The 72,089-nt window shown below is 34.9% G+C and overlaps 1 protein-coding gene across 1 annotated transcript; it reads right to left on the bottom strand.

Annotated features, from left to right (window-relative positions):
- Positions 1–25,356: 25,356 nt before the first annotated feature.
- Positions 25,357–26,374, bottom strand: LOC149199799 (uncharacterized). The gene has a single exon (XM_089399453.1). It carries the CDS (start codon positions 26,329–26,331, stop codon positions 25,639–25,641), a length of 693 nt encoding a protein of 230 aa, XP_089255579.1. The 5' UTR covers positions 26,332–26,374; the 3' UTR covers positions 25,357–25,638.
- Between the last annotated feature and the right edge of the window lie 45,715 nt (positions 26,375–72,089).

The following is a 72,089-nucleotide window of genomic DNA, read 5'->3' as shown; positions in this document are numbered from 1 at the left end:
TGACTTCATTCATTTCCTGCTCTCTATCTATGAACCTAATTTCAATTTTTGACTTTATAGGCCTCTATTTTATCCTTCTTTCTATCTCTCCCTTTCTAGTTCTCCTATGGTATTATTGTTCCCTTATTGTCTGCATAGTATGAGTATCCAACATTGACATCCCGTGAACAACCATCGAGGTGGGTAGGGTGTGCACGGTAGTGAGGGTGGTCGTGCTACTCAGATTAAAACCCATGCATAAGCATACACTCATAAGGTTGCACATATTTACCACATTCTTGTTCCACCTGAGATTCAAGAAAAATCTTGGTGTCTAGAGACTCTGCTTGCTATTGAACATCTTTTTTTTTTTAACTCAAATATTATTGAAGATGCTTCCCACTAGGTTCCCAAACCTAGTCACAGTAGGGGAAGACGATAAAAATATCTTAACTCAATAACTCTCTGATGGAAACTCAAAACTCTTCTTGGAATAATATTAAAGGAGAATCAAGAGGAAAAATACAACATCTTCACTTTCTTGAAAGACATAAGGCATGCTCATAGATTTCAACGTTCATATCTAGAAATTATGGATGCTCATATAACTCACTATTATGCTCTTGACCTACGAGAAGATACCAGAATAAAAAATATGAAAAGAAATATACCCAGAACACAGAACAACAAGAAATAACAGCATGTATTTTATTATTCAGAAAGGAAAGCAATGTTCACTTGCCTCTTCGAGGGGCAACCTCCAATAGAGCTGGGCTCAATTACAAAAATAAGACATGATGCTCCTCAAGGGGAGTCTCTATCCTTTATATAGGATTCATACATGCAATACCATGGGTCAATACCATGGTTCTTATTAATACCATCTATCTAATACCATGGCCCATTTGCAACTAACGGTGGTCCCTTCTTTAAATGCGGGTCAACCACTTACAATTATTAATATGGGCTTTATTGACTCTTTACTTAACTATAACTATGACTCGACCCTATTACATATATAAGGGGGTTAGGGTTGGACCCTAACACTCACCTTGACAGCCACCTCTCGTTTGAGCTTAAACCTTTAGATCTTCCAAATTCTAGTTCTATGGACCCTGAACTTTTTATCCACTTGGACTCTTGAGTTCTTATGTTCTCTAAAGATATTTTCCTTTTTAGTTTGTAGTTCATAGACTAGCTTATTTTCAGTTAATTTTGTACTAGTGTGATTTTTTCACAAAAGGTGGTCAAAATATCTAGTTTCCCTAGTGGTAGATTGAGACTGCATTTAATGAAATAAGAAAATTGTGGACATATGACATATGGAAGTTGATGTTTTGAATTTTTGAGGAGATACAAACTAAAACTTACAAAAATTTAAATTAAATATTTTTTTTTTCTAAATACAAAATTAATATAGATTTATTATAGACTATATAAAAACTACTTGTCTTAGGTATTATTGTCGGTTCTATCAAGAATTATTTTAGGTATATTTGTTGGTTTGATGATTTTATTCATAGTTTTTAGAAGGTTGTTGGAACTAGTTAGATGTGAGATATTCTCCCAATAAGTTAGTTCCTATATTAATGTGAGGTTGAGAGATTTTCTTAATTAGTTCATTTTACAATCAACATAGTTTCTCTACCTTGAGAACTCATTCATTTATGTATATTGTAACAATATTTCATGTGAAGACAATTAAGTGTGTTTTTTTAATTTTTTATTTGGTACGAAAGTTGGTCTAGACCTCACTTCTTCATAGGAGGACTTAGGACAATGATAAGAGGTATATGAATGTTAATCTATTGTAGGAGAATGAGTAGATTGGTATTTTGTATCTATGATATTTTTCCACTGCTATGATTTAAATATAGTTTTTTTATGCAAGGGAGATGTTGCATTGTAAAAGAGTCTATGTAGAAGCTATTGTTGCAGAAGCATGCCCATATAATTCTAATTTGGTTTTCATCTCTTTCCAATTAGCACGTGGCTCCCTAAAATTTCTAATTCCTTTCTAGACACTAAACCAATCAATCATATATACTACAAAAACATTTTTTTTTCCTTTGTAAATCAATTTGAATGGTTGCATTTTAAGCTCATAAAGACAAGAATCTCCCCTATTGAGTCCATGCAAATGTATAGACATTTAATGTACAAGGACAATATAAATAACATGGATGACAAGAGGCTCCCTAAAATTGCTTTGAACTCCAATCATAACCATCAAGAGTTAAAACAAGGATGTCATCAAGATGCAAATTCTTGGCCATGTCATTGGAGAATATAGAAATACGTCATATTCAAGAGACAAAAATAATAATATTATTATTACATATAAATATAAAGAAAACTTATAATGTGATAAGGATTTATAAAATAAAAGAGAAACTAAGATAATATGAGGAGGTGGTTAACCCTAATTTAAAAAATCATTTTTTTCATTCTAAATAACACATAAAAAAGAACATTACTAAACTATACAATCCCTAGAAGAAATAATTAATTGACTAATTAAAATGAAAACATAAATAATAAACATAAATTAGTGTTAATAAGAATTTAAATAATTTTTCATACTTCCTCCAAAATAAAGGGGTAGTTTGATATTAGTATTAATTTTAGCATGGGAAATGGATGAGAAAGTTTCTATTGGTATCCATCTAACTTAGGTTGGAATTTGGGTTTCCTTTCCTTGACCTTTACTTTTTTTTTTTTTTGTATTTCTCTATTTAAGGTGACAAATGTGAATATACAAGTTTAACTTTGGTTTTGGGAATTTCTTTATGGGATTTGGGATTCATTTTGGAGCTTAGTTATATGTGGAATGTTGACACTTCAATAGTGGTTTATAAAAAAGTCTATAATGAAATTATGGTAGAGAATTAAGATGATGTTTTTTACTTTATTTGGGTTGATAAAAGATGAGTGGGGGTGTTTACATGCCATCACCTCACTCAATAAAGGAGGCAGGAGTGGGAACCATTTGCCCAATGTATCATAATCCAAACGTGAGATCCCTAATTATTTTTAAGCATGTACACATTAATGACCTAGGGTTTCACATAAGGAAACTTTTAGATGGTGTGCAATTTTTTTATAGAGTTGGTTGGTCGATTTAGTGGTTGTTGATTGGAAATTAGCATTTTGGTCTTCATTCTGCTTAGTATCTTTCTAATTAGCCTTGTAAGGCTCCCTACTATTTCGTTTTATGCACTGGGGGTAGTTCCATGTCCTCTTGGGATGACCTCCCCCTTGGTGGTGTTAATTTGGTTCAACATTGTGATGAATTAAAGTGTGAATATGGCTACCTGGCATGGCATCTCTAACTTGTGTGATGTTGGATACAAGTACATGTTCGATAGTTTCTATTCGACATTCCTTAGGGATTTCTCATCCATGTTATTGGTCATATGATGCTTTTACCTAGCTCTGTCTATTTCTAGTCGAGTTTTTGCTTCTGATTACCATCACAAGTAAATATATTATCAAGAACTTACATAGGCCCAGGGGTTTTGTTTTTGGCCTTTTTCCTTAATATGTGGTCTTATGCTAGTTCCTTGTTTGGGAGGAGCTATTTTTATGGCCTCATGGTTCTTCACCTACCCATTTTTCTAACTTATCCACTATTCAAAGCTCTCACCCTTTTGGTTCACTATATACACCCATTTCCTTAGTCCTATGCCTCTTCTCTTGTATCCACTCCTCAATCCAACTTCCTCCATGCATAAACATCCATGACATGATATTGGGCTCACTGTAGTAGAGGCTATAGTAACTATGATAGTTTGGGTAGTTCTTGATCCCACTTGTGGGATTAATATTTCCCCCAAATTTATCATTCTTCGACTCCATCATAAATTCAAGAGAAAATTGTGAATGCAGAATCCAATGTGATAAGGGATTACTCTCAACACATGAACATTGAATTTTTAACATTCTTGGTAGATTGGGTGTTAGACACAGTGTGCACTCGAAGTGATAAAACCAATACTTATATGCCATTAACCTAGACTGACACATAATATGTGTTCTTGTTAATGTTCTCCTTGAGAAAAAATAATCTAAGCAAGAGATTTGTTACAGTTGAATGAGATACAAATAGAACATAGAGATATGCATGAATCACTAACCCACATAAAAGTAACTCTACATCATGATAAGGAACCTCTAGACAACTTTGTAGACCCAAATCATATAGAGGCTTCTACCTCATCTTAACATGGTTTCACAAGCTTGCAATATTTCTATGAATCCTTAGAATTCCTCTACTTTTATGTTTATTCATATAGCTATGCATGTTTTTTTATTAGTTGTTTTGTTATCAAACAAATTAAGATAGTTTCTAGTCTTTTATTTTCCAATCAGATTGGCTTTTTAAGATGGGTAGCCAACATGACTGGCATGGAATTTGTCTTTGTATCTTGCTATTATACTCCTTTTTGACTCAGATATCTCCTACTTTTCCACTGGTCTGGTTTCTTCAATGGAAAGTCGCAGTAGTAGGTTTCCTACTGAAACTATATTTATTAGTATGTAATTAGTGAAAGGATTGCTAAATTTACCAAGAAAAAAAGATGATTCTTTGCATGTAAATGTTTAGATGTAAAATGAATTTTAAGAAGTAAAAAAGGAGGTGCTTAGCAAATAACCATTTGAAATTTTCTAGATAGAATTTGTAAATTAGACGAATCTTATAATAATGAATATGCATAATTACTAGCTTAGGTATATATATTAAATGATTGATGAATGTAAATAGACTTAAGACATAATGCAATAAAGAAAAATGATTATGGTAATGGGGTTGGAAAGAATTCAAATTTTAGAATTGGAAGGCATATTTTTGTCTAAAATATCTGTTAGACACATACATGGCAGACACATAGGATGAATGATAAGCATGAGATTACATCTATTATTGACAATGATATACATTTATATTACATGGTGTGACCCTTGGATTCATATTCCAAGTGGTCTCTTGGAATCCCTTTGGCTGTTTAGCTTCCACACCAACCCTTAGAGGATTAGGTGTCCAACATTCCCCCCCTTAATCTGAATGCGTATGTATGAGTCCAGGAAGAGATTTGTAATACAAAACGTGCAAAAATGCATGGCAACACTAGGCTGAATGTTCTCTCTGAAATGTTGGTATAAGGGAGGTGGTTTAAGGATGACCACCAACAATGAAATGCTTAGTGCAGTTCCTAGAACTCTCCCTGGTTTGGCAAGAAGCTGAGGTCTTCTGCTAGAGGACGTGCCCCTAATGTTTTGAAGAGGGAAACCTTCAACCATGAAAGGGAGGTATCACCTAGCATGAAAGGGAGAACCTCAACCTGAAAAGGGAGGTCTCAACCTGTGATGGTTTAAGGATGACCAACAACTTTGGAATGCTTAATGCAATTCCTAGAACTCTTACAAAACTAGCAAGAAGTTGAAGTCTTCTGCTAGAGGAAGTGTCACCAATTTTTTGAAGAGGCATCACCAACTAAAGGCATACTCAGGGGCATCTTTGTCTCTGGCTACAACTCTAAATCTTGTATGGTAGGTTGTGGCTCAGGCTCGCTTGATGTGACTTTGAAGCTTGTAGATGACCATCACTTCCCCCCTTGTCAAATACAAGGTGAGATGATGAAGAAAAATCAACTACAAGATTTTTAAATACTCTACAACAAGTTTGGATATATGAGTGAAATATATTCTTCATTGTTGATGCCCATTTCCAAGAAGTGATCCATCCAAGATGAATATTTGTTCTTACAAGAGCCTTTTTTTGAAGCATATGTTTGAAGAATGACTGGTTTTATGACAGTGCTTACATGGATGAAGATCAAAACAATGATCTTTCAATGGCCAACTCGGTCACAATGTTGTCATTTCACAATTTGTTGTTGTTGTTGTAGAAGAGGAGCAGAATCTAGAACAGCTGAAGGTGAACTTTCATGAAGGAATACAACACTCTGAAATTGGATGGGCTTTGAGTAATCTCGAATATGAAAGGACACATCCTTCTCATATTCAAGACATGTTCTGTGGTTGTTATGGACACACTCTTCCCAAGGTTTGATGATTGGCTTGGGAAGTGCAGACTGAACTTCTGCATCTGTATGTACAACTTCTCCTGAAAGGGGCTCAATGATCTGATTAATTTGCTGCTTATGGGAGTCCGGTTCAATGTTCTGAACAAAAACAGGTTCAGAATGATGACTCCATTGCTGTAGTTCTTCCTACTGCAGTTGAGATCCAAGCTGCAAATCAATCTGTTCTTTTGCATTTTGTAGAGAGGTTTGAATATCTATGAGAGTGTCTTTCCTGACTTTAAGTGTGCTTTCAACAGTACAAATGATTAGAGTTCTCAATAACTCTATTAAAGTGGTAATTTTAGTCATTTTATCGAAAACTCAAACTAAAAAAAAAGGAGATTCAAAAAACTTGGATGTTTGAGCTTGCTATACTCCCTCACAATAATGACCAAGGGAAACTCCAAAAAAAATCAAGCTCTATGTGCCCAAAACATGAGTGAGACTTTGATGGAGACTGCAATTTTTGAAAATGATAACCAATTTTTTTAATTTTTTTTTTTATATAGACTTCCAACTATAGAATTCCCAAAGGACAAGCCTAACTACTCAAATTATGGAAGATCCAACTCAGAAAACATAACTAACTTGGAGAATGACAGTGATTTAGCTAGACAAAGTGGTCAGGAGGTTCACGAAAGTTCGATTAATCACTTTGCCCGCTTCAACCTTATGGAACTCCTTATGCATACGTTCTTGCACAACCAAAATTTTCACGAGGTACTAACCCGTAAATCACAATGTCTTTTCAAATGTGTGATCAAGGTGGGAGTGGATACATAGACGTGTGATCAAGATGGGAGCGAATTCATAGCTCGTTCAAGCTATCCATGACGCGCAAAAGCCTCGAACGTTGTAGGAGATTCCTGCAACATCTAATGTACAACATAAGGAAATTGGAAAGTATATTAAAATATTTGGTGATGCTATAAAGTTAAGTTAGCCCATTAACAACAATTCGATCTCTGTTCACATGCCACGATTTTTTAGTCTGCTTCAACTGAACAAAGCGACTTAGGATCTGGCAACCCACATTGGAGTAGTAATTGACAAATGATTTTGTACGTGAAGAAATCCCAATAGCATCTCTGCAATTGTTGTTGATCTGTCTTGTCAACTAGAAGAAAAACGAAAAACACAAGTTGAAATTTTTAAAGTGACTGGGCTCACTGAGGTAACTTTGCATAAAGTCTACAAAGAGTTACTTTAAAAATGGAATGATCTACTGCCAAGCAATTACACACCAAGAGTTCCTCTAGAAAAGGAATTTCCAATGACAGTAGTGGCATTGGGTCGTGCTTCTGCTACAAGAGATGATGCTAATGGTGGATGTTTTAATGTTACTTCTACCTTGGACTCTTCTGTGACTGTGACTTCAGGTTTTTGCAGTGCCATATTTCTCCACGATCTTACCCATAGTGTTGGATTAGGCTCGAGTAATTCAACTTTGTAGTCCTTTGGTCAAGTTTCAGGCTCTCTCACATCAGAAAATGTAATTTCATCCAATAACTTCAAGACATCGACCCCATCCATAGATCGCAAGGGCACTTGTCACCTATTTGTAGAACTGAGTGTTCCCTCAGTGGATAATGTGGTATTGAAATATCCCAGCGAGTTGAAGGCAAATCTCTCTGAGGCTATGGCAGCAATATGAAACTTAACAGAAGAGAGGAATGTTGTTCTTCGACAAAAGTAACAACTTCAATGAGAAATGGTAGTGGTAGCACTGGGAGATGAGTTGAATGGTATGGTCCAAGGAGGTATGGATGACGAGGTGTTGAAAGGGAAGGGATTGGATTATCACAAGATTAGTTTTGATAGCCAACTCCTCACCATTCTCTTTTGTTGCATGGTATACATTTTCCTGTTCAATAGTAGCTTGATCTTCTTTCTCGTTGTTTCAAATGCATACCACAGAATGCTTGCGAACATTTTCATGAATTGATGTTGTGACAGAGTTTAACATACCAATATCTGACATGCCTTCCCATTCCTCTAGGGGTCCAGCATGGATGTGATTGAAGAATTTATAATGCTGATTGATACGTGGTTGCAAGGAGTGGGGAGAGTTACGTTTCAAATGGGGTTATGAAATGCCTGAGTATTGTGACAATGCCTTCCAGGAAAGGGACAGAGAAAGCAACCATCCCCATAAAACTCGTTATAAGCAAGCTCTCAGTGTGCAGACAACACACAGTCACTCGGTAAAATAATTAACAGAGTCAGTCATGGTAATGAAGTAACACAACCTCCAACGACTTCCAGTATAATAGTCTCAATGCACAATTTTCAAGATTCCAACCAACACTCAATGCATACACATTCACAACGACTAATGAAACAGTCTACTAGAGCGCCCAGGTGCAGCAGAGCAACATTAGAATATTTATATAAATAGAGAAATGGCAGAAAAATTCTGGAAATGATGCAGAGCTAACAGAATCTGAAAATGCCAAGGCATGGCCTGCACTCTGATACCATGTTAGACACATATATGGCAGACATATAGGATGAATGATAAGCGTGAGAGTACAACTATTATTGACAATGATATACAATTATAGTACATGGTGTGACCCTTGGATTCATATTCCAAGTGGTCTCTTGGACTCCCTTTGGTTGTTCAGCTTCCACATCAACCCTTAGAGGATTAGATGTCTAGCAATATCTTTTACTAATGCAAATAATCACAAATTTATTTTATAAAATAAAATAACTTAATAAATTTAATCACAATATTTCCACAAAACCATATTCACAAAATAATTTTTTTTTATTAACTTGTAATAATAAAAATACTTCAAAATATGACCTCTTCTTTCCCATTAAAACACATTTATTAAAATAACACAATTGAAAAGCAATAATTAGCGTATATGATAAAAAAATCCATCAATTTAAAATTGATTTTCAATTAAATTTATTAAAAGTAATAATAAAATAAGATGAAACAATATAACAAGCACTAACAACATTAAAATGAAACTTGTAAATGGGGAGCCAAGTGAGTAACTAAAGATATGCACAAAGAAACCCATAGGAGCGTTAGTCTTCTTTCCTTATTCCAAGTTCAAATATGTTATGTAAAATAATAATTTCATTATTAAATATTTACTTTAAAATATGTACTTTTAATACTCTTTATTATAATTATATGTGTGGGGTTATTGCAAAACTTATTGCAAAACTTTAAACTTGTAAATATTAATAACAATATATGACATATTATGAAATTTATAATTGAAAAATGAAGTGTGGTTTTTTTAATATAAATTTTTAAATTAAGGAAAATTATTTAGATTAATACGTTAATTAATATAGTATATAAATTAGATAGTGGGTAAATATGGATTAGTTATCTATTTATAATATATATCACAATAACTAATTTACAATACATTTTATATTAGAAAAATTAAAAACAAATTAAAATTAACTATTTAAAATTATTATTAATAACTTAAAGTTATTATTATTATTAATTAAAAAAAAAGATAATGATGATAATGATTAACGTCCACTAAGATTAATATGTTTTATGAGATCTTAAGAAGGTAAGAGATAATTTAATATTTTATTTTAATGATTGAAAAGAAGAGCAAGAAGTGTTTGCAGGTCACCATAGCTTGTTCACTTAACAAGTCAGGAAGGTTTGTAGTGTGACAAGTAACTTGAAAATTAAAATGGATGTAAGTAAGAGTTGGAAAAACCAGAAGAACATGTTTTTCATCTTCAACCCTCTTAGTATCGCGAATGTGTCAGAGACATTCATCCCAATGTGATTTGAGAACTGACCAACACCTAGTTTCACTTTGAAGCTCACAAGAATTAGTTCTTATCTTAGCAATGCTCATTTTCTTCTTAGCACTTGTCAAGTCACAAAGATAATTCTAGTTATCAACAATTGGGTTGATCACCTCCTTATAATACCTTAGCTTCCTTTTCCACTATAACTTCTTATCGTCCCTCAACTTATCCTTAAATTTAGAAATAACAATATTTTTAATAGTATCCTTATTCTCTAAGATGATCTCCTCCTATACCCCCCATTGGTTTAACGAAGGCAGAGAATCCTTATGACAATCTTGCTTGAGCTAGAGGTGGGGGCCTTGGCTAGAGTTAGAAGCAAGTTTTGGGAACCTCTTGGATTTGATGTTGCATAGCTTCTTCTTATACATAAGATACCTAATCATAGCCATGTTTTGAATGAGGAAAAGGCTAGATCCAATCAAGAGGATAGGGTAGGGAGTATTTACTTTAATCTTGAGGTTGAAGGTTATAATGGATCAACTCAACTTTTCTCCATGATTTTCTAGATATATTGTAACACCAAACCTCACATCCATATAAACTAACAAGGGTGATGAGAGTCTCAGAGAGGAGCCTTTTTTACTCTGTACTTAAAGATATATCGACTTACAACTGTTTTCAAGCACATAATAAACTTTCGAACTGCTAATTATAGTTTTCTCAATGCTATAATTCCATTTCAACTCACAATGAATGTCGATTCCTAGATACATGTATGAATAACATTTCTCCCAGTAGTTATTATCATAAATGAAATGATCATAATTGATCCTTTTGGATTTAGTTATCATGACTTTACTATTGTTAGTATTAGCAATCATACCCATCTTGAAGCAGTAATCTTAGAATATTCTATGATGCTTGAAGAGATCGTCATGGCTCCTAGGTAGAAGAATGATATCATCAACATAAAGGAGAAGAGTAATGACAATTTTGGTGAGCCCAGGGTCATCATATCGTGCAACTTACAAAAATTTTTGTAGCTTAGCAATGTAAATGTCAAAAAGGATAGGGATAGGAGACATCCTAGCTTAACTTGGATATTGCATTTAATTTCTTCTCACCAATCCTCAATGGTCTTAAGTTTGAAAATAAAATTTTTATATAGCATTTTCACAACAAACCTTAACTCAAGAGCAACCATTATCTCTTCTAGCCTCTTCCATAACTTATCTTGAGGAAGTGTTGAATTTTTTTTCTAAATTAAAAAAATAAATAAGAATAGATCAGTTTTATTATTGCAACATTCATCTCTAATGATCCTAAGAGTAACATGATGGTCTATAGTTGAGTGATGTCTCCTGAATCTAGCTTTCACTTTAGCTCTTTTACCATGTCTTTCAAACCAAAGGATTTTGTTTCCCAAAATGAGTTGATACAATTTGGATAAAATATGGCTAATCATAATGGTCTTGTAGTTAGAGGAAACTTTTTTATTCCTGCTTTAAAAGATAGGCACAATAATGCGTGTGTCCAAGGCTTAGGGAAGCCTTGTCTCATTGTTGAATTGAGGAGCTTTTGTATATGAGGGATGAGGATAGACCTTCCCATTTTGAAAAATTCATAGTGGTAGCCTTCAATCTCCCTACTTTTCCCATTAGTGAGTCACTTAATCTAGAACTCTATTTCTTCCAAAGAAAATATATCCTCTTCTACAAGTGTGTTCAAAATGGTGCCCAGTGTGTTAGGGGAATCATAAATATTTTAAAGATATATATCACCGTTCTTTAAGGGGATTGAATTACTTTTGTTCATTCTATGAACGCAAATTTCACTCCAAAACTTCCTAGGCTCAACTTTAGAAATGTGAATAAGATGCTCTTGCCTCATATTTATATAGGATCTTTTGTTCCTTTTCATAAGTCCTTTGTACATTTTTTATTTTTTCAATCATTACGTTTTCATTAGGAGCATCTCTAATCATTTTCCTCAAAATTTTACGATCATTATCATACCAAGTGTTGGATGTTCTATTAATGTTTTTATAAGACACCTCATTAGAGAACTTGCTAGTGCTAAGTGAGAGGATTGTAGTAAAACTATGGTAGATGTGATCAATGTTATCATTTTATGTTAAGAAATCTAAATCCCTTTCTAAATCATTTAAGAAGACATCTATTTTACTCATGTCAAGTTAAATGTGCCTTTGAGTCTCGCAATTTTCTTGCATGTGGTTTTTTTGCATGTGAAGGTTTGAAGTTAAAGTTAGAGGTTTGTGGTCAAAATCATGCTCATGGTCATTTAGGAGGTCAAAATTTACAATACCATCAGGAACATGGGTAACAAATATCGCATAATCCACAATATTAGTAGCAAGCCCATGAATACAAGTCATGTAGCTAGAGGTTGACCACTTATTAATTCCATTACAAGTTATGAGGTCTTGGGAGCTATAAAGTTTGATTAGCTCAGTACCAAATAATTCTCGGTTATGTCTTCAAAATTTCTTTTGAATCTACTAGCTAAGTCAAAGTCTTCTAGAGAGGATTAGGGTGAAAGTTATTACTTAGGAGACTAGCTTGGTTAGTACCCATTCTAGCATTGAAGTCCCCTACCAAGAGGATATTACCTTAATTCCTTGGACTATGAATATCTTGTTCTAAGGTATTTTTTCTTATAGGAGGTAGGTTTGATAGGATAAAAATAATAAATTGTGAGATAAAACCAATTGGTGTTGAGTCATAAATTTTGATCCAAATGTACTGATTGAGGGGCTTGATGTTATGAAGCCGAATGTGAGAAGAAATATTATTTTCTATATAACAACTGATGAGCACCAATTTTGCAACAAGAGTGCTGCAACTCCTAGGGTTACCAACTTTACTTTATCAACCCGGGGTTCGTACAGACTTGGAGGTGACAGTGTTGTATACACAAGTAAATGTGTTGGGTCTGCTCTTTGTCACTGCTAAGTTGGTGATAGACCACTGAGGCTTTTCAAACCAGACTTCTATGGATTCAAAATAAACTTGATTACCAATGAGGAAAATATAAATCTACACTAAGAGAATGCATGTCTATCGCAGTAAGGAAAAAGGCTAAAATCAAATGCTTAAGCACACCATTTTCTAACTAATTGCTGAGAGGCTATGCTTCAAAACAATGCTAAGTTAAAATGTATACAATCCTACTTTCCTAAGCATGCAAATTAAAAACATCAAAAATTCTACTGCTATGAATGTAAATGAATAAAATAGATCTGTTTTTCTTTTTGTCCTTTTTTATGTGAAAGTGTGAAAGCTAATCTCTTTTGGTGTTGTGGTAGGTGGCTTAAGGATGATTTTGAATGGTCAGAAGGCTTGGGATACCAGTAGGGGTCCTTTTCTAGCTTCCTAGAGGCATTTTCCTCAATTCAGCCTCAAAACATGCCACTGCAGGGAAACCCACAGGATGTCCTAATGCATTCTACAAGATGTCCTAAAAACCTACAGGATCCCCTGTATTTCTACAAGATACAACTGAGAGAAAAATGAAGCATGTTGAAGGTGATGGAAGGCTTAGAGGAGGTGGTTTGTGGATGGAATGAGGCAAGGGAGTTCCTAGGACCACTTCAGAATTCAAAACCAGAGTGTGGCTGGATTTGTTCAACAAGCTTGGAGAAGTATTCTTGTGAAATGATGGAATTGGTGAGGGTTTTCGTGAAGGAAATAAATGATCATGGATGGATGAAGTTGGAATGAGGTTTCTGATCATTGAATCTCTATGTACTTCTAAAACACCTCCACTGCATCAAACATTGATATTTACCCAAAAATCATGTAAACAAGAAGGATTTCAATTAACTAGGGAAAACAAAATTTCATGAGCTAGGTTCCTACTTCATGCATGAGGAAAACTTGCAGAATAATATGGAACATTGATGAGATCTAATGTAATAGTGAATATCGAATAAATGATAACTAAATCCTACTCTTGCAAACTGATAAAATGCTGGCCTAAGTACAGAAAACCCTAAATTCCATGAGAAAGTAGAATTTTGTCTTCTTGGGGCTGCATAGGAGTTCTTTCCTCAAACCATGATCCCTGAAGGAAGGAGTGAGAACAAAACCACCTATTGACAAATTTTTGATGTTCCTTTATCTCTTCTAAGCTACCTCTTAAGTAAAGAAAACTAATAAGCAAACTAATAAGAAAGCTAATCAAATCTACACTACTTGCAATGAAATAATTCTAAAGACAATTCAACCATTAATATATGAAATCATTATAAGCATACAAATACAAGAAGAGGAGCATTTTATGCTAGGGTTGGGCCCTAACCAAAGATCTTCAGCCCTCTAAGTTAACTCAGTGCTGGATCAAGGAAATTCTCTTTCTCATTATCAAAACAGAAAATTACATAGCAATTTCTTCCACAAGTCTTGAACTCGAAAATGACTAGTGTTTTTACAACAAAAATTCGAATCCTATTGAGGCTCTAGGCCTTATTATTTATACAACTGAAGTCTCCAATGACCTCCTTAAATCTAGGGAGGCTCGGCTCCCAAAATCGAGATAAACTAGTCTCTTTGAATTTCACTTGCTCGGCTGCCTTTTGATCTCCATGACTTGGTTGCTTGTACTCCGAGCTAGTGTGATTGATGGAGGAATATTTGAATGCGTGAGGAGTAAATGAGGAGGATATACCTCCTACAATATTTACTCCTTGTCTCATTCGAGTTTCAGCCCTTAATTAGCCAAAATTTCCATGATTTTCTCTCAAAAACCTGCAATCAATGCATATTAGTCCACCAGGCATAATATCTCACTTTCACTCATCTCATTAAGCAAAATACAATCAAAATATGTAATAAATTATGAGAAGAGTTGATTTGAATAAGCTATGAGGTGGATTAAGGTCCATATAGTTACCTAATGATGAGGCTCGTCATCACGCCCCTACTAAAAGTGTTGCTCATCCTCTAAGAAACTCAATCAATATCCATGTCCTTCATTGCTCTGGTGGCCTCCCTAACATCTCATGCTTCTGTTGTAGTTTCTTCTTCCTGTGCATAGAATCCTGCATTCCTTTTTATCTCCTCGCACTGCTTTCTTTCTTCCTCTTCCTTCCTTCCTTCCAACATTCCTAAGAGGAGTGGTGGACTGAGTCTCAAGCCAATCCAATTGACTTTGAGTCTTTGGAGATATTGCTTGTACATGCGTTTCTTATTCAGTGCTTCTCTCATTCTCTAAGGAGAATGGTACTCTCTGATTTTCAAGCTGTGGGGTAGAGTGCTCCATTTCCTTTGGCAAGCTTGCATGTTGTCATCCCCTAACAACCTAAACATATCCTCAAAGTGTGTGATTGGTTGCTCTTGGGAAGCAAGGTACCTCGGTGCAAGTTGAGGGCCATTGCAATCAAGTTATGTGTGCTGATGACAACCATTGGATTTGACTGCTCAACTCTTATCATGAGAGGTTATGTTTCTTCCCTTGCCATTATTTTTTTCATTTTTGTAGCCCTTTCATCCTTATGGTTCATCCATGATGCCAAAGCCATCAACTGTAAGTCCCCTAGTTTTGAATTAGGGTACCATACATTCAGAGCTGTCAAGGCTAAGTAATGTAGGTAGAAATCAGACAGTTTAGCCCTATCCTCCAATGTGCTTTAATCACAAAGATCAATGAGCTGTCTATAATCCTAAAATGGCATAGCGTCTCTTTGTGCTAAAATTTTGATTTGGAACTGCAGCCATTGTTCCTTAAGGTATAACGCATAGGACTTAGCTGGCATCCTGAACTGGATTGCCTCTAAGGATATACTGGCCATGGATGCCAATTGATTCTCTCTCTCTTGTAGTTGTCCTCTTATCCATTCATTTTCTACATCCAATTGATCTTTCATAATTGCCTCTCTATCCCTGAGGCTGTTGAGTTCTCTGCCCATCTCTTTAATGTTTTCATCCATGTGACCTATGTCCTCCAGTCCCTTGGATTTGGAAATTTGCATCCGTCTATGTGTTGCTGCCCTTCCTTTCTCAATTTCAAAGAATAATGGGGATGGAAAATTTTTGTGGAATGACCCTACCCCCTTCAATAAATATGTAGTAGGAGTCAAGGTTAGGTTGAAGACTATGTTCCCTTAGCTCTGGATCCTCTTTATTTCTTTCTTGCTGCATACTACCTTCTTTGTCCAAATTCTGAGTTTCCTATAGGTTTAGCATATTTTCCTGAAGGATTGCCTCTGCTTCCTGTAGGTTCTTTTGTGTATCCTGTAGGAGGCCTTTTCCTTGGGATGAGTAAGATCTAGTGATAGGCCTCCTAACATAAGTGATAGGAGACTTGGGAGAGGCTTGTCTTGATGATCCTTCTCCTTGAGTTTTCATAAGAGGAGCCATATTCTCCTACTGTTTGGGTGAGTCTTCAATGACAATAGGAACCTTGGTGGGAGTTTGAGGTTTTCCCTGCCTTATTCTTGTAATTTTTCTTGTCTTAAAGTACAATGGAGTTTGCCTCTGTCTTTTCCCTTTTTGTTAGATAAGGGTACTAAGAGCAGTGAGGGAAGCTACTGCCTCTTTCTCAGTGGGTTCTAGAGATACCCTGGGTGATTGCTCCATGTCTTCTACCTCCCCTTTTTCATTTTCCTTTTCACTCTTGTCTTTCTCCTCTTTTGCTCCCTCTAGTTCCTCACTCTATTCATCAGTTTCCTCCTTTGCACCCTCTTTTGTCTCTTCACCACTTTCCTTCTCTTTTTCTTCCTATTCTTCCTCATATATTTCCTCTTCATCCCTCTATGTTTGTTCTTCCTCCTTTTCAGTTTCTTCTTCATCCATCTCCATTTCTTGTTCATCCCTTTCACTGGCAATGGGGCTCTTGTCATATTAAATGGATTTTATATCTTCCTCTGTCTGCATGTCTCTGAAAATTTCCCATGTGATAGGGATTCTGAGGTTTTGGAGGGCATCTTCTATGATAAGTATAATTAACCCATCATGGGCTAGCTGTTGATGGTTCCCTTCCTGCACCTTAATGCTCATATCTATCACTGATTAAAGAAGGAAGTAGGGAATGCTAAGTCTATTTTGAGGAGGTGTATTTGCTCCAAACCTTAACTCTTGGAGAAGCCTAAAGTGGTATCCATATACCACATTGTACCTACCTTCACATGAGATATACTTTATAAGGTCTTAGATAATTTCATTCCAGGGATATGGTAGGCTTTCTCTTCTGACTCCATTTTTGTCTTCCATGGTCTCCTTTCCTTATAAAAGAGTTTCTTCTTCGTAGTTTGGCTTTTACCCTTATCCTCCTTTCTCTAAGGCACTTCTAGGGAAAGTGTGGTAATTATGCCTATGATTTCAGGGGTGAGTTCTATAGAGAGGCCTTTCACCACAACAGTGGCATGGGTCCTAGTAAGTGGAATGAGGGAGAGAAAAAAATATTTGTCTACTTTGTCATCATACCCACTCAATTTCTCAAAGAAACCCATCCAATTATGCCTTGTGAATATCTCTAGTACATGAGGGCGATGATGAATCCTCACTGTGTTGATGGGCTCCCTCTTATTAAATCCCCCTGTCATTTTTCTCTAATGGATGGAGGGGTGTATATGTTTGATACAAAATTTAATGAATGAGGAATTTTAAATGAAAATTTTGTGTATGCAATTCCCCTAGACTGCAATCTTTTTCAATAAACTAGAAGGCTTTTCTATATTCTTTTCACTTGGAAAATGTGGGGAAGTATAGAGCCTACCTCCTTATCATTGTTGGATGAAGCCAACCTCTGTTTTGTTCTTTTAAAACTGTTCACTGCCAATCCTATAGGTGCTAGACTGTATCTTGTAGATCCTATAGGTGGTCCTACGCTGGAAAAAAAACGATTTCTGCCTTTCCTGTAGACTGCTTGAGGGAAAAGAGAAAGTGTTCTGGTGTGTAGCCTCGAGAATGTGAATGCCTATATGCATGGGGATCAACGTTTATTTCATCATATGGGTGATTTAAGTGGGGTTGTGTGCTGACAACCGAGGTATGAGTATCCATTTTTGGACCGTTGTTCCCACTACCACATCATCATTCTCCTGACCTCGTAATCAACTCCCATTTCAGGCATCTGTAACTTAACCACTTTCAACCTCATCTCTCCTTTTCCTTGACTTGACTGTTGGCACTTGTGTAAGGACTAACTGTCTTCTCCTCATTGACTGAGCAAAGGTGACCAAGTTAACTGGCCACCTGTTGCTTATAAACAAAATCTTTCACAACTTTTACATGCTTGATCATATTATGCTACTGAGAGAGTGGAAGCGAGATCCTTACCTGTGGTAATGATACCTTGATGCTGTTTGTTCAAGAATGAAGTCTTTGTTGTGTGTTTGTTGCATGTGCTTTTCTCCTTTTTTTTATTGTCCTCTGATGATTTTCTTTGATGTGCAGGTACTTGGATGTTGATGTTGATGATCCTGATGTTGCTGCTAGGCTTTGGAAGAGTTTCTTTGACCTCTAGATCTCCATGCTTGAAGCTGACTATAACCTATGAATTTTTTGTTTTGTGGGATAGGCTGCTACACGATTTCCTACAAGATGTCCTGTAGTTTCTTCTCCCTCAAAAATTTTAATCATTTTCCACTTCTGGATCATGAGGATGGTTGGCATGGGAAGAGAAGGGGTCTATGAATTTGTGAATGATGAAAATAGCCTGCAGGTATTGTTCCATTGTTCTCCATCTTTATCCTCTTTTCTCTGTTTTTTTCTTTGAAAACTGTAATTTAAATTTTTTTGAAATTGACTTTTTTTTATGAATTCAGGGGTGATCATGGTGGAGAGAGGTATGGTGATGAGATGGTGAAGTAGAATTTTTTTTATTGTTTTTGACATGGGAAAGTCATTCCCTTACTCTAGGGTTACTTCCTTTAGGATTCCCAAGCCACTATAATTCGTATAGGATCATCCTGTAGGTTTTCAGGGAATCCTATAGAAAACATAGAACCCTTGCAAACTGAGGTAAATGGGTGGAAAAATGGAGGTAATGATGGAATGATGAAGGATAATGAATGGAGAAATAAAAACATGATCTGGATAGATCACTTTTGATTCTCTCTTGTTGCCCTGATCCTCCTCGTGCTGACCTACAAACAATATTTTCAAAGTTTTCTTTTCTCTCTTTTTTTTAATTTTTCTTTTTGAAAGAAACTAGTCTACCTTCAAGAGGTTTTCATCCTAGTTGCCTGCCCTAGGCACCTCAAAAGAGGTTTTCAACCAGAGATCTTTTTATTTCTCTTTTTTTTTTTTTTTTGACACCATTGGGCCGCCTCAAGAGGTTTTCAACCCAATAGTGGGACTCAGGTGTCTCATGGAGGTTTTCACCTAAGTCTCCATATTTTTCTCTTTTTTTTTCTTTTTCTTTTTTATTTTTTATTTTATTTTTCTTTTTCAGTGGCTTGATGAGGTAGGAGCTGAGACTTTCTCCGCCACCATCACTGTTTTGTTGATACCATCAATGAACTCTTGCTTTGACAATGGCTTCTTGTAAACCTTCAATCTGTGCCCATTAACAAGTAAAGGAATAGCCTCTAGATCTATGGTTCTAATCTGTATTGAACCATTATCATGACATATCTCTATGACATAAAGCCCTAAACATCTAGTCCTTAACTTGCCCTTAAAGTCTTTGTATCTGGAATCATATAACAAAGCCCAATCACCTTCTTTAAATTGTTTTTCCTTGATGGTCTTGTCATGCCAGGTCTTCCTCTAGATTTGATTCACCTCTGTGTGCAGGAGGGCCTGCATTCTAAACTCATCTAACCCATTTAGATGGAGAAATCTCTCTTTTTGTGCACTATTGAGATCTAGATCTAGTTGGGTTGCCATCCTCAATGTATTGTAATCAAATTCAATGGACAGTAGGGCCTTCTTCCCATAGACCAACTCATAGGAGGTCAATCCAGTGGTGGTCTTCCGAGTGGTATTGTAGGCCCAGGTGGCCTCAAGTAATCTATCTGCCTAATATTTTCTACTACTGCTAACCACTTTAGTCATAATGTCCTCCAACGCTCTGTTGGTCACCTCCACTTTCCCGTTAGGTTGTGGGTGATAGGGAGTGTATGTTCTATGCTTGATCTTGTGTTGGCTTAACAAGTCTTAAATCATGTTGGATGTAAACTGGTTTCCTTGATCAATGACCAGTTCTCTAGGGTACCCAAACTTGTAAAATACATTTTCCCTTAAGAACTGAGCCGCCTTCTCCTCTGTTGCTGTCTTGATTTCCTTGGTTTCAACCCACTTGGTCAAATAGTCAGTGCACACAATAATGTATTTCTTTTGCTTGGATGGAGGGTCAATCAGTCCAATGAAATCCATGCCCCACTTGTCAAATGGCTCGAAAGTCACTTGAGGTTACGAAGCCATTTCATCCCTTGGAGTAGGCTTTCCCATCCTTTGGCACCGATCACAATGACTAGTATACCTTCTCACATCCTGATGAAGAGTGAGCCAATAATAACTAGATTGTAACACCTTGAATGTTGTCCTCTTGACTGCAAAATGACCTCCACAAGGCCCATCATGACAAGTCAGAAAGATGTCAAAGACTTCCTCCTCCCTGACACATCTTCTCAGAATTTGATCCGGGCCTAGTTTGAAGAGGTTGCCCCCAATCCAAGTGAATGGGGCACTCTTCCTCAAAATCTTGCTTTTCTCTTTGGAGGAAAATTTTTGTGGGAACTGTATAGACATCAAGTATGTTTCTATGTCAGAAAACCATGGAGAGAGAATTGAAATGATGAATAAGTGTTCATCCAGTAACTGATCATCAACTATTCCTTCCTCCCATGAAGGCAAAGTTAATCTGCATAAAAAGTCTGCAACAACATTTTCCTTGCCAGGCTTATCAACAATAATTAGATCAAACTGTTGTAATAAAAGTAACGATCTAATAATCCAGGCATTCACATCAGGTTTATTAATTAAATATTTAATTGCAGCATGGTCAGTATGTACAAATGCTTGATAACATGTAATGTAATGCATAATTTTTTTCATTGAATGCACAAAATCTATAAGCTCTTTTTCGGTCATTGTGTAGTTCAGTTCGGCCTTTGACAGATTCTTACTGATAAAGTAAATCGCATAAGGTAATTTGTCGTCTATCTGGCCTAGAGTTGTTCCTATGGCTTTATGTGAGGCATCAACATGTATATGAAAAGGAAGGGCCCAATATGGGCCTTGGAGAATAGATGCAGTGGTCAACTTTTCCTTCAAGGTGTCGAAGGCCTCTTGAAAACTTTTTGACCATACAAATTCAGAGTCTTTAGCCAACAAGGCAAATAAAGGAGAAGTTAACTTGATGAAGTCTTTTATAAACCTCCGATAGTATTTAGATAAACCTAGAAAACTTCTAACATCTCTCTGTTTTTGTGGAGGTGGGACCTTTTGGATGATGGCTATTTTGTTTGGGTCCACCTGTAGTCCTTGCTGGGATATTAAATGACCTGGAACAATCCCTGCAATAATCAAGAACTCACATTTTTTGGGACTAAGGGACAAGTTAATATCAATGAATTTGTTCAACACTTTACCTAAGTTGGAGACAGCCTCCTGGAAATCACACCCATATGGTTTGAAATCAGTGACTCAGGGTCAAGTGTGCACCTAGCCCTTTTGTAGCTAAGCTGGAATCTTTCTTCATAATCGTCTAGGTATTCATGAGGCACTAAGGTCATCCTAAAAATTTCTTCCTTAGTGTCTTTGGACCTGCAGTAGTATCGATACTTGTTTTTGAAGGCTTGTGGCATCTGAACCCCAAGTTGTGATGCTATCCCTAGGTAAACCCATGAACAATCTCAAAGTTGCATCTTTGAGAGTGGATGGGAATAGTTTCAACTTCTGCTCATCACTGGTGTAATCATAAGTTCTGCATATGACAACAAACACAAACAAGAAAGTGTTTGGATCTTCTTAGGTTGGGCCATGGAAATGAGGAAGGGCAAAGGGGCTTATATTCTTCATCTTGGTATCCCCATTAGTTTCTCGGATGGGAAAGGCACCCTCAACTCTTTCTCTATTTCCTCTGTCATTTCTATTTTCAGTGATTGGGTCAGTTGGAAGGGGTTCTTCTTCTTATTCTCCCCCTGTAGGCTCTTCAAATATCTCTGGTTGTTCACCTAAGGGTTCCTCCAATTCACAGCCACTGAAGAAGAGGGAAGGTTGGTTGTTTGAAGCGGTGGGGATATTTGGCAAAAATTTCCCTAAGTTATTCCTATTTCTACGAGGCATGAAAAAAAAAGTTTTTGTTTTGTTTTATGTTCTTTTCAAGCTTTGAAAATAATTGCAGAATTGAAATTGCAAATTGAATGGAAACTAACTAATTGAATGAATTGCTTTAATGAAATATTACTTGCAGAATGCAAAAGAAAGCAAAGAATACGGAATGGAAAATAAAGAAAACTAAATTACATTTGCAGAAATGAAACTAATAACAGAATGTTGAAGATAAGAAATGGAAGAAAGAAATAAGTAATCACATATTACTCAGACACCTCCCCGGCAACGGCACCAAAAAGTGATGAACACCAGTATTGCAACAAGAATGTTGCAACTCCTGGGGCTACCAACTTTACTTTATCAACGTGGGGTTCATACAAACTTGGAGGTGACAATGTTGTATACACAAGTAAATGTGATGGGTCTCCTCTTTGTCATTGCTACGCCGGCGATAGACCACTGAGGTTTTTCAAACCATACTTCTATGGATTCAGAAGAAGCTTGATTACCAATGAGGAAAAGAGAAATCTACACTAAGAGAAAGCTTGTCTGCTGTAGTAAGGAAAAATACTAAAATCAAATGCTTAAACACACCATTTTCTAACTAACTGTTGAGAGGCTATGCTTCAAAAGAATGGTAAGTTAACATGTATGCAATCCTTATGTCCTAAGCATGCAAATTCAAAGCATCAAACATTCTACTGTTGTGCATGTAAATGAATAAAATAAATTTGTTTTTCTTTTTGTCCCTTTTTATGTGAAAGTGTGAAATCTATTCTCTTTTGGTGATGTGGCGAGTGGCTTAGGGATGATGGTGAATGGCTAGAAGGCTTGGGATACTAGTAGGGGTCATTTTCTAGCTTCCTAGAGGTTTTTTCCTCAATTCGGCCTCAAAACAAACCACTACAGGTAAACCTACAGGATGTCCTAATGCATTCTACAGGATGTCCTGAAAACCTACAGGATCCCCTGTATTTTTATAGGATACACCTGAGAGCAAAAGGAGGGATGTTGAAGGTGATGGAAGGCTTAGGGAAGGTGGTTGGTGGATGTAATGAGGCAAGGGAGTGCCTAGGACCACTTCGAAACTCAAAACCAGAGTGTGAGATGGCTGAATTTGCTCAACAAGCTTGGAGAAGTATTCTTTTGAAATGATGGATTTGGTGAGGGTTTTAGTGAAGGAAAGGAATGATCATGGATGGATGAAGTTGGAATGAGGTTGCTATTCATGAAATCTCTATGTACTTTTGAAATACCTGCACTACATCAAACATTGGCATTTACCCAAAAATCATGTAAACAAGAAGGATTTCAATTAACTAAGGAAAACAGAATTTCATGAGCTAGCTGCCTACTTCATGCATGAGTAAAAGTTGGAGAATATGATGGAACATTGGTAAGATCTAATGTAAGACTGAAGATAGAATAAATGATAACTAAATCCTACTCTTGCAAACTGATCAAATGCTGGCCTAAGTACAGAAAACCCTAAATTCCATGAGAAAGTAGAATTCTGTCTTTTTGGGGATGCATAGGATTTCTTTCCTCAAAAAATGATCCCTGAAGGGAGGAGTGAGGCCAAAACCACTTATTGACAGATTTTTGATGTTCCTTTATCTCTTCAAAGCTACTGCTGAAGTAAAGCACAAATGGAAGCAAACTAATAAGAAAAATACTCAAATCTACACTACTTGCAATGAAATAATTCTAAAGACAATTCAACCATTAATCTATGAAATCAATCTAAGCATACAAATACACGAAAAGGAGCCTTTTCTACTAGGGTTCGACCCTAACCCAAGAGCTTCGGCCCTTTGAGTTAACTCAGTGGTGGATCAAGGAAACACTCATTCTCGTTATCAAAACAAAAAATACATAGCAATGTCTTCCACAAGTCTTGAACTAAAAAATGACCAGTGGTTTTACAACAAAAATTTGAATCCTAATGAGGCTCTAGGCCTTCTTATTTATACAAATGAAGTCTCCAACGACTTCCTGAAATCTAGGGAGGCTCGACTCCCAAACATGAGATAAACTAGTCTCTTTGACTGTCACTTGCTCAACTGCCTTTTGATATCCATGACTTGGCTACTTGTAATCTGAGTTAGTGTGATTGATGGAGGAATATTTGAATGCGTGAGGATTAAATGAGGAGGATCTACCTCCTACAATCTCTCCTCATTGTCTCATTCGAGTTTCAGCCCTTAATTAGCCAAAATTTCCCTGATTTTCTCTCAAAAACCTGCAATCAATGCATATTAGTCCACTAGGCATAATATCTCACTTTGACTCATCTCATTAAACAAAATACAATCACAATATGTAATAAATTATGAGAAGAGTTGATTTGAATACGCTAGAAGGTAGATTAACGTCCATATAGTTACCTAATGATGAGGCTCATCAACAACTATTCCAGCAAAACCTCTATGGGAGTATTTCTTGTTCGAGGTAAATCAAAGAATGAATCCATCTATGTGGGAGACCTTAGATTCGTCATGCTCTCAAGTTTCAACTAAGAAAATAAGATCAATATCATTAACTATCCAACTTAACATAGGATTGTTATTGCCATGAAGAACCACACGAATTCTAGAAGAGGTTTTTCAATGTTTCCAATTACTATTCATTTATGTTATTTTGGTCTCTATCTCTAATAATAGCTTTCCTATTTCTAAAGATTGCCCATTTTCCTTAGGTTCTTGCCTCTTTTATCTTTTGAACCTCTTTCTTTAGTTCACCTTGGTCATGTGGAATAAGGTACTTATTTATCAAGATTCCCAACACTTTTAAGCTTAAGACCATTACAACTCAGAGGATTAATCTATGTTTATGCTCAGGTATCTTTCCCACCTTCTCAACCCTTTATATTTATTATTTCTAAAAATATTTATTCACCATAAATACTAAACACTGTTATTATTTACTTAAAAATTAATTATAAATAAATTAAAATTTTAAAATGATTAATCCTAACTAAATACACCTATCACCATAATTAATAAATAAACTAATAATTAATAAAGAAAATAAATTTAATTTTAATAAACAACCATATAAAACTTTGTCATCAATGTGAGTTTGAATGGAGTTAACATTGAAAATATTATAAAAAAAAAAATCCTAGTAACCAATTTTTGGGTGAAGATGTTGTTTTACAACAAAAAGAATCAATCATGACATGCATATGCATAAGTACAACACAATAGCTATTATACTCGCAGGAGGTATGATTGGCCATCATTGAAATGTAAGGAAAAGTTCCAGTCAGAAGAAGCCATTTAAAATACCATTTAACAATATTCTTAGCTATTCTTTTATATATACATCAATTCCAGTATTACTTACATCTTGCTCTCCTAGACAAGAAAGGCCGCTAAATTGGCTCTAGTTGAGCACTGTTTCCAACTAAGTCTAACTGAATTCCATTACATTACCAGAAATGGTTATCATGGCTGCTGGAAAAAAACGAAGACAGTAGAGGGAAACATGTATGGTATTGCACCACAAATCTTGGCAATCTATTGCAGAATTAATCAAAGAAGGTGCTGTTAAAAGGGAGCACCATTTTATTGAACTGGTCAAGAGCAAGAGTTGTTCTTCTGTCCCGACCTCTTAATCTTCATGAATCTGTTGCAGCCAATCCTGTTCTCACTTTCCTTGATGCTCTCAAGCTTCGGTCTCCAACATTGGGCTCTGCACTTGACCAACCGGGCATAGTCTTTCTGCAATTCAGGAGTATTAAGGAGTCTACACTCATCGTCTGCGGAATCCCCGTCCACTGAACGCCCGCGGTCATCAGCACTAAGCCTTACGTCTTCCATAAGCTTTGAAATAAACTCCGGACAGAGTCTGATTCGAAGCCCTCCGTCTACATCGCTCTTCTGCATCTCAAACGGCTGGCAGAGAAGGGACGCGCGTTCAATACTGCGAAGTGGGGCTAAGAGAGGAGAAGTGGGAGTGGGTGGAACATTCTGGGGCGGCGACGATATTAGGGAAGCCAGTGACAAGAGAGTTAAGGGAGAGTGAAAGAAGTGTTGGGGCAGAAGGAAGTAGTTGTTTCCCATCTCCAGTTGGTCGTCTGGAGAAAGGACAGGCGTTTTCTGCCCTATGTACAGAGACCCGGAATGACAGACTAAATGTTCAGGGAATTCCTCAACAATCTGGGCGACCCTGAGGGGTTTATGAAGGATCTGAACGGTACCGTCAGACTGAACAAGCTGGATGATTTCTTTGATATTGCCGACCGTGAGGCAGCAGATATGGTTGCCCATATTTAATTTGGTTTCCTATCAGCAAGCAGAAGATGGAGATGCAAGGACAGAACGCAGAAGCGCGCGTTATAGAAACCGTAAAACCAGTAGTTATAGAGGGAAATGGAGAAGAGAGACGTGTAGGAGTAGAGAAGATCGAGTCAACGTGCCGACCATTCTTGGTATTATCTTAATAATATCCATTCATTGCCCTTGCGTCATTACCATTGCGTGAGCTCATTTTACCGAAAGCGGATTCCTTTTCTTAATTCGAAGTCTGACACTACTACCTTGACCAGAACAGCCTAGGGGTTTCCCCTCGGTTAAATTTTTATCACGCACTGTGTGAGCGTAGAACGGATTTTTAGAATGGACTTTTCAGTTTAATTTACCCAGAAAATAAACCTGGCATGAAAGGTGCTTTGTGAGTATGTTAAAAGCCAGATAACGGGCTTCGTCCAAAACTACCGTAATGTCATTGTCATCTGTCAATGGAGGATGAGGTTGACAGCCCGGGACCACAGGAGCCATCCCCCTCTTGAATATATAATCTGAGGGGCTTTTACCAAGTCTTCCGTTTGAATCTTTTGAAACTTATTGATTAAGACACGCGTATGAGAATTCCAAGAGACACTTAGAATGGTCAAGGAAGACTGCTCGCCTTCCAAAACGTCCAATCTAAATCGTATAAACTAATCAAACTCACTGTCACAAATACGTTATACTTCAATTTTAAATATAAAAATTTCATAAGTTAGTTGAAGTGGATTTATCGCCAACTATTTCAACTACAATAATGAAAACTATTAGTTGTATAAACTGCCGCAATTACGTGGTTGTATTTACTATTTTTATATAAGCCTACTCTAATTTAGATGAAATGTAATGGCTTTTTCTGGTTTTTAAAATGCTCATCCATTTATGCAAGCTATTTTCATATAGGTATAAGCACTTATTTAACTCAACTCGAACCTTGTTAATAATTTCGCCATTATTCAATGTAAAGCCAAGCTTCCGAAACAATGGGCAAGTTGTCTATATGTCGAACTTCGTGCTTTTTTTAATAGTTATCAATTAGTTTTATAAATCTTTCCAACCATAACATTTGAATATATAGTATGAACAGTAATTTTAAAGTGTCATGAAATTGTTTCGTCAACGACTCGCACTAAGAACAAGGGAAACTTGCGTTTTACTTTAAATTCCAACAAAAAAAAATTGAATTGAATTATGACACTAAATTTTTCTCCATCAAAACTTCGTAGCTGCAATGATTTTTTCGTCCTCCTATGCTGACCTAAATCACTATGGCTATTAAATGTAGCTTTTTAATGGTGTAACGCATAGCACTAACACTAATTGAGTGCCAAAATTGATGTTTAAATCTAATCAAATCACTCAATTGATAGGGAAGCTTTACTCCGATAAAAAAAACTTTAAGTAAGTACGAGATAGGTGTTTGAGAATATGAAAAATTTTAGGGGCTAATGTTCGCTTTTTCCACAAAAAAGATTCGCCAATTTCCAATTTTATAAAAAACGATTCGCCCAAATTTTAGAAAATAAAATTATTTTACCTTAAAAATAGTCAACATTATATAGAGACTATATATAAAATCATTATAAATTTGAATAATTTTACAAATATATCAATAAACATTTTCTAGTTCTCATATTAGGGATGGATTAGTAAGATTCGCCAATGTTTTTAAACTTCAAGAAAATTTTCCATGCTTAAAATTTTCCTTAATCCAGAATGAGTAGTTTCCTCTTGGTATATCAGCTATAGAAAAAGAAATTTTAATGATAAACTATATTTGAATTTTAATGATAAACTATATTTGTTGGTTGGGTTGACCAATTTTGCTTTATGTGATTTCTAACGAAATATTTTGCTTAATTCATAAAATAATTCACAAGAATAACACATAATATAATAGAGTTTTGGTTTTGTAATTTGAATTCATTTTTTTCAAAGCTTGATAATATATTGATTAAGTAGATTAAAAAAAAGAAAGTTAATAATAGATATAGTAATCTTAGCGGGTAGATGCATAATTACTTATTTATAAATTTAGATTTTATATAAACTAAAAAAATAACAAGTTAATTGGTACTTATTAGAATTAACTATCACTAAGTCTTCTTTTTCGTTATGATCACTATTGTCTTGTCGTTAACTTCTAAGCTAGGCTTACCATAATTGGGTTTTATCTATAAAATTTAAATACATCTCTTTTCAATGCCTTTCTGAATATGCTAACCAATAGTTTTTTTTATTTACAAATTCGAAGTGGATTGTTCCATTGTTTAGAATCTATTTAATGAAATTATATCTTATATTAATATGTTTTCTTTTATGATAAAAGACACGTTTTTTAGACAAAACTACTGTGAAGTTGTTGTCACAATACTTTGTAGTTGATCCCTCTTGTTCTTGTTGTAGATAACCTAATACTCTACGTAATCAAATTGCTTGACAAGTTGTTCTTACTACGATATATTCTGATTTTGCTGGTGAGATTATCACAATGGGGTGTTCCTTGGATGCCCATGAAATCAGACCCAAGCGAAGATGAAAAACAAATGCCAAAGAATTCTTCTATCATCCATGCTATGTGCAAAGTCACTATAAGAATATCCAACCAAAATATCACTATTAGTGCTGGACTGAAATATTTTATAACTCATTATTCTCGCAATATATCTCAAAAATCTTTTCCTTCTTACGAGTATGAGTCTTTTGGAGATTCCACAGATATGGACATCAAACTAACACCACACATAATGTCTGGCGTAGTATGAGTCTAATACATAAAACTATCAACCAATCTCTTGAATAAAGTGGGTCTACTTTGGATCCTATATCTACTTTGATAAGTTCCATTCCCATTGCAATTGGAGTTAGTGTTGGTTTATAATTCATCATCATGAAATTTTTTAGCACATCCGTGGCATATCTTGCTTGAAACAAAAACAAAAAAATACTTAAATTTGACTCAATGACTTCAATACCAAGAAAGAATCTCTCTAAACCCAAACCTAACATTTCAAACTCTATTTCTTCATCGTTGATTTAGACAAGTTCCATGGCAGATTCCCGTGAAGATCATATTACCAACATACAAACAAACCATTAAAATTTGTTGTTGTTTATTAACCTTTATAACCAATGTAGGTTTGTTGTCGCTCATGTTGAACCCACTACATATCAAATATGAACCAATCCCACTATATGAAGCTCTAGGAGGTGCTTTAAGTCCAGAGATATATTTCTTCAACATATATACCTTATTTTCGCAACCTTTCTCACATATCTAGGTGGTTGATCCACATATACTTCCTCTTATAAAATGGCATTCGAGAAAATTTCTACTTGTTTTAAGCTTCTATGGCTATGAAAACTTTACATGTATCTAACCTTAAGGGTGGAACAAAGGCCTCAACATAATTCACTCCAAAATGCTATGCAAATAGCTTTGCTACCAATTAAGCCTTGTACTTTTCTATTTACCCTTTTTCATTCAGCTTTAATTTGTAAACCCGTTTTAGGCCTATGCAATATTTGTCTTATAATAATTCTATTAGATCCACACGTATTATCTGTCTCTATGGAATTCATCTTTTCATCCATTACTTTAATCCAATTTCCATCGTTCGTTTCCTCTTCAAAACATGTCAATTCACAAGTTAAAAAAGCAAAATTTGAATTCGCATCTAATTCTTCATAGATATCTCTAAAACTTCTAGTCTTTCTAGGCCTTAAGGAATAATATTCAGTACTTGATTGAGTAGTAGGAGTATAATGAATTGCTTATGTAACACCCTATGTTCTACTTTCTAAACATCGACTATTTTTAAACATTGAACTATTATTGGATTGAATGACTATGGAAGCCATGATGTGACTGATGTGATGATGTAATATTTTAATTTATTATGGAATTAATAAATATATTGTTTGGGATATGTGAGAAGGAACACTATAATTTTAGAAGACTTCTTGCTACCTTACGAAAAGCTATTGGTGGTTAATTCGATATGATGGACCTTCCCTAAAAGTCTCTTAAAAATCCCTAGGAGAAAATAATTAAAAATATAAACATAATGGGAGATTTATATGATGTTAATCACTTAGCTGGAGATAAATACAAAGTGGGGTTGAATAAAGCATTGCGGCAGAGAAATACGTGCTTTAAACAAAAAGAAAATAATACTTTTTGAAAAAAACAAAAACAAAAAGGCCTAGGCAAAAGGCTCGCAGACCTTAAAGCAGGATGCTACTAAAAAAATCAGGTGGGAAGAAATCTATAAAACAAACTACCTAGGTATCAAAGTGGGGTTGATTCTTATGGAAAGAATATCTTAGCTTGGGGGACCTAGCACATACAATTCATGGTTAGGAGGAAAGTGCTCAATCCTAAGAAATTGTACAGACAATAGTTATGATTAGTCTTGTGATTATAATATATTGACATTGGAATATAGTTGAACTGTGTTTTCCTTTTATTCCTATGAAATTATTATGTTGAATTAAGATATAATGTTATATAATAAGTACGTGCATGCAAATAGAAAAGGATTATAGTGTACATAGTAGTAGACATTTACACCACAATGATGTATTTTTAGTATCTCTAACTAGTGACTATGTGTATGTTTCATACCACATGCAAGTATATGGGTCGATTGGTCTCACATGTTAGAATATGCATATCAAACTCCTATGGAGGTGGGATGTGAACAACTTCTGGTTATATTACTATATGAGTGTGGAAGGGGAGAGATAAGTATGTCTGATATATATACATTACTAGGAATAAGAAAAAAAAATGATTTTGTATGCCTTAGTGTCTCGTCAACTGCTAAATCTTAAGTATTTCCATGAAAGTGCAAGTCTTTTCTAGACACATAATATCTGCCTTCGACCTGTGTATGCATTTTTCTAAATTTAATTAAAGAACGAAAAAGAAATTCTAAGTGAGATGGAAATGTTGCATTGGCTCCTCCGTTCATGACTGGAAGCAAAACTGTATACTAATTAAGAAACCCAGACGTAGGATTTTGACAATATGAAAAAAAACCCTCTTGCCCTACTTTTTAGGGAGGACTTAATTTAGGAATTTATAGGAAAAAATTAGAATTCATATAGTCCTATGTAGACGCATTTGAAAGAACAATTGGTAGAACACTTGAATTCTTTAAAATGTAAAGTAGGTTCTCCTACTCCTTGGAGACTACGAGTCTCACCCAGGAGTGAAACAACCATATGGATCTATATAGCGAAATAAATCATTAAGTACATGCTAGTAAACTATTTTATGAATTGTTATTCCCAATGGATCAACCAGGACAAATATTCACACTAGTTTCATCCGATGAGAATTGAATAGAAGAGGAATATAGTTGGATGATGTGGTAATGCTTCAAACCCAGTCTAAGAATGATTTGAATAGAGGATCTTAGCTCAATTAGGTAAGAACACTAGTATTGGATAAAGCATGAGGTAGTTGAACATTCATATATTCCTATTCTCATTGAAATCATAAAGTGAAGAAAAAAAGAGCCAAAGCCCTATTAACCATGGTGTGATATGAAAATTTTGTATTGGACTTTAATGTACACTAAAGCCAAATTGTTAATAAATTAATCTTAAACCCCAATCGAAAACTAGATTGAATTCAATTATCAAATATATGTACATTATAGTCTCACAGCCACACTTACTCTAGAATTAAAAAAACATGAATACTGTTGAACCATAATTTGGGAAAGGAACTTTATACAGTGTAAACGTGAGAAAATTACCTAGTACCTATTTTTTTACGTAGGAAAAAATTCCTGATTTTGAAAAGTGGTGATTCATAATACACTTTTTTTTTTAAGCATATTTTTGACACTTCAAATTTTCTTATGTATCAAGTATGAACATTTTTTTGAAAATGTTATTGATTTTCATCTTGATTTTGAAACGTGTTGATGCAACATCAACCCTTTTTTGTTTCGAAGGCTTATTTTTTATACTTTAAAATTATTAATGTATTAAGTGTGGACCATTTTTTTAAATGTTGGTAATAAAACATAAAAAATAAATAAAACAAAATGACAAAAAAAATCAACTATAAAAAAAAATATTAAACTAAAAAAAGCCATAAAAATGTAAAAAAACAAAATTAATTTGTAAAAATAAAAAATTTGAAAAAAAATATGAAAAAAATAAATAAATAATTAGGAAATAATTAAAAAAAACAAATAATCTAAAGTAAAAAGATAAAAAAGTTAAAAAAAAAAATATCAAAACCATTTTTTTTAAGTTTAAAAAAATAACATACGCCAAAAAAAATAGTAAAATACAATTATTAAAATAAGAAATTATAAAATAATTAAAATCAAAATATTTAAATTAATATATATATATATATATATATATATATATATATATATATATATATATATATATATATTAAAATTTAAATAAAAATTTAAAAAATTTAAAAAAAAAAATTAAAATTTAAAAAAAAAATTAAAAAAAGAAAGAAAAAGAAATTGAAAAACAAAAAGAAAAGAAATAAAAAATACCCATAATTAAAATTAAAATTTAAAAGAAAAAAATTATTTAAAAAACTTAAAAAAAATACGACCCCACCACACCCACCTAGGCGGGGAGGCCGATTCCCAGAATCGACCATGAATACAAACCTCAACTTTAACGCCCTACTGGGTTGTATGCAGAGGACAAGGTTCTTAAAAAAAAAAAAAGAGAAGGAAGAAAATACAAATTATACACCAATTGGAACACCAGAGCCAGAGAGATAATGCATGAACAATGCACGAAGAAAATCTCCATTATACCTGGGTGTGCGAGGAATAAAGGATAGACCTCCAACGCCCAATCTTGTAAACCATAAAAGAGGGTAAGTGTTAGCGCTTAACTGAAAAGATGCAAATCTTAACAGACACCATAAATAAATTATGTCATCATAAAATTCTTTGGGTCAGATAAAGGAAGTACGTCTAGGGAAATAGGCAAAATATTCCCACTCGTAGTGAAGCGTAGACCCTCCAAAGAGGAAGAGTCTTTTTTAAATCTTGTCAAAATAAAATTGTAGTTATTCTTACACCTGAAAATACACCAAAGAAGAGTTACGCTAGTACAATTGTAGAGGAACAAGGAACTGAAAACTCTCTTCCCATTTAACCAAAACAATAGACATAAAATTCTAAAACTCTTACTTTGGTCAACTTACTCATCTTGTTCTGTAGGTGACAAGTGTTGTTAAAAGATTGAATAGGTGGAAGGCTTACAAGCATTCACTGAAATTCATAGCAATGGAAAATTAAACCCTTGAGCAATGGAAACATTTTGTAGAACGATGGAAACTAAATGGATGCAAATGAATGGCATGATATGAGGGTTAGGGTTAGATGGTTATCCAAAACAGCCTCATTGCTTAGATTAAACCAAAATCATTCCCATCATAGGATAGAACAATCAATGGAGTCACATGGTTGTCATGTGATCAATCGGTGTGGAGCCATTCCAAAGCAAACATGTGTAGTCACCATAAAATTGATAATAAATCAAACAAATGAAAATAAAATGAATCAAATCTCTTCATTAATTCAACATAGGCGCTTGTGTCTAAAAACATAACACATAAAAAGACTATGCACCATGCTCGAAGCATAAGTGAATAGTTGATTGAAATTCGAGACAAGGTTTAGGTTAGAAACACTTTAAATGTTTATGAAGTGGTATTGTATACGCCCCAAGTGGACACAACTCTAATGGTAGTAACATGGAATTTTGGATCCAAGGTAACCTATAATCATAGGAGTAACTACAGGGTAAAAAAAAAGAAAATATAATTGTTTCCTTTATAATGACTTAAGAACAATAGTACACCAGTACTATTCTTCAATAGGTAATTTCTAAGACAAGTTATATGCCAAGGAACTCGTGAAGTGGGATACAACATTATGACTTATATAGAATATAAAGAAGTTATAAGAAGGCAAGGAAACACAAATACCATGCCCTCTTAAGAGGATCACTTTTATTGAGATAACTAATAAATGCAAAAGGTGAGAAGTACAAGAATTAGGTTAACGCATTTTGCAATGGGATAGCCTATATAAAATTAAGATGGAATTAAAATGAAAATGTTATTTTTGGTGGTTAATAATATAGAACAAAAAAAAATTGGGGTGAACTTGAGGTATGTTACATATGATATCAGAGTTGTAGGTTCAATATTGAGGTCTATGGATCAAGCCACAACTCTAAGATAAGAATGTGCATCAGCTACATCAAACATGGGTGTGAATAGAAGACATGCTAGTAAATAAGGCATGTGCTCGTGATAGCTATGCCAAAAAGAGTAATGGCTCTAGTCTTAATCTAGCAATTATATGAAGAAAATGGAAAAAAAAAGCATTGGGATATATATATATATATATATATATATATATATATATATATATATATATATATATATATATATATATATACTTGTTCAGATGTAAAGAAAATGAAATACCGTTATACGCTAGATCAAAGATGTAATGGCTGTACTTAGCTCGACCAAAGATTTTGCACCTGTCCTTAGTGTTAGGTACTATAAACTCCATAATGCAATGAGAGACAATCTCTTTAGGCCAACTTGAACATGCAACTGAAGTGAGTAGAGTATAATAACATATGAAGTAATTCCATTCGTATGCTAGATGTAACGATAGTAAAAAGAACAATAAAATAAGGGTTGCTGGAAGGAGGAAAGGAACAATACCCTAGGAAAAATGGGGTTAATGGAAAAGAAGGGGTTTAAAATAAGATGTGATAAATTAAAGTATATTTTAGTATATAAGCTGGAAATTATTTAATACCTACTATTATATACAAATTGTTACTAGATTGCTCTATCTAATCAAAATGGGTGATATGCATACCATGAGAAATTATTTTTTGACTACTTTGTTATACAAAACAACCTATGGTCTTTGACAAGTTATTATCATTATATAGGGCTCGTATGCCTTACAACCAAGGAACACAATTAAGAAAGATGATATATTATGTGTTAAATCCAAGGCCTATACAAAGAGATGGTGTTAACGTCAGTGGTTGGGATAGAGAGAAATGTAGGAAGAAACGCAGGAGTGACTAGAAGTAAAAATTACACACGAAATGACGTAAGGTATAAGGAAAACCTTCAATGAAAACATAGATTTATATTTTTTATAACATTGAAGTGTTATCAAGAAGGTTATGTGCAAATGTTAAAAAAAAAAATCATGACAATGATGTTACACCAATAATTTTCCTGCATAATATTGTGTAGGGAAGTAAGTGGTGATATAAGTCTGGTAACAAAGAATATTGTAAAATATGCAAAACCTACACAAAATAGGTACTTAATAAGTACAATAGAACAACTGTAAATATCAAATTTTTTATTATTTACTTGAAAATGAACCTTAAAATGTGAAGTACGAAAAGGAAAATGCAGTATCACAAGAGTAAGAACAGAATAAATATTGAAGAAATAGTTTTTACATACTACATGAAGTAATTAATATTAAAGCATATCGAGGGAGGCATGCAGTACTTTGAAGATAAAATTAGTATGTTCTAAAATTTATAACTATTTAAGGATAGAATTAATCACATAATGTCAAAGGAATTCGACAAGGATCGAAATGACCAAGTACATATTTATAATTGTATGAAAGTAAGGTGCATAATCGCAGGTAATAATGATGTGTGCTATTGTTCTATTCGAGAAAGAGGTACAATGGGAGGGAAAATTTGCAAACCATTTCATTACAAAAGTCTTGGTAAGCCAACATAAAGTGGTACAAGAACTTACATTATGAATAAAGAGTACAAGAAGAATTCAAGAGCTAAAATTACGAATCGAGATTATAGAGTCTTCTTATGAACACATTATTTTCAAATTGAATTGTGCACATATATTCTTGAGATTCAAATGGATAGAAAATAATGTGTATGCAACTATATAAGAAAGGTTTTTACCTTAGGAACTTGAAGCATCCAATGAATACATAAAATACATGCTAATAACATAAATTTCAAGAATTGCTACCATTGTAGACAAGAAATTTTAAGTTCATATGTATGACTACCCTCAATAATTGGAGTCCGGAGTGTGACCAATGAAAACAATTCCAAGCAAGAAAACCATGAGAAAATTATATATAGAGGAAAACCATTAAGAGGGAATTTCAATGTCATGAAAAAGGGAAATAAATTCTTGATTGGTAAACTTGAAGGATGAAAAGATCTCTGGACATATGTAAAATATAAGATAAAAAAATTGTAACCAAGAGAATTGGTTGACAAGAGAATACCTTCACAAAATGTGGGCAGTCACATATGTGAAGGACCAACTAAATATGTGATATATATGCAAGACAGGATAGAATACCATTGTAAATTGTGGTTGAAGGAAAAATAAAGAACGAAAATAACAAAGTAGATAGAATAATTGGAGACTATCAAGATGAAAAACATAGTAATAGTGCCATCTTAATTTCCCTGAGACACTAGAAAAACATGAAGGCACTTAGAGATAGTGAAAAAAATATGCAACAAATATCAACCTTATACAAGAATGGATAAGAGAAAAATGGACCAAAGCTAAAATCAAGAGTGAAAAAAAGTAATTCCTTAAGAATAATTGATATAGACCCTAAAAAGGGCAAGGAAATCTTGGATTGGCAACAATCTTAAGAATGAAATGGTCTGAAAATTGTATGGGATTAGAGATAAATATTGTTATTTCGTTAGAAGCGTCACAAATTAGATTTTTATTGAACAAAAAATGACCATAAAAGTGGTTGATTGGAATGATGTCATTGGATAAACTAGGAATTTCGATAGAAATTTATGGAGTAGACAAACAAAGTTGCGTCATAATTAAAAATGAAAAAAAACTATGAAGGAAAATCCATGAAAGTTAATTGTTGTTAGTTAACAATGATTATGTTTTAGGGATTTTACTTCATAGATTTTTTTTTCAATTATTTTATAGACACACACACACACGTGTGTGTGTGAAAATGTCTGAAATTGATGAAAATAATTATATTAACATGTTGGGGGTTAAGACAACCCATGCATATAAAATAAAAAGAATCAAGGGAGTAAGCTAAAGCTAAAGAGTGGATAATCATAAAAATGAAAACAAGTATTGTAGATCTGTGAAGTTACATTTTTTTGTTTCGACCATGAATTTGGGTATGTTAAGATACCCCTTAATTATGTATGTTGGCATTGTGAATTACTTATTTTGTTTCCTCATAGTTTTGTAGGCTTATAGAAAGGTATGGAAAAAAGTGGCAGACAATCAAGATGGACTTGACTAAGTCCACTCTAGAGCAAAATTGACAATAATATGACAACCATAGAAGTGGAAAAGGTAGTAGGTTGTTTTACATTGAAATATGCATGGCATATGCCTATTTGATATGGTGGTGTCAAATTAACATAATCAGTAGTCCTTTCATTATTATTTCCTTTGTTTAAGTTATATGAAAGTAAAATTGGAAATTCCGTGTTTTGAATTTCACACTAAACAATTTACATATTACTGGCATAGCCATGAATAAATGCACCAAATGACCTATTGTATTATTTGATTCTATATTGATGTTGCTCACCTTCTGGAGTGCATGTGGATAGTCTTGTTGGGTGTAGGTTAAAAATCTTTTGGAGGACGTGTGAATGTAAAGCACCTATTCAGCACGTGTGGAACATGATAATAAATGAGCACAACTTGAAGACAGTAGTAGAGTTACTCTGGAGTTGAGCCATTTCTCAAAGCATAGTGCAATAGAAAGCACTCTAGCACTCAAGAAACTATTATAAAGAAAAATACAAGATGCATTTCCTTTCCACCTTGGGAAAAGATGGAATTGAGGAAACATTGAGGACAATGTTTACTCTAGGGGGGAAGATGTAATAGCCCTATGTTCTAATTTCTAAACATCAACTATTTTTAGACATTGAAATATTATTGGATTGAATGGCTATGGAAGCCATAATGGGACTAATTAGATGATGTAATATTTTAATTTATTATGGAATTAATAAATACATTGTTTTGGATATTCAAGAAAGAGCACTAGAGTTTAAGAATACTTACTTCCAGCTTATGAAAAGTTATTGGTGGTTAAGCCCATATGATGGACCTTCCCTAAAAGTATCCTAAAAATCCCTTGGAGAAAATAATTAAAAATATTAATGTAATGAGAGAGAAATATTATGTTAATCACTTAGTTGGAGAGAAATACTAAGTGAGGTGGAATAAATCATTGCGAGAGAGAAAGGTGCAATTTAGCGAAAAGAAAAACTTAAAAAAAAAAAAAAACAAAACAAAAAGGCATAAGCAAATGGTTGGAAAACCTTAAAGCAGCTAAAAAAAAATGTTAGAAATAAACCTATAAAATAAACCACCTAGGAATCAAATGGGGGTTGATTCTTATGGAAATCAGGCCTTAGCTTAGGGGGAGATGGCATATATAGTTCATGGTTGGAAGGAAAGTGCTTAATCTTAAGAAACTTTCTAGACAATAGTTGCAATTAGCCTTATGATTATAATTTATTGATATTGGAAGATAATGTGTTTTATTTTTATTCCTGTGAAATTATTATGTTGAATTAAGATATATTGTTATATAATGAGTAATTTCATGCAAATAGAAACAGAGTATAGTGTACATAGTAGTAGATATTTACACCACAATGATGTATTCTTATTATCTATAACTAGTGAGTATGTGTAACTTTCTTACCACACACAAGTATATGGGTCAATTGATCTTGCATCTTAGAATCTACATACCAAAGTACTATGGAGATGGGATGTGAACAATTTCTGGTTATATTACTATATGAGTTTGGAAGGGGATAGATAGGTATGTCTAATATATATATTACTAGGAATAAGGAAAAAAATGATTTTGTATGCTTTAGTATCTCGTCAACTACTAAAACTTAAGTATTTCCATCAAAGTGCAACTATTTTCTAGATGCATAATAATTTCCTTCGACCTGTGTACAAGTTTTTCTAAATGTAATGGAAGAACAAAAAAATAAAATCTAAGTTAGATAGAAATGTTGCATTTCCTCCTTTCTTCAGTGCTCGAAGCATAACTGTATACTAATTAAGAAACACAGATCTCAAATTTTCTCATTGTGTCAACAATCCTCTTACCTCAATTATTAAGGAGGATTTAAGTTATGAATTTACAGGAAAACAATAAAATTCATATAGTCCTACATAGATGCATTTGAAAGAAGAATTAGTAGAACACTTGCATCCTTTAAAATATAAATTAGGTTCATTTTCTCCTTGGAGACTATGAGTCTCACCGAGGAGTTAAACAATTATATAGATCTATATAGCAGAATAAATCATTAAGTACATGCTACTAAACTATTTTATGAATTTTTATTCACAATAGATGAACAAGGGCGAATATTCAGACTAGTTTCAACCTACGAATATTCAGACTAGTTTCAACCTATGAGTATTGAATGAAAGAGGAATATATTTTTATGATGTGGTAATGCCTCAAATCCATTCTAAAAATGATTTGAACAGAGGATCAAAGCTCAATTAGGAAAGGACACTAGTATCAGAGAAAGCATGAGGTAGTTGAACATTCATATATCTGTAATCATGTTGAAATCGTAAAGTGAAGAACAAATAGACTTGAAGCCCTGTTAACCATGGTGTGATATGAATTTTTTGTATTAGACTTCAATGTACACTAAAGCCAAGTTTTTAATAAAGTAACCGTAAAACCTAATTAAAAACTATAGTGAATTAAATTGTCAAATATATCTACCTAATAGTCTCACAAAAATACATTCTCTATAATAAAAATGCATGAATATGTTGAACCCATAATTTTGAAAAGGAAGTTTATTACAGTGTAATTGTTATCGAATTGTAAGATAGAAACAATGAGAAGATAAATTGCACAAAATATATCTATAGTTTATTTACAAATTTCACACAGTGTTAAGAGTTAGCATCCAACAACTAAGTAACAATATTGTGAAAATTAAGAGTGCATGAAAAAAACCCTGGTTATACCTGGGTGCAGGAGAAATAAAGGAAAGACCCCCATCGCCTAACCTTGTAAACCATAAAAGAGGGAAAGGGTTAGTGTTTAACTAAAAAAATACAAATCTTAACTAATACCACAGATAAATTACATTGTTGTAAAGTTCTCAGTGCGAGATATAGGAAGTACATATGGGGAAATATGTGTAACCTTCCCACTCATAATGATTCCTAGGCCATCTAAAGATGAAGATTTTTTTTAAATCTGATCAAAATAAAATTGTAGTTATTCTTACTCCTGAAAATACAACCAAAGAAGAGTTACACAAGTACAATGTAGAGGAACAAGGAACTCAAAATCCTTTTACCCTTTAACTAGAACAATAATTTTTTTTTCGAAAACTCTTACCTAGTCAAACTTACTAATCTTGTTCTCTAGGTGACAAGAGTTATTAAAAGATTCTAGAGGTATAAGGATATCAAGCATTCCCTGAAATTCATAGAAATGGCAAATGAATCCCTTGAGAAACGACGACATTCTGCAGAAGAATGGAAACTGAAAGGAGGAAAATTAACCCATATTATAGGTGTTAGGGTTATATTATTATCCAGAACAACCTCAGCCCTTAGATTACACCCAAATCATTCCTATTGTAGGATAAAACATTTAATGGGGTCACGTGGTGCTCACGTGATCAACCGACATGAAGTCATTCTAAAGAAAACATGTTTAGTCACCATATTCATGATAATAAATAAATAAAAATGAAACGAAAATGAATCCAGGCTCATCATTAAGTCGACATTGATGTTGGTTTCTGATTTGGGCTGACCCAGGTTCGATCTATACTGCGTACCAACAAAATTGTCAATCACTAGCCCTTTCAACAATAACCTGCAAGCAAATCACAGTCTCACCAGAAGTGATTATGGGAGGATGAAGAACTAGGTTTCTCCAACCCTCGAGGATGATGCAATGTGGTGTTTTGTATTATATTTTATTCTTAACATTCATAAATCACTTTGTCACATTCATTTAATCACTTAAGCATAGCATATAAATCCGTAAATCATCATTGGATTGAAATAAAGTGCAACTATAATAAACTTCTACACTACAATAGATAGTAAGAAAATATGCACATGAAGACACCAATTTTATGTGGTTCACACCAATGTGGGGCTACGCCCACTAGAACTATTGCTTATAATAAGAAATGTTGTACAAAACGCAGTTCTTGACTTGTGCACTAAGCTGCAAGTCGTCTTCGCACGCAGAGTCAGGCCTCTAAGAACTCAACTGCAAAGGCTCACCTTGTTTTTCTAAACAACAGATCACAAAATTTCAACCATAACATAGATCTGGATCAATTGTGATCATTCTTTTCTTATTATTTGACCCTGTGTATACTATTACATCAAGGGTTCGTCATTACAACACCATGGTCAACATACCATGGATTCCCTAAAACAAGTAGCTAAAACCATTGATCCTTTACATTATCACATGAGTTTACAAAAAGAAGGGGCTTAGCCTCAATGTGACACCCTTATACCACGCGGTATATTCCAACTGCTTCACTATGTAGTCCACTTCACACTCTATTGTGTGCTCCACTATGCACTCTGCTCCACAAAATATAGATTCTTTTCCAAAAACTAGGCCAAGTTGGGTTGCACCCAACATGCCCCCAACACTCACATGTGACTTATTTTGAGTGACTCAACTGCTTTGCCTCTAATTTTTGTTGCAATAATATTGTAAGTATTATTGAACTGTCGCAGAGTCTCTGTCAATTTCTTTTGTTTGTTGTGCACCTCTTCCAGTAGTACTTCCATCACATGTTCTGCAACATTCTCCACCACCACCGTCTCCCTCTGTCGAAGCTCTCGAAGCTTCTTATCTACTGCCTTTGATAGTTTAAGAGCCTCATCCTGCCATGGTTGAGTCCTCTATGTTAAAACCTATTCTTCCTTCTTTAGTTCCTCAATATTATTCTAGAGGACCTTTCCCTCAATGATTTTGGTGAGCTTTTGTGACATTGGTAAGGTCTTTGTAGATGTATGAATTTGTTCCCACTGTTGTTGCTTCTGCTACTTCTATTGAATATATTCCTATAATTTTTGCACATTTGTATCTTTCTTTAGCGAAGTCCAAATATGTAAACTCATGTACAAAAGTTTCCCACAACCTACCACTGCTGCGGAGATGTTGACTATTGTAGTGTTTAGGTTAGTCTCCCTCCACTCTCTTACTTCCTAGAGTGGAGTTGGTTGCAGCTACATTTGTAGCTCACTCATCTGCATTTCATAGTTAAACTATACTCTGGTGATATTTTTCTTATAACCTTTCAATGCAAGGATGAGCTTTGCGACCTTTTCTTCTACTGGCTTCTCTTCTCAGACATCAAGGTCTAGAATCTATCTACATGTCACTTCAATCACCTCCTTCATCTTCTGTTGCTACTGAACTACTTGACCCCTTTCCTGGATTGCCTGGTTGAGCTTCCATTCTAGTGAAGAACACTCTTTTTATACCTTAATGTTGAGCTAGGAAGTGTGGTGTTCATGCAATTTAAACTCCTCAATTATCTCCATGTGTAGCTTGTGTAATCTTGGCAATGGTACCAATGCGATGTTCATGTTGAGATGCTTCCACCCTTTTTCTTGTTGATGTACCTCAATGGAGTCAAAATGCAGTGCTCCGACTGGTATTGGCGGTAAGCTCACTATAAGTGTAGGCTCCATTTGAAATTCTTCTCAAATCCTCTCCACTATCTGTGTAGGTTGTCTAATTGTGTGTGCAAAAATTTTAACTTCCGCAATCTGCTCCTACACACCTATGAGAAGTGCATCGTAGCGTTCTTCCCACTGATTCTATGACTCTATTGTTGCCTCATGAATTCTATCCCCAATATTCTCCAGGTCCCCATCTGTTAGGACCATTGGCATGATATCCTTTTTCTTATCTTCCTTCTGCTTCTTCTTAACCTTCATGGTAACTTTGCCCTGTGTTTTCCTCTTTTCTGCAACAACTTGTTTTATTTCTATTTTTTCAAACTCTTTATGCTTCTCATCTCTATCAAGAGGATCCTGGTGACTGTCATCATGTTGTTCCTCTTCCTCTGGTAATATGGGCGTGAAGGGGCCAAACTTCGCATCCTTTGAGTCTTTCATTGGATTAGCATTCATTTTTCTTAGTGGAATGTATGGTAGTAGAGGCAATGGAAATGTTGTGCCATCTATTTCCATCTGCTCTACTTACTCCACTTCTTTCTCACTATATCTAACTTACTCAGCTTCTTATTGAGGTTCGATAGGTTTCTTATCTTGTTTCTTCTTTGTTATCTCTTCCTTGGTTGGTTTCTTTTGTGGAGATCTCCGTTCTTTTTGTGATGATGTTGTTGTGAGCATTCCAGAAGTTGTTGCGACTACTTCCATGATTTGAGATAAGCCTTCTCTTGAAAACAATGAACAATTTCATCCCAAAAATGCTCAGACGACATATGATAACAAGAATTTCTTCAACTTCTTCATACTATCAATGCTATAACTCTCAATTTAGCAAAATTCCAAATTTGGGTGGGACGCGGATTTTAATAGCAAATTTGAGTTAGCTTAGATTTTATCTAAATTGCATTTAGATTGTGTTCATTAATTGCATATCTATCCCTAGATCTTGCCAATCTGTCCTCATAAATGCAACTTTCCACGTGTTTTAACGTTAACTTTTCCCTTTTAATGATCATATTTTCCCGGAAAGATTCGATGCATCCCATATTGTAACGAACAAACCTTCTTACATCGCAACTCCTATTTACTTCGACATAATCGAGACTATAGCGAAGTAACTTCCTACATCGAAGTTCTCTACAATGTAGTTTATAGTCTAGTGTCCACTTTCAACTGTTGGTGGCACTAAGACTTTTCTCCTTTCTTCTTTAGAGTGAGGTTGTAGGGACAGGGTTGTCCCTGTACAGCTTCAACATGCTTCCATTTACTCTTTCTTGGATCAATTCTCCATTTAACCTTGCTAATTAAAGCATGCCTCCATCAGTAATATTCTTGATAATGTAGGGGCCCAGCCAATGCATCTTGAATTTTCCTGGAAATTTCATAAACTTACTGTCAAAGAGGAGAACAAGATATCCTACCTGGAAATTCTTCTACTTAGTATGTCTATCATGCCAATCCTTTTCTCTTTCTTTTGGTACCCACTGATGGAATCCTGTTATAACTTTGTCTTCTTCCAAAGCAATCAACTACAACATTCTTTCCTTCATTATGTCAGGGTCTGCCATATCTGTAAAAATTGCAATCCTCAAGCTAGGGATGATGTACTCCATAGGCAGCACAACTTGTTGCCCATAAACGAACCCGAATGGTTTCTGACCTGTCAATTTTTTACATGTGGTTCTATAAGCCCATAAAATTGTTGGGATTCTGAGGTCATAGTCATCTTTGTTCACATTGCATACCTTAGTAATTTCATTCTCCAAAATCTTATTGAATGGTTCTAATGTTCCATTGTCCTAAGGGAGATAAATGTTACTCTTTTGATGATAAACTTGGAATTCCTTAGTCAATGATTCAATAGTTTTATTTGGGAAGTGGGAACCTTGGTCACTCATCAAAATCTTTGAACATCCAAATCTAGACAATATATACTCAAAAATAAACTTTGCAGTGGTCTCTACGTTGCAGTCCCTTACCGGTTGTGCTTCAACAAATCTTGTCAAGTAATCAATTGTTGTAATTATGTACCTCACACCAATCCTCTTTCCAGGTGGGTTGATGGGTCCAACAAAATCAATAGACCACTTATCAAAGGCCTGTAATGTAACCTATGGTACTAATGGCATCTCATCTCCTCTTAAAGGTTTTCCTATTTTCTAACACATATCACATGCTCTGCATTAATCCTTTGCATCTTTATGTAGTGTAGGACACTGCAATCCTTCTCTCAAAATATTTTTCACAGTAGGCTTATCTCCATAGTGTGCACCAGCTGCGCCACCATGAGATTTCACTAGAATCATCTGCCTTTCATTTTCAGGAACATATCTGCGCAATATCTCATATCATCCATATTATATATTTGTCCTTCTATTAATGAAACGTCAGATGCCTTAACTACTAATTCTTTCTTTTGTTATGTAGTATACTCTAAAGGAGCCATCCCTGTGCTAAAAAACTGAATTATATCTGCAAAATGGTCTTCTTCAACTTTGATTGCAAATAACTACGCATCAGGGAGATTATCCTATATGCTGGTTGGTTCTTCCCTTATTTCCAATCTTGATATATGGTCAGGTCCTGCATTTAGTCTTCCTATTTTGACAATGATTTCAAGGTCATATTCCTCGAATAACAGTAACCATCTGCAAATATTTCCTCCTAACACAGGCTTATTAACCAAATACTTCAGTGTAGAATGATCTGTAAACATTTTAAAGTGTGATCCCAACAAATAGTGTCTAAACTTATGCAAAGCATATACCATGGCAAGTCCTTCCCTTTTTGTAGTCGTGTAATTCTTTTCTGCTTTAGATAAATTTCTACTTGGAAAATCTATAGGATGATCGATTTGTCCTGCACTAGGTTGTGTCAGTACTACACCCAAAGCTATAAAAGAGGCATCCACACGGACATGGAATTATTTATTCCAATTTGGAAACACTAATATAGGTGCAGCTACCAGTTTTACTTTCAATATGTCGAGGCTATTCTGACATTCTTCATTCCACTGAAAAGTTACATCCTTCTTTAACAAATTCTCCATAGGCGTAGTGATCTGCACATACCCCTTGATGAATTTCCTATAATACCCAATGTTTCCTAATGTAGTGCAAAGTTGTCTTACAGTCTTAGGTGGAGGAAAATTCACAATGATAACAATCTTTGTAGGGTCCACCATTAGTCCTTGCTTTCAAACAATATGTCCCAAAAATATGCCAAAAGATACACAAACTATGCATTTCTTTAGGTTCAGAGAGATCTAATATTGTCTACATGTGTCGAGCATAAGTCCTAAACTTCCAATATGTGTTGGGTGTGGAGCCTGATTATCTTCTGTATTAAAAGGTATAGCCACATTAGACGCCAATTCAAAATGGGGCAGCAACGCTGCCTGTAAAATATTCTCTGTAGGGGGGGTCCACAGGGGGCGGCTGCGACCTTTTGGGAGTCCCCACCTAGCGGGGGGATCAGGGGTAGCGCCCTTGAAGCTAAGAATAGATGTAAAATTGCCTTGTAAAATGTTGTAATTTCGTAGTCTATCTAGGACGTTCATTAGGCAGAGATCTGATGGTAGAAGTTATGTTTAATTTAGGGTTTTTTGCCCTAGAAGGCAACCCCTCGCTATATATGGGGGAATTGTATTGCGTCTATGTATATCTGTATTCTAAGTGAGGAAGAAAGACGAGATTGAGAACGAAGAGGGAATTATAGCAGATCTTCTGTAGGTTGTATCTCTTCAGTTTGCTGGGTAATATAAAAAAGAAGGACTGGTTGTTTCTCCGTGGACATAGCCCAAACTAGGTGAAGCACGTATATCTGTGTCTCTCTTGTTTTATGTGTTTTCTGTGTTTATATTTCTGCAATATTTTATGTGTTCCATTGCTCTGTAATATATAATTTTCTAACAACTGGAATTAGAGTCGAAGGTCTATTTGGCTGATAAACTCGCAGGAGAGAAGGGTTCCTGGTTTGAGTGGGAGCAATGGCTGAAGATGGTAGGTTTAGGGTCGAAAAATTCAACAGCCAAAACTACCAGCTGTGGAAGATGGAGATGGAGGACTATCTGTATTAGAGAGATTTCTACCAACCATTGAGCGGAAAGACAAAGAAGTCGACAAGTATGATAGACACAAAATGGGATATTCTCGATAGAAAAGCACTTGGAACAATAAGGTTGTGCCTAGTGGCATCGATAGCGTTTAATATTTCAAAAGAAACGACAACGGAGGGTTTAATGTCGACATTGCCAAACTATATGAAAAACCCTCGGCCTCAAATAAGGTATTTCTTATGAAGCGTTTATTTAATATGAAGATGTCAGAAGGTGGATCTATTGCTGATCATTTAAATGAATTTAATACAGTTACCAGTCAGTTAAGTTCTGTAGGGGTAACTTTTGATGATGAAGTTAGGGATCTTTTATTTCTATGCTCATTGCTAGAAAGTTGGAATGGTTTAGTTATGGTCATTAGTAACTCTATCTCTGGATCTAGTACTTTAAATTTTGATGATGTTGTCGGTGCAATCCTTAGTGAGGAAATGCAACGGAAATGCTCCGGTGAGACATCAGGTAATGCTTTGACTGCAGAGACTAGGAGAAGAAAAATGGAAAGAGGAAAGAGCCCTGGATATCGAAGTAAGTCAAGAAAGGTAGATCCAAGTCTAGATCGGGGATAGTGTGCTGGAAATGCGGGAAGAAAGGACACCTAAAGAAAGACTGCAAGTCTCGAAAGGGAAAAGAAGGAGATGTGCAACAAGAAACTAATCATGAAGCAAATGTAATAGGTGATGTGTTGCAAGATGCTTTGATTCTTTCATTAGAAAATATTATTGATGCCTGGGTGGTAGATTCAGGGGCCTCATTCCATGCCACACTTGATAGGAAACATTTTTATGATTATTTTCAGGGAGATTTTGGACAGGTTAGATTGGGTGATGGTAAACCCTATAAAATCATTGGAATGGGTATAGTTTTCATAAAACAACAAAATGGAAATCAGTGGATATTGAAGGAGGTAAGGCATGTTCCAAATCTGAAGAAAAACTCGATTTGAACAGGGCAGTTGGGAGGTGAAGGTTGCGTAACTTTAAAGGATCCCTGGTAATAACAAAAGGAGGAAAGGTTGGTACATTATATTTATGCAATGGTATTTCTAATTCTGTTAATGCTTTAACCTCTATAAGAGAAGATACGGCATTGTGGCATCATAGGCTTGGGCACATGACTGTGAAGGGGATGCAGATTCTTCTCTCAAGAAATTTGTTGCCATGTTTGAAGCATGTTGATTTAAAATTCTGTGAGAATTGTGTTTATGGAAAACAGAAGAGAGTCAGATTCCTTAGAGTTGGGAAAGAAAAGAAGAGCAAAAAATTAGAGCTTGTGCATACAGATGTATGGGGACCTGCTCAAGTATCATCTCTTGGTGACTCTCATTATTATGTTACTTTCATTGATGATGCAACCATAAAAACCTAGATTTATTGTATTCGAAATAAGTCTGATGTATTTGATACTTTGAAGAAATGGAAAGCTTTAGTTGAAAATGAGACAGGAAAAAGGTTGAAGTGTCTCAGATGAGATAATGGAGGTGAATATTGCAGTAAAGAGTTTGATAGGTATTGTTCAAAGAATGGAATTCGTAGAGAGAAGACAGTTCCAAGAACACCACAAGAACATGGTGTGTCAGAAAGGATGAACAAGACAATCATGGAGTGTGCAAGGTGCATGAGATTGCATGCGTGATTGCCTTTACAATTTTGGGCAGATGTTGTAGATACTGTTGTTTATCTAATAAATAGAGGGCCTTCAAGTTCATTGGATGGTGGTATTCCAAAGGAGGCATGGACAGGTAAAACGGTAAACTACTCTTTTTTAAAGACTTTTGGTTATGAAGCCTTTGTCCACATTAATAAAGAAAATATAGCAAAGCTTGAGGCAAAATCAAAGAAATGTACTTTTATTGGATATGGTGTTAATGATTTTGGTTATCACTTTTATGATTATGAAAAACACAAAATCATTAGGAGCAGAGATGTCATATTCAATGAAAGGTTTTGTATAAGGATCAGCTGCAGGAAAAGAAACAGGAAAAAGAAAACAGAGAATACACAGTGCTTGACGAGATCACAGAAGAAGTGATGGTGCTTGAAAATCATAATGATCAACAGTCAGAACAACAACCACAACAGCAACAAGCACCTCAAACACCTGAAAGTGGTGTTAGAAGATATATCAGGATAAGTAAACCCCCTAAACAATACTCTCCCTCATTATATTATGTATTGTTGACAGATTTTGGTGAACCAGAATGTTATGAAGAAGCAGTACAGGTAGAAACTAGGAAGAAGTGGGAGCAAGCCATGAAAGAAAAGATGGAATCCTTAGCACATAACCAAACTTGGGACTTAGTCAAGTTGCCTACAGGTAAAACAACATTGCAGCATAAATGGGTTTACAAGTTGAAGGAAGAAGATGGAGGTAGAAAAAGGTATAAAGCTAGAATTGTGGTGAAAGGGTTTGCATAGAAAAAGGGTATAGACTTTGATGAAATATTTTCTCCTGTTGTAAAAATGACCTCAATCAGAACTATTTTAAGTCTGGTAGCAGTTGAAGATTTGCATCTTGAGCAATTAGATGTAAAGACAGCCTTTCTCCATGGGGATTTGGAGGAAGAGATATATATGCAACAACCACAAGGATATGAGGTAAAAGGGAAGGAGAAACTAGTGTGCAGGTTGAAGAAGAGCTTGTATGGCTTAAAACAAGCTCCAAGGCAATGGTATCTAAAATTTGACAGGTTTATGTCTGAACAAGGTTATACTAGATGTCACTCTGATCATTGTGTTTATCTCAAAAGGAAAAATGATGGGAGCTATGTTATATTGTTATTTTATGTAGATGACATGCTTGTTGTAGGTTCTAACATGCAGGAAATAAATGTGCTCAAAAGAAAATGGGCAAACTCATTTGCAATGAAGGATTTGGGTGTTGTAAAACAAATCCTTGGTATGAGAATAACTAGAGACATGAAGAATCGCAAATTAACATTGTCTCAAAGTGAGTACATAGAAAAGGTGTTGAAAAGGTTTAATATGCGGAATGCAAAACCAGTTAGTATATCTTTGGCTATCCATTTCAAATTAAGTAAGGAGGAGTGTCCCAAGACTCAGGAAGAAATGGCTCATATGTCTAAAGTTCCATATGCATCAATAGTTGGAAGCTTAATGCATGCAATGGTCTGCACGAGGCCTGATATTGCACATGCAGTGGGAGTTGTAAGCAGGTACATGAACAATCCAAGAAAAGAACATTGGATGGCGGTGAAGTGGATTCTCAGGTATTTGAAAGGTACCACAAATCAAGCATTATGCTTTGGTGGTTCAAACATTGCTCTACAGGGATATGTTGATGCAGATATGGTGGGCGATAAAGATAACAAGAGGAGCACAACAGGGTATGTGTTTACTATAGGTGGAAAAACTATCAGTTGGGTCTCAAAACTGCAAAGTGTTGTTGCACTCTCAACAACAGAAGCTGAGTATGATGCTGCTACAGAGGCTAGTAAAGAAATGATTTGGTTACAAAGGTTTCTAGATGAATTGGGTAAGAAGCAGGAGTTGGGCAGGTTATACAGTGATAGCCAGAGTGCCATACATCTTGCAAAGAACTCTGCATTTCATTCCAAGACTAAGCATATACAGCTCAAGTATCATTTCATATGGTCAACGTTGGAAGATGGATAGTTTAGGCTGGAAAAGATACACACTAGCCAGAATCCTGCAAATATGTTAACAAAAGTTGTAACCAGGGAGAAACTGAGAATTTGCTCAGTTTCAATTGGTCTTCAAGTATGATGAAGAAGATGAGAAACAACCAGGTCTAAAGTGGAGTGATTGTCTAGCAAATGAAGCAGCTGTGGAGTTGCTATAATTAGTCCCCAAGTGGGAGATTGTTAGGTGTGGAGCCTGGTTATCTTCTATATTCAAAGGTGAAGTCGCATTGGACCCCAGTTCAAAATGGGGTGGCAATGCCGCCCGTAAAATATTCGCTGCAGGGGGGGGTCCAGGGGGGGGGTGGCTGCGACCTTTTGGGAGGCCCCCCCCCCCAGCGGGGGAATCAGGTGTAGCGCCCCAAAGCTAAGAATAGATGTAAAATTTCCTTGTAAAATGTTGTAATTTCGTAATCAATCTGGGCCATTCATTAGGCAGAGATCTAACAGTAGAAGTTATGTTTAATTTAGGGTTTTCTTACCTAGAAGGTAACCCCTCGCTATATATGAGGGAATTGTATTGTGTCTATGTATATCTGTATTCTGAGAGAGGAAGAGAGAGTAGATTGAGAGCGAAGAGGGAATTATAGTGATCTACTGTAGGTTGTATCTCTTCAACTTGTTGGATAATATAAAAAAGAAGGACTGGTTGTTTCTTCGTGGACGTAGCCCAAACTGGGAGAACCACGTATATCTGTGTCTCTCTTGTTTTATGCATTTTTTGTGTTTATATTTCTGCAATATTTATGTGTTCCATTGCTCTGTCATATATAATTTTATAACAATATGTTTTCTTAGCAACCCAAATATTGTCCAATCATCAAAACATATCTCTAAACATTTGTGGATATATTCCTTAAAAGCTGCAACCACCACTCTAGAAAATATAACAGGGGCATTCTCTAATCAAAAAGGCATTAATATGTATTGATATGAGCCCAATTCTATAGAAAATGTAGTCTTATGCCGATCCTCAGGTGCAATCCTAGTATGATGATAACCTGAAAATCCATCTGTAAATGAGTAAGCTTCCTGATCTCCTACATTTTCTAGCACTTCATCTGTGAAAGGGATAAGGAAGGGATCATGTAAACATGCATCATTTAACTTTCTCAGATCCACACATATCTTAATCTCTCTTTGAGTCTTCTTTTCTTGTACCACCATTAGACTCACTCATTCTGATTCTTCTACTGGTTCAATAATTCTTGTTGCTATCATCTTATCAAGGACTATCTTTAATTTCTCCTTATACTTCGGGTTTAGCCTGTAAGTTCTTTGTTTGAATGGCTTCACATCAGGCTTAAGAGGAATCATCATGACTCCTAGATCTCCTATTATACCCTTCATCTCTAAAAACGTGGTGGGAAACAACTCTTGGTATTCATGAAGTAACTCTGTAACTTTACTAACTGTCTCTTCATACAAATAATCTCCTATTGTTGCAAATTTAGGTTCCTCCTCTGATCTTATGTTCACCTTCTTAGTCTTCAGCTGCTTTGTTATATCTAGTATTTCTAGCTCAGGTCCAGTTCCTTCGAAGTATCCTTCTGATTCTGCTATTTCGATGTTGTGAGGATTTTCTTCTTCTTCTGTTGTAAGGTTATAACATTCTAGTGCATTTTCTGTCTGTGGTGCCTAATCATGTTTTTTCCCTGTCAATGGGGTTTCATTCTCAAAGATACTCTTCTAAACTGTTTGAATAGCCAAATCTATGTATGGGAAATCATCCGCAAAGTTGAATGTTAATATGACCCCATCAACCATGTCTTCCCAATTTACTATACCATGTCGAAGCTCTGCTTCTAGGCACTAGTTCTTAAGGATTGTCTCTAATGTATGAAAGAATCCAAGTACCCATTCTTGTTGTGGAACCTTCTTCCATGTTGTAGTGCTTAACTTCATATGCTTCCTAGGATTAGTTTCACCATCATATTTTATCTATATTTATATATGTATCTATCCAAACCTTATCTGCATCAACCTTTGACATTCCTGTTAGCCTTATATGACTATTTTTGTGTGCACCCCAACATCTAGTAGGGGTAGCTTTCAAGGCTATATCCAGAGCTAACAACCTTTGATTCTTTGGACCCTATTTTTCATAATCATCAAGAAAAATATTTACATCGCCCAAGCCATCATAAGAAGATATATTACATACCTCAGATATCATACAATGAACTTATTTGACAATTCTTGTATAGCGCCTTGTGGATACTCCATGCAACCTATTATGCCATTTTTCTAACTCTTCTTCTGAGTCTGAGGTACAAGAATTATCATAATCCCAAGTCAACTTTCCTTCTGCAATAAGGTTAACCCAATCCTATTCCTTTGTTGTCATTTGATATATATTATCTATATCAACTATTAGTATTCTTCTCTAACTGGTTCTATATATCTTACCACTTCTGATGGATCCAAGGGAACAATTGCTCTCATATTATTCCCTTCAAATGTCATTTGTCCCTTATTCGTATTAATTATAGCCATATTGTCAAATGCCCAAGAAAGTCCAAGAAATGTAGGATAGGAGTTATTGTTTTCAACAATCTCTATGACATCAAAATCAGTAGTAGTGTGAACTCCTTCAATGTCCACTGTTACACTTGGTAGTCTTCCTAAGGGGAAGACATTTTTTTGATTTTCCATCCTTAACTGAATAGGTGACCACTGTAGATTCGACTTACCCATTAACTCCCATGTCTGCTTCTTTAAGACAATAGCATCAGATCCCAAATCTAGGATAACTTGATCCATCTCATATACTCCTATCTGCGCACTAAGCATCATCTCTCTTCTAATTCTCTTTGGTCGATGCAAATCATTGACTACGTGAATCCCACTTCACAATGTTTCTTTGGATGCACAAGAATTCATCAACTCCTGAAGCCCTTCTACAACCTTTTGATCTCTCAATAATTTTAAACAAGCCTATAGAAAATACTTTAAAATAACTGTTTGATTTGATGAATCCTGGTCTTGTGTCAGAGCTTGATCCTATGTGGTTCACCCCAATGTGGGGCTATGTCCATAAGATATGTTTCTTATAATAATAAATCTTATACAACAAACAGTTGACATGCACACTAAGATGTAGGTCATCTGCGCACTCAGCTATAGACTCAGGCCTTTGCGCACATAGTTGCAGAGCCTCGCCTTATTTTCCCAAACAGCAGATCACAAATTTTTTACCATAACACAGATCTGGATCAATTCCAATCATTAGTTTCTTATTATTTGACCATATATATACTATTACATCAAGGGTTCATCGTTACAATACCATGGTCCACATACCATGGATTCCCTAAAACAAGAAGTTAAAATCATTGATCATTTACATTATCACATGATTTTACAAAAAGTAGGGTTTTATACCAACTCTGACACCCTTATACCATGCAGTATATTCCAACTGCTTTGTTGCATGGTCCACTTTACACTCCGTTGTTTGCTCCACTGTGCACTGCCCTCCACAAAATGCAAAGTTTTTATAAAAAACTAGGCGAAGTTGGGCTAGACCATGTTGGGCTTTGTTTGTTAGGCTTTGGGCTGACCCAGTTTCGATCTATATTTCACACCAACAAAACCCTCATTCACTGGCCCTTTCGGCGACGACCTGTAAGCAGATCGCAGTCTCACCCGAAGTGACTATGGGAGGATGCAAAAATAGGTTTCTGCAGACTTGAAGGATGATGAGATGTGGTGTTTTATATTAACTTTTACCAATGACATTCATAAATCACTTCTCCACATTACACTAATCATTTAAACATATCATATAAGCCATAAATCATCACTTTGTTGAGATAATGTGCAACTGTAATAAACTTCTACGCTACAACATATAATAAACAAATATACACTTGAAGACACCAATTTTACATGGTTCACCCCAATGTGGGGCTATGTACATAAGAATTGTTTCTTATAATAAGAAATCTTGTACAATAAACAATTATTGACCTGCGCACTAAGTTGCAGTTCATATGTGCACTCAATTGTAGGCTCAGGCCTCTAGGAACTTAGTTGCAGAGCCTTGCCTTCTTTTTCCAAACAAAAAATCATGAAAGTTCAACCATAACACAGATTAGGATCAATTCTAATCATTCTTTTCTTATTATTTGACCATATATACACTATTACATCAAGGGTTACATTGTTACAATACCATGGTCCAAATACCATGGACTCCCTAAAACAAGCAGCTATAGTGCCAAAACCCATTGATCTTTTACATTATTACAAAACAAAGAGGCTTCACCCTTTCCTGAAACCCTTATACTATGTGGTATATTCAAAACTACTCCACTACATGGTCCACTTCGTACTCCCCTAAGCACTTCACTACTTGCTCCGCTTCACAAAATGCGCAGCCTTTGCCAAAACTAGGCCAACTTTAAATACGAAATGCAGATCAATGAGCTGCAAATGAAGCTACAACCAACCACGCCGCATGAAGTAAGAGAGAAAAGGGATATTGTCCTAAAGACTGCAATAGAAAAAGTCTCTGCAGCAATGGCAGACTGTGGGAAACTTTTGGATGAGAGTTTAGATATTTGGACTTCACTACAAGAAGATCCAAATGTGAATAAATTATAGGAAGAGATTCAGGAGAAGCAACAGTAGTGGTAAGAGATTCGGGCATCTACGTAGACCTTACCAATCTCACAAAAGCTTGTCAAAATCAATGAGGGAAAGGTCCTCCAGAAGAAGATTGAGGAACTAAAGAAGGAAGAACAAGTTTTAATAAAGAGGACTAAAAAATGGTAGGATGAGGCTCTTCAACTATCATAGGGAGTATATTAGAAGCTTCAAGAGCTTATGCAGAGGGAGATAATGATAGTGCAGAAGGCTACAAAACATGTGACAGAAGCACTGCTAGAAGAGGTACGCAACGAAGGAAATAAATTCACAGAGACTCTGCAATAGTTTAACAATACTTATAACAATATTGCAACAAAAATTAGAGGCAAAGCCACTGAGTGACACGGGACGAGTCACATGTGAGTGTTGGGCACAACCCAACTTGGCCTAGTTTTTGGCAAAGTCTCAACATTTTGTGGAGTGGAGTGTGAAGTGGACCACACAATGAAGCAACTAGAATATACCATGCGGTATAAGGGCGTCAGAGTTAGTCGAAGCCCCTCCTTTTTGTCAAAGTATGTGATAATGTAAAGGATAAATGGTTTTAGGGAATCCATGGTATGTGGACCATGGTATTTTGATGATGAAACCTTGATTTAATATTATATATAGGGTCAAATAATAATAAAAGAATGATCCAAATTGATCCAAATCTGTGTTATGGTTGAAATTTTATGATCTGTTGTTTTGGGAAAGAATTTGAGGCTTTGCAACTGAGTGCGCAGACAACCTACAGCTTAGTGCGCAGGTCAAGAAATATTTGTTTTACAAGATATATTATTATAGGAAATAGTTCTTGTGGACGTAGCCCCACATTAGGGTAAACCACAGTAAAATTGGTGTCTTCATATGTATATTTTATTATTAACTATTGTAGCATAGCAATTTATTATAGTTGCACTTTATTTCAGTACAATGATGATTTATGGCTTATATGATATGTTTAAATGATTGATGTAATGTGGCGAAGTTATTTATGAATGCCAAGAATAAAATATAATATAAAACACCACATTGCATCATCCTTCAAGGCTGCAGAAACCTGGTTCTACATCCTCCCACAGTCACTTCGGGTGAGACTGTGATCTGCTTACCAGTCGTTGCTGAAAGGGCTAGTGATTGAGGGTTTTGTTGGTGTGCAATATAGATCAAACTTGGGGCAGCCCAAAGCATAACCAATAAAGCCAAACTTGGCCTAGTTTTTGGCAAAGACTTTGCATTTTTTGGAGCAGAGTGCGTAGTGGAGCGCACAATGGAGTGCGAAGTGGACCACACAATGAAGCAGTTGAAATATACCACACAGTATAAGGATGTTGGAATGGGTCAAAGCCCCTCATTTTTGTATAAGCATGTTATAATGTAAAGGATCAACATTTTTAGCTGCTTGTTTTAGGGAATGCATGTTATGTGGACCATGGTATTGTAATGATGAACCCTTGATGTAATAGTATATATAGGGTCAAATAATAAGAAAACAATGACTGGAATTGAACCAGATCTGTCTTCGAAATTGATCCATATCTGTGTTATGTTTGAATTTTTGTGATCTCTTCCTTGGGAAAAGAAGGTGAGGCTCTGCAGCTGAGTGTGTAGAGTTATGATTCTGTAGCTGAGTGCGCAGACAACCTGCATCTTAGTGCGCATGTCAAGAACTATTTGTTGTACAAATTTTCTTATTATAAGAAATAGTTATTGTGGATGTAGCGCCACATTGGGTTGAACTATGGTAAAATTGGTATCTTCATGTGTATATTTGCTTACTATCCATTGTAGCATAGCAATTTATTACATTTGCACTTTATTTCAGTACAATGATAATTTATGGCTTTATATGGTATGCTTAAGTGATTAAATGAATGTGGTGAAGTGATTTATGAATGTTAAGAATAAAAGATAATATAAAACACCACACCGCATCATCCTCAAAGGCTACATAAACCTAGTTTTGCATCCTCCCACTCTGTCACCCTTATACCATGCAGTAGATTCCAACTTCTTTGATGTGCAATCCGCTTCTCTCTCCGCTACATGCTCCATTGTGCACTCTGCTCCACAAAATGCTAAGTCTTTGCCAAAAACTAGGCCAAGGTGGGCTACGCTCAACAATGGGCACTTGAATGTAAAAAAATAATGCATAACAAGAATAGGCACCATGCCCGAAGCATAATTCCACAATTGATTGAAAGTCGATCAAAGGTATAAGTTAGATACACTTGTAATTTTTATGAAATGGTATTGCATATGCCCCTAGTGTACACAACTTTAATGGTAGTAACATAAAATTGTGGAGCCAAGGTAACCTATAATCATAAGAGTAAATACATGGTATAAAGATAATAAAATATAATTGTTGCATTTATAATGAGTTAAGAATAATAGTACACTAGTACTATTCTTCAGTAAGTTTTAAGACAAGTTATATGCTAAGGAACTCATTAAGTCATATACAACATTATGACTCAATAGAATACAAAGAAGTTAAAAGAAGGAAAGGGAACACAAATACCATGTCCTCTTAAGAGGATCACTTTTGTTGAGATAGCTAATAAATGAAAAAGGCTATAAGTATAAGAGTTATGTTAATGCATTGAAGGAGTTTCAATGAGATATCCTATATAGAAGTAAGATGGAATGAAAATGGAAATGTTATTCTTGGTGGTTAATAATCTAGAACATGTTTCTTTCCTTTTTGGGGTGAACTTGACGTATGCTACAGCTAGAGTGGATGCCTCACCGTGAATAGAATGTCTTGGATTTCTTGCTAGTGTATATTTGATTGATGACTAAGTTTTTGAATCTTAATGATCTCTTTATATAAACATGTTCCTATACATCACCTTCCAGTTGAGGTATTCTTGCTCCAATTGTTATAGATTTCTTAGTGCTTTTGTCCCATGCTTTATTTTATTTAAATGCAACATATTTGTTCATTATCAAGATTTTTTTAACGGATTGTACAACTTGTATTATTTTCAGTGATCACAATACCCCATAAAAATGTATTTCCCACTTTTGTCATATATTTATATTCTCAACTTCAAGAACATAAACATATGGCACAAAACCAAATACTCCCAAATGCGCTACACTACAACTCATACCTATCCATAATTTTGGGTCCTTCATTTTTGTGAGTAATTTTTATCAATTTTGATAGAAAAGAGCCATAAAGATAAGAAGTGTAAGTGGAAAATTAAATGGTCAAACTAGCCATAAATTGGGAATAGAAAGAAGAAAGAGGAAAGTGATGAAAGTAGACAGTTACATTAGAACTCTCCAAGGTCATGCAAGAGGGATTGAGATGTTGAGTTTGAAGGAATTAGGTGGAAAGTGGACCAAGAAATTCTATTTCATCAAGCTGGCTAAGTCAAACCAAATCAAGAAAGTGTGAACAAGATCAAAGTAGGAAAATCTATATATAGTCACATAGATCAAGTTGCAACAGGGAGACCAAGAATAGGGCTGACATGTTGTTGAAATGAGAATTGAAATCCATTTGATTTTTTTTGTTGTAATCATGTTTGTACATCTAGTATTAAAGAAATCTGAATCAGGTCTTGCATTGTTTCCATAGAAATATGTTGTAATGGCTTGACTCTCTAAATTTTAATATAAATAACATTATTTCAAGGGTCTATTTACATGTATCTTGTGTTTGAATATGTTTGATTTGCGTATCCATTTAAAAAGAATTAAGGTTTTCTGTTACTTTTGCAACTATGTCTTTATTTACTTTTGCTTAAAATTTCTTCGGAATACCCTTGAATGAATCTATGTTTGATGAATGCCTTAACTGATGGAATGAACCTTGTTACTATCTAAATCCCCAAAAAATCACTTAAAAGTATAACATGCCTCGGGTGAGACCTTATTCCCTTGCGGAAGATTGCAAATGTTAGCATTGTGCTAGACTATGATAGACTCCTTTGTTGCCACCCTACAGTTGAACCTTAGGTCATCGCAATGAAACTTTTATGCAAACAAATGGTTCCATTTATAGGAGCTAGAGATCAATTGGGGTACTAGATAAGGGTGACAAGGATTTTCAAGAGTAGTATTTAAGAAAGGTGTGAAGATAAGCTTGATTCATTTTTCTGTCAATAGGTTGAGTTACGATAGAAAAGCCTAAAGTGGGTTAGGAAAGAAATCCTTTTTGTAAAATTTTCATGCGATCAATATGAAATTTTCTAGTCTAAATTCTATGAAGAATTATATCACTAGTTAAGTAGCCTATGACATGATAATGGAATTCAGATTGTTGGGTGAATATTCATAATATATGCTACAACCAACTTAAACTACTTTACATCAACTAGCTAACAAGATCACTAGGGTTGTTTATTTTTTAGTTCAAAGCACATTGGAAGGCTATACTATTAAGTTTGTTTTGGAGAATCACTAGTCATTTCCAAGCCTAAAGTAGTGTTCAATTTTGGGTTGCAAGGTAGATTGCTAAATGAGACTCCCTTGTGGATTAAGGTTCTTATGGTGGAATAAATATTATTTCCATTCCAACAAACAAATATGGCAACATAAAACCCTTGTACTGGGGGTACAGTTTATGGGAGAGATGCTAGCGAGTTGTGGAAGATGAGGGGAAGTTGCAATGGATGTAGAGGAGTTGCATAAGGCATGGAATTTTAGAGCATTTATAAGGGCATGGATAGTTGATGAATGGTAGGAGCATAAGTTGCATGAGTTTAGGAGAACAAAAAGATATTTGTAGCAGAGAGGTGAAGTGTTGAGTAGTTTGAGGTTGTGGATAGGTGGATGGGTAGCCCAAAGTTGTCTTATATGAAAGTAGTTGAGGGATTGAATTCTAGAAAAATAAGAGGAGCTAAAAGAGATGGGATAGGAGAGCTCAATAGAGAGTCCACCAGGAGTCATAGGGAATCTAAACACCAGAAACCCCAAGGCTGACGATTGTAAAGGCTGACTAGAATACTCTCATGGGTGAAGAGATGCATAATTAGGGGAATTTTGAGATATAAAATGGGCCTCGTAAGGAAATTATAAAATAATAGTGGAAACAATAAAATAAGATTAGATTACATCATCAAATTTTAGAGGGAAAAAAGAAAAACTATTTTTTCAACTTATCTCCCTATGGGTTTACTAAAATTTCGAGCAATAATAGTTGTTGGATGAAAAATTTTATTCCTCATCCAAGGAGTACCAATGTCACATACTTTCGATGGTCCCTGCTACAAAAAAATGAGAAATACATGAAAAACATGATTACAATCACATTTTTTGATGTATTTCTCGTTTTTCATGTAGCAGGGTCCATCGAAAATATGCAACATGGGTATTCCTTGGATGAGGAATTAAATTTTGCATCCAACAAGTACTCCACACTAAAAATTTGAATAAAACCTTAGGGAGATAAGTTAAAAATACGAGTTGAAAAATTTATTTTATTATTTTATTATTTTTTAATGTTTTTACTTTTTAACTCAAAAAATGTTGAATCATTCCCATGGTTGATATCATCATCTTGAATCCTATTAGTTCTTATAAAGTTTATTTTGGTTGACATTTTTCTTAGGAGGCCCATTTTAAACCTCAAAATTCCCCTAACATTTGTCATGAGGAAGTAATTTCTTGAAGGTGATTCCTTCCCAGCATGTAAAAATTTTCAAGGTAGCAACACAATTAGCTCTCTCCCTAAGCTCCCCCGGTAAGTTATCAAAATATTGTTAGTTTTATTTCAAAGTTAGTCAAAAAATTAAAATTTTAGAAAGTTCATAAAGTATATGCAACTGGTGGTTCTAGTAGTTATGGTAGTTTAAGTGGTATTCCTCAGTCAGAGTCTGCAAATTTTACACAACTTGGTATTAGTAAGACTTAGCTAAATTACAGGACATCAAAATTTGAGAGGGGGAACTGCATGGGATTATATGCACTAGTTCAAGGATGCAATTGGAAAATTGACTTATCCCATTCATCCTCATCACGAAAAGGATTGGTTCGTCGAAGCTCTATTTTTGCTGACCATAATTCCTTTAACCAAACAAAATATTGATACTTGGCAAGATGCGCTGGAGCATGCTATGAAGATAAAGGCAATGGTGGGCTACTCTAATGACTATAAAGTAGTCTACACATCCCATGATCCTGCTATAATTAGGTTGTAAAGTCATATTAATAACTCAACTAAAATACTGAAGAATATGAATATTTTCATGTATTATCGTCCGCATGTTATACACTTGACGTAGGAGAAAACAAAAATACCAAAAATGCAGAACAATATGGCCCAAAACACAAAAATATCACCTGAAATGGGACAAGATGCAAAGATGTTTTATTATTAAGAATCATAGTAAAATTTTCACTTGTCTCTTCGAGGGGGAAACCTCCAACAAAGAAAAGCTCAATTGTACAATAAGAATCGATGATTCTTCAGTTGCTATCTACGACTATTTTTAGCTTTATGACATTCAAAACCTTAACTACTAATGGTCCCTTGCATAATACAGGTTAACCACTTTATTTATTAACTATGGCCCATTTATAACTAATTGCGGTCCCTATTATATAATGCAGGTCAACCAGTGATAATTATTATTAATGCAGGTAAATATTTAGAGGCTTTATTGACTCAGTTAACTAACTATGACTCTCACTAGGCTCCATAGGATTATTGCATAAATAAAGGGGTTAGGTTTGGACCCTAACGTGCCCTTCCTCGTAAAAAGAAACTTTGTACTCAAGGCTCCAGCTGTAGAAACTGCTAAACGATAGTGGTTGGTTCCCATGTCATATCTTTTGGAGATGTGTCTTTCCACTTGATGAGGACCTCCTTGATTGTGCGGCCATAGAGATGTCTTTCATGAGTATCAAGGACCTTTTTGGGTCAGAGCCAAAGTGAGGGTTTCTCATCCAATTCTTGCAAACTTGTTTGAACCCAACAAATTTTCCCCACAACTTTCTTGAGGAAAGATACATGAAAGACTAAGTGGATTTTTGAAGTAGTCAACAAGGCTAGTGTGTAAGTGACTACTCCTATATGTTGAAGTACCTGATAATACCCGATTTTGGTTCTAGTTTATGATAATCCTTTTCTTTGAGAGAGGTCTTCTTATAAGGTTGGATTTGTAGGAACACTTGGTCATTGACTTGAAATTACCACTCAGAAAAATGTTGGTTCGCTTGTTACATCATTCTCTTATAAGCTTCATCTTGATTATCTTTGAGATGAGCGATCATGGTTGCACGGTTCTACAAGAGCTAATCAATTTTCAGTACTTTGGAACATCCGGGGATATACGAATTTGGTGAAGGTGGAAGTTGGCCATACAATTCCTCATATGGAATCATTTTGGTGGCTTCATGATAGTTAGTATTATACCATCATTCAACTAAAGGAAGCCACTCTACCTATTGATGCTCCTTCTCTGAAGTGAAGCACTGCAGATAGGTCTCCAAACATTTGTTGACTACTTTTGTTTGACCCTCGGTTTGGGGATGATAAGCGGTATTCAGTTGGAGTTGAATTCCCTATAGCTTAAAAAGTTCCTACCAAAATTTGCTGGTGAAAGTGGGGTCTCGATTAAGCACAATGGAAGTTTCCATGCCATACACTTTGAAGATTTAGTCCATGAAAGCTTAAGCCACCAATGTTGGGGTAAATGGGTGTGGTAGCGCATAAAAATGAGCATATTTGGAAACTCTGTCAATAGCTACCATGATGACTGATTTGTTTTCTAACTTTGGGAGACTTTAAATGAAATCCATGGAAACATTTGTCCAGATGGAAGAAAGAAGTGGCAATGGTTGTAAGGTTCCTAGTAGCTTGGTCATTTACCCTTTGTTGCACTTGAATACATCACATTCAACTACAAAAGTGAGAATTTCGTTCTTCATGCCTATCCAAAAGAAAGAGAGGTATGCTCGTACATAAGTCTTATGAAATCCTAAATGTCATGTGACTAGAAAGGAGTGCAACTCTTCGAAGATGTGGGTTTTGAGGGTGGAGGTCGGGGATATCACTACCCGGTCCCTATAGCGAAGAACCTCATCCTTCCATGAGGAGTCCACTGAGAAATTATAATATTCTCTTAATTTATTAATGAGATAGGACAGAGAGGGGTGGGAGAACCATTCATGACAGGTCTCTTCAATCCAATAGGGGATGGTTAGAGAAAGGGATAAAAGGGCTCCCTCGTCCTCAAATTGGAGCAATAAGGCATAAACCACTATATTGTCACACCCCTTCCTATAAATTATTTTATAATCATATCCCAACAATTTTGCAAGCCATATTTTTTATGTGGCGATGATAGAAGTTGTTCGAGGAAATATTTTTCGCTATGATGCTCAAAGTGTATTTGGAAACAATGCCCAAATAAGTATTTTCACCACGTGTCTACTGCGTGTAAGATGGCCATCATTTCTTTCTCATATGTAGAGTGACGTAGATGCTTGCCACTGAGTTGTTGACTCATGGAAGCCAATGGTCTACCTTCTTAAATTAATACTACACCAATGCTTGTACCTAAAGCATCACATTCAATCACAAAAGGATGTGTAAAGTCTGGTAGGGCCAATATTGGAGTGGAGCACATGGCTTGTTTGACAGTGAAAAAGCCGTATGGAGCTACGTCAGTCCAAAGAAATGAATTTTTCTTGAGAATATTAGTGATGGTCTAGGAAATGCGTCAATAATTGCAGAAAAATTTGTAACAGTAGCTCGTTCGAGCTAAGAATCCCCTCAATATCTTCAAGGTTTTTGGTTGGGGCCAGTCTTGCATTGCCTGAATCTTTTTCGAATTAACCCTTACTCCTTCATGACCCAAAATGTGTTCCAAATATTCTACTTGTTCCATGCCAAAGGAACACTTGGATAATTTGACAAATATTTTATGATCTTGGAGTAGTTTCAATACCTGGTCAACATACTAAAGGTGAGTGTCCCATGTTATGTTGTAGATGAGAATGTCATAAAAAAAGACCAGGACAAATTTTTTGAGATACGGTTTGATAAGGTGGTTCATGAGGCTCTGAAAAGTATATGGCGCATTACAAATACCAAATGGCATGATTAGGAATTCATAATGTCCTTCATGAGTTCTGAAGGTTGTCTTAGGAATTTCAACTTCCTTCATTTGTGTTTGGTGATAGCATGAATGAAGGTCCGATTTGGTAAAAAACTGGGCACCATATAGTTCATCAAGCATATCATCAACTAATGGGATAAGAAATGTGTCTTTGATGGTAAGCTTATTAAGGGCCCTAAACGCTGTACATATGCACCATTCATCGCCTTTCCTTAGAGCCATGACCACCAGAGATGAATAAGGGTTGGTGTTTTGTTGAATAATGTCATCTTCGAGTCGTTCCTTGATTATTTTTGTAATTTCATTCTTTTGAGAAAAAAAATATCTATAGTGGAAGACATTTAGTGGTTGGGTACTCGGGAACAAAGGGATGCTATGATCATGTTCACTCTTAAAGGGTGGGAGCTCCTTAGGTTTGTCAAAGACCTATTGCTGGTGATCTAATACTTGTCACATATAAGGATGAATGGAAGGAGAAGTGGATTCAATGGCATGAATGGAATTAAATTGTGCTATTATCCCATGATGGCCCTTTTTTAAAATCTTCTCCATTTGATGCGAGTTGATGATAGTAGGAGCATCTAGGTGGAGTCCCCACAGTGTATGAGTGTGGTCGTTCTACTTAAAGCTCATATATAACTCCTAAAATTCCATTGTGATAGTCCCAGTGTGTGGATCCATTCAGCACCAAGGACGATTTTAACACCAAAAAATTGTACACATGTTTTCACAATCCAAAAGATGCTAAAAGACGTCCAGCAGAATCCATAAGTGATGATTTTCCAACTCAATACACCATGAAGTTTAAAAAAAATAATTTATCATAAGGTACAAAGTTTGTAAAGATAAAAAAATTAATGTCACCGTAGTTATTTCTTTGATATGCACGCATGTGTTAAATATCCTTCAAAAGCCACGTGGTCGAAGAAATGGATGACTCAGTGATTCAACACCACTAGACACACTTGGAGTTGATTCTCTGACATGATCTCAGTCCAGGACAACCAAATTCCCGTCGCCCTGAAGATGTGCAAGCATCAATGGAATAATTTTGTCCTACTCATGTGTCATTATCATGCATGAAACAATAGAGGGAAGATCAATTCAAAAGTTCTATATAAACAGGCCATGGGAGAGCCAAAATATGAGACATTGTTATGCTAGCCAAATTGATATCATAGCAAACCACCATTCCATTATTGAAGCCAAAGAAGGGAAGAGAACTAGCATGTTGGCCATATTTATTCTAAGAATTCCATCATCCAACAGAGAAAAGAGGAATCCACCATTGTAGAGTGTTCATACTTCTTTGAGAGAGAGGAGAAACTTGCAAAGAGATTGAGAAAAATAACCCCCTTATTGAGGATTTTTGAACACCATAGCTCAAATAATTCTCTTCAAGTGTCTAAGATTCATCTATTCTATTCAACCTCTACTATCAACAATCAATAAAGGGAGCTTTTTCTATTATTTTATTGATGTGTTTGCTCCATTGTGCATTGTTTATGTATTTACCTCTTTGTTTTAGTTTATGTTTATGTATGCATTGTTTCCACTATTTACAATGTTGTGTTTATCTAAGTTTGTACACTTACAACACCAACTCTGTCTCTGATCCTTTGCAGGGAACAATCAATTGTTAAGGAGGTGTCTTTTAGTACACCATTTCCACAAAAACACTACCAAAGACAATGTCACAACTGGCCATTTTAGTGGAAAACATGTTGGTTTTGCGGTGATAATCCCCCATTTGAACTTAATATTTTCACCATGGCATTCAAATTTAATGGTCCCTCCATTAGTGATAAAGACTTGGAAATTAGATACTGCCATGAAAAAGCAATGAACTACTTCTGCAACCCCCATATGGACAATGTTATCGGTGCTACGACTATCAATCAACAACACTACTAGCCAATGTTTGATAAAACCTCGTATTTTGAGAGTTTGGGGAGAGGAAATACTAGCCAGGGCATGGAGTGAGATAACCAGCTCATCTGGTATAGCTAGAGTATTAGTGTCCAGTTTTGTTAGGTGTTCACTTTCTTCCTCCTCAGTCACTTCACTGGATGGAACTTAATCGGCTAAGCTATTTTAAGTAGCACCAATTTGAAACAATTTTGTTCCTTGCATTTATTTCTCGACTATTTGTCATCAAAATAGTAATAAAGTCCTTGTTTACTTATTTTGGCCAATTTTTTTTGGTAACACTTTTTGAACCTTAAGTGTTTGGGTGGGACCCGTAGGCACCATAGTTAGGACCTTCTAGAGGGTTTGTGTAAGTTTCAACTAGCGTTCCTTACCAAGGACATACTAGGTATCACAAATTCCCTAATCAATAATGTATGTCTACTAATGAATATTTTGGAATTTGTCACACTTATGACCATGTGCTTGGAAATTGTCCTACGTTGCACAAATATAAAAATGTTCCAAATAACATGTTTCATGAATTTTTTTGGTCTTCGACTCACCACACTGACTAGTACAAAGCCTTGGATTCTTTGGATGATTGTTTAGACTATACTGCCTTTCGGGTCAACGAATCTCGTCAAGGAGGAGGACGAGGTGCATTAAGGGGGGAGGAACTAGAGGAAAAGTTATGGTTCGGTGTTATAATTGTGACGGAGGAAGGCCATGTTGCTTGTTATCGTCCATTACCTAGGAGGCCTTGATGTTATCGCTATCAAGTAAATAGTCATGCTATTGAAGATTGTCTAGAGTTGATTTATTGTTGGGAAGAACACAAAAAATAAAGGGGTTTTAATTTGATTATCGCAAAACCAAGAGAACCTGAACTAGTACAATACGCCAACATTAACATTACCATCAGAGGAGGAAAGCGTATTGGAGCCGACAGTGAGGTGCCTAGACAACATGTCATTATAAAGGCCGCGTCGTTGAAGAAGTCATATGTTCTTGTTCACAAAAGGAATATTATAAGGATGCTACTGAGATATTCAACCAACTAATTTCTTATTATAGTCCTCAAACAAAACATCAAGAGAAGAGACAACTAAGGAGTTCTCGATATTTTCAAGAGACATCTCAGCCTATTATGGAATGGTTTAAGCTCTTTCTGCATATTATACAAGTATATACGAAGTTGTACAAGAAACTAAGAAGTTGGTGTTCTCTAAGAAGAAACTAAGAAAACCTGGGAAGTATTAGGAAAACCCAAGTTGGTGTTCTCTCCTATTTAGCTTCATATGGCCAACCAATGTTTCATTTTCCCCATTGGTCATTTGGAGGATGTAGAAGTTGATATTGTTGGAGTAAAGACATATGCAAACGTTGAGGTCATCCATATAATTGGTGACAAGGATTCCTATCCAACATTGTTGAGAGTATATTATGCATTCAAAAACCATGACATCAGATATTTTGTTGGTTACCAAATTGTTCTGGTAACTAAGATAAATCTAAGAACATATTTACTGAGGATTACGAGAATCCTCCCGCTTCAGGTGACAAGTGTTGGCCTCACTCCATCTCAGGGGTATTCCCTATTCTAATGCTAACTAAATACTTTCTCCTTAAAAGAAAAATAATAAGGTCATATTAATGATAAAATAGTGTTTTAAATTAAATAAAGTTTTAGGGAAATAAAGGTGGTAGGAAAATAATGTATGAAACTTATTTAAATAAAATATATTCTATGATAAAAATAAGGTTAAATTATATATCATAATTCACACGTGACATTAGGGTTAATAGAAATTAGAATTAAAATAAATGGAAAAGAAGTAAGTTAGAACAAGTTGAGTTAAATGCATCTAATTGAAATTTGTAATTAAAACAATATGACCTCAAGTATCATTATTAATTTATCCCAAAACAAAATAATTAGGATCTTTGATTTAATTATTTATAAATGATAAATATTGGAGAATGTTTAAATTAATATAATGTGTGAAAGATTAAACAATCTAATTAAAGTCATATCATTTTTAATCTACCACATATGTCAGGGAAATAAATACAATGATTAACAATAGTAAAATTAAAAAGAGAAATGAAATAAAGGAACTGGTTTTCATAGTATTCAAGTCTAATGTGCAAGTAAATGATAGATACCATATATCATTTTGAATTCAGCCTGCAACAACTAAACTCAAACCTCATTTAAAGCCCTTAAATATAATGCATTCAAAAGTATTTATATCATTCTATGTATTCATGATTGATGTATCATCAAGTTAAATAAGCAATTTTTCATAGTTTTATTAGAAAATATAAACCCTAAATAATGAAGAGCAAAAAGAAAGAAAAAAAAATAAAATGAATCATGATATTACTAATGAAAACTTCATAGTTAGAATGAAAAGAACAACCTAAAGAAAAAAAAAAGTTTTTATCCCCAAACCTACCATCCTCCAATCTTTACAAAAAACCTCCCTTCTAATGAGCAATTACATTATTTTTCTTTTTATAATTATGAGAATCAGTTTCCCATTTATCTCTCATAACTTCCCCAAATATTAATATTAATTAAATTAATATTTTTCTTTTCTAAATGAAATACATAACTCTTTCATTTAATTATTTCTATCCAAATCTTCAACTCAACCACCCCTTTTTAAAAGTCCCTATTTATTCATTTTCATACATTTAAAAAATAAAAATAAGCTTTAATATAAAAACATAATAATATATGAAATTAAAACTAAATGTATATTCACCTTTTGTTAATCTCTCCCAGAAAGAAGTTTCTACGTACCTTTATTTATGATTTTCTCGAGCTATATAAATGTTTTAAGCTACAAAAACGTATCTTCCATATTTTAAAAAAGTTGTATTTACTATAATATAAACGAGCAATTAGACTCTAAAACATACCCAAAAGAAAAAAGGAAAGTTTTATTTAATTTTAGTGCTAGAATTGATTTTGTGATTTATTTGAGATTTTAAAAACCATATACTAGTACCCTTCAATGCCCCTCCCTATCCAAAAAAGCTTTCTACTTGCACAACATGCCCATTCAACCATTAGTTTTGAAAATTCTGTTAAAAATAAAATTTGAAAAATATACCTCTAAGTTTAGAATATAAATTTAAAATTTTAGTTATCTTTTAATATAATTTTTAAGTTTTATTTAAATAAACTTTAGAGAAGATTTAAATAATATAAACACAAGTTTGTTAAGTCTCACTAGCACAACCGGTTGAGGATGGGTCTTGTTAGCAAGGTGACCTAAGATCAATCTTCACGGGGGGTTGTTGTGCCGTGTGCTAAGGGCAGGGGCCATATTAAAAAGTCCAGTGAGCTTAGCACTGGGGCGGCCTAGACTCGGTGCGATCCCCAAGTGACTTTGACAGATTAGATGCCCTTAAGTCGCGGCTCCTCAAGCCACAGATCAAACCTAAAAGATCACATACAACTTGACAAACAAATATATATATATATATATATATATATATATAATAATTATTTATAAACTTAAATTTATAGATTAATTTTAATATAAAGTTAAAATTTTATCAACCATATAAACTTAAAATGTCATATATATATATATATATATATGAGACCCTTTTCAGGTATATTGGACGAGAGAGGAAATTAGGGTATGTGAGGCCCAAAGGAATTCGATGGCTGAAAGTGTTTTAATTGTAGGGAGTTTGTTTTCTTCGGGTGTAGATGTGATTGTTGGTTAACCTAGGAGGCACACCCGAAACATTTAATACACACACGTCAAGCTTTTAAATTCTTTGGAGGACCAAGGTTTTAAAATGAATCAGTTGTATGCATATGACTCACCTTCATTGCTATATTAAATGTCAAGGGAATGTCCATTATGGCGACAACTCACCTTCATTGCTATATTAAATGTCAAGGGAATGTCCATTATGGCGTGCATGAGGTACGAAATAAGGTAGGATAGGTTTATCTTTAGTTATTTTCTCTCCGAAGGTGGTAAAACCTATCAACTCAGGTGTCAAACCAACAGTGAGGACAGCCATCTCTGGCTGCTATCCGCGAATGCTGGGTTTGACTCATCACTGTTAAATAGGAAAACCACGCCACCTGGCATAACCCTGCTGGTGGTCCGTAATCGGGAGCAGGCTCTCACTCCTGCCAGATGCCTCTGGGTCTTGGGCCGTTAACCTGTTTCCTTACGTCCGAGGAAGACGAGCTCTTAGCCAAGCAGAAGCAGTTTTACGGCATACTCCAGGCCGATTTATCTTTAGTTATTTTATATGTTATTTATATTTGTTTTAATTTTATTTATTTTAATATGTTTTATTCATATTTTAATTATATTTAATTTTTATTCTTACTTTCTATAATAATTTTAATAATTAAAATTATATATATATTTATTGATTATTGATTTATTTTATTTTATTTTATTTTTAATTTTCTAATTTTCTAATTTTTTTATTTTCAAACTATTATAATAATTATTATAACTTATAATTATAATTTTTTGTAATTATTAATATAAGATTAAGACTTCTAATTTTTTATTTAATGTAATAATGATTTTTATAAGTTATAATAGTATTATAATCATAAATTTAATATAAATTGGACGTGAATATTTTCTATGAAGATTTGAGTATGTGATTTTAATCATAGGAATATGATAGGAAGTCACACGATGAAGGAAACACAAGGCAAGACCCACATACATATCCTCGTTCTGAAGATGGTAAAATTTAGTGACAACTTTTGGTTCCTACTGTGAATAATGCCTCCGTGTGAGTCATAAAGAACTACAAACCATATGCCTTAGCCATTGGGTAGGGAGTTAATTCACATTGATAACAAACCTTTATTTGTTTATAAGTGGAAGAAAGGAGACCTCAAATGAAAGAACATAAAATCTAATCTACCATAAAAAGGAAATTAAAATATTTTCATCTTAAAGTTTTAACTAATCAACAACAAGAATGAAACAAGGATTAATCATATGAGATCCATAGTATGTAAAGTTTGATGAGTTCAATGGTTACTCAAATATAAGAAATTTGTTCATATGTTCAACATATTAGGGTAATGAGTGTGGGCATAACGACAATCTTTTATATATGTTTCCACCTTCGTAGAAACATTTCAAAACCATATGAAAATAATTGCATTGTTATAGTTATTGATTGAGAGATTGTGAAAATTACGGTACTGGTTTAAGATCACAAGGATGAATTCATTTTAAATTAAATTTAAACTAAAACCATGATACTAGTTATCCGAGTTTATGTCCCTTTTTGTTGTCACTACATGAGTTACCAAAATATAACATTTCTCCGCTTCAAGCGAGTGTCCATAGACCTAGTGTAGTCATCCACTATCTTGGCTAAGAAATTTCATCATTTTTCATTCGTATATGAACATGAAATGTAGAATGTTCTGTTTTATTTCATTGATTAACTATCTATGGGATGACCACACACTGGGGTTTAACCCAATACCAATGATATTTCTTTGTTGCTAACGAGCATCTATAGCACTAGCAT

The sequence above is a fragment of the Pinus tabuliformis genome, chromosome 2_1, assembly GCF_031772625.1.
Source record: "Pinus tabuliformis cultivar Carrire ecotype Pingquan chromosome 2_1, CPIR1, whole genome shotgun sequence".
NCBI lineage: Eukaryota > Viridiplantae > Streptophyta > Pinopsida > Pinales > Pinaceae > Pinus > Pinus tabuliformis.
The sequence above is the reverse complement of the archived record's forward strand: the minus strand, read 5'-3'. Positions and strand labels throughout refer to the sequence as shown.

Coding starts and splice junctions, on each gene's coding strand:
- LOC149199799 (XM_089399453.1), bottom strand. CDS start 26,331: ATGGGCAACCATATCTGCTGCCTCACGGTCGGCAATATCAAAGAAATC.